Here is a 51036-nt window from a genome sequence, read left to right on the forward strand (position 1 = left end):
CATTGGCCAGTTGCCACATGTTAGGATACATCAAATTTATGATTTTCAATATGCAAATTTAGTTCTACTGTGCAGTTTGCCAGAAAGAACTGACTTCTGTATCAATGCACAAAAATTGCATGAAGCAGAGCTTCTGCAATGGCTGCTAATGTACTGTAATCATAACAGCTGCTACCTACCCAAGGCTTTCACATCTCTACCTGGGGCTTCAGGTGTCTTAGGAGGTCTGTGTCTAGACTGTTGAACACCAGTGCGACCATAGCTGCTGCCTGCATTGGAGGTCTTAGTGATATGGCTTGATAACAGTTCCCAAAGCTGTTTGAGCAGGAACTCTGAGCTGTGACTCTGGGCCGCAGTATCATCCTGCTGTGGAAATGGGCTTGTCTGGGTTGGGCTGCCGTCTGCCAAATGCTTGCTGATTTTTTTTTTCCAAAGTGCCTTCCAGTACCGTGAGTGCCCACATGTGTGGCACAGTTAATCCCAGCGGGAATCGAACCTCTCACCCTGACAGTGTTGGTGCCTTGATCGACCTGCTGAGCAGTGAAGCACCAGCCTCCTTACATCTCAACCAGCCACCCAGTGAATGTACTCAAAATCAACAGATTGGGTGCTGGATTCAGTGCCTGTCACTTCCCTCACTGAGAGGCAGGAGTGTTTACGGTCAGTCAGTCCAGATCGCCATATCTCCAAATCTATTTGTTGGGTCACGAGGATTTTTGGTGACAACATCCATGTTGCTCAGAGGAAGAAACCTTTTAATTCTGGTGACCCTATGACCTTCCCTCTAGCACCACCAGCAGGTCAAAGTGTCAGTACTGCAGTGGAATATCTAAAAATCTATTTGGTGGGATCGCCATGACGTTTCCTCTAGCGCCACCAGCAGGCCAAAATGTTTTAACAGTGGTAGGGGTGGTTGTAAGAGTTGAGATTTTATTACAACATTTACGTTAGCTGGAGGATAAAATCTGGCAATTTGAGCAGCTCCGTGACCTTCCCTCTAGCGCCACCAGCAGGTCCACTGGGGCATCGGTGTTAGACATAACATACTCATTTTTTTTCTGTACTGTATGTCTGTACCCAGACACATTTAGCAAATCAAGAATGTAACTAATGCTGTTTACTATCTAATGTCACAGTTTTATGAAGTCAGAGCTTCCCACCAGCACTCAAACATACCAAAAATAAGTAAATAAGTCTGAAATTCCTCCCTATTCTGAATTGCTTTGAACATTGCAACACCCAAAGCATGTAGTAGAGAGTAGAGAGAGCGAGAGACATAGAGACATAGACAGAGAGAGCGTGGGCGTGCAGGTTTGTATGGTAGTTTGTTTAATCGTCTGTCAAAATCAAGATAGCTGTTGGCTGGTGGTGACGGGGCTCGCACTCAACATTCACTGTACTGTGCGACTATGTTAAAGATATGCTTTATATTTTTACACAAATTCAAAATGTAATTTGTGCCTTTTTTTATATCATCATCACAAGAGTGTAGGCCTTAATGTAGGACAGAATCTGATGCCTACATTTTACATGGGTATTTTGTTTTTGTTTTTGTTTTTTTTGTAATTTATTCAGCTGTATTCAAGTTTTCGTACATCTTGGTGGTGTTCCAGCGGCGATCTTTGACCCAGGGGCCAAAGACCTTTTGTAAATACATGCAGATTTGTAATATAAAAATGATGTGCCTTCACATTTTCAAATGAGCTGTAATATTCAGAAATGATGTGTTTAACTTGATGTTTCATTCATATCCAGTGCAGCCATAGAGTAGTATTAGGCTGATAAGATGTACTGTAACAATATATGTAATAAAACCACTAAAACATCAACTGTTTGTTTCATTTGCAGACATTTTCTACTATTTTCGGCTGTTGCTCTAATGTGAACAAATCTTCATCTTCTTCTTCTTCTTCTACTTGTATCACAACTGAAACCGTGGCACCGTGGGTGAATTAGATGATAGGACCAATAACCTTTTATCAAACACATTTTGATAATGAATTTGTCATAAAGAATAGGCCTAAAGAATGAGGCTCTCACACTCTGAAAGGATGCAAATTTGTTGTTTTTCACATTTCGGCGCAATGCCATCATCAACATCTGTCTTTTGTCTCTTTGTATTCAGTTATATAAGACATTAAAAAAAAAAACTTAAGAGTGCAAGAGCCTCATTTTTTTAGTTTCTGATGGTTTTGAAGTGCTTGACACACCTGTTGAGTCTTTACCAATCAGATAGTGAATTTGTGTAGCTCTCCTCATAACAACACAGACGCTGGTCGGGTGTTTAATGCCTGGGCATGTCTTGTTTCACTGATTCATCAACGCATAAGTCATACAATGAAAACTATGTTTGTGAATGAACAGAGAACAAAATACCTCAACAACTTATACAGTTTCCTGCAATGAAAAAAAAAATCAATTACAGATGGCATAAACATAAACCAAAGTGCATTTTTTCAAGTAAAACAAAGTACCTTGTTGGCTGGTTGTCATGAAAAGAGGTTCTTTGAGAGTCGTTCAAAAGTCTCTGACTGTCCACTTTGGCCTCAGACATCACTAAGTGTGACTCTGAATGCTACTACAATAGATTCTCATGAAAAACAACTGCTCACCAAGTGCAGAACATCTTGTTTTGGGAGAAAGGACCCATATTGTATCATCAGGCTGCCCTTTTGCCTGAGTGTGTGCCTTATCGTATTTTAACTGTAACAAACAAATTTACTACACATGAAATCACACCATAATCTTACATTTAATCTCAAACCAATTATGAATAATAACAATCAATTATGCATCATGAACACAGTGCATTTATGCAACAGCACTCACAATTTGTAATTATATAATTAGACAGTAATTACAAAGTCTGTTGATATCTGTGGCTACTGATGCATCAAAACGAGACCTGAAAACAACACACTTTCAAATTTATACTTGGATAAAACTGCTGTTCGTCACAGCATGGGGTTAATGTTGATTGGATATGGGAAAAAGAAACGGAATGAAGCTGTGAGTGTCCTAACAGCAGGAAACTCCATCTAGAAGGGTTTTGGGGGAAAGTGGTGGCAAGGGAAGGCTGTGTACCGGTAGCCACAGATAGGGGAGACAAGAGGCAGAGCTATTTGGAGCCCAGAAAATAACTTCTTACTCCACAGCACCAAAAACAAATATATGATGACTGCCGTTCAGCCTCTACCCGGCAATCAAAAGCTTTTTGCTCTCTGCATGAATACTGACAGATCTTCCAAGATCAGAAATTACGACTGATTGTGTGCAGTAACATGTTTTTGCCACTAGATGATGGCAGATAAACAAAAATGAAGCTTCTTGTTTGCACAGTGACACGATCTGATACAGTGGCGGATACAGAACATGGCTAATGGGTGGGCCTAAAAAAATTCTGGATGGGCCTGTTATTTCATTTTGTTTATTTTTTTAGATAGACATGTATAAAATGATATGATGAAAGAAAAAAAAAAACCTCTCGGACTGATCTGATAGGGTGGGCAAGCTGTCAATCTGGGTGGGCCTACGCCCATCCAGGCCCACCCGTAGATCCGCCTCAGATCTGATATGAAACAATAGTCTGTTATTCAGAGATAACAGACCTCATAATGCTCTCTTTGGCAACCAATCAGGACTGAGCACTGAGTCCACAGTCCATTCGCATCCATCCAGGCTTTAAGCTGAACACAAAGACAGAAAAATGTCTCTACTGGCTCTAGCTCTGCAGGAGAGATCAAGTGGCTTTTCAGGAAAATGTTTTGTTTGTGACTTTGCTGTCAGCAGCTTTCGGTGTTGCTGACCGTGAAGGAACTTAAATGGGAAGCTCCTGAGTTGGGAGGGGAGGCTGGAAAGCTGTTGCAGACAGAGAGGCACCTCAGGGTTAGAGAAGTGCGCTTTATTTTCATTTCCTAGTTTGGTGTTTAGTGTCTTCCCACGTCGTCCTGACTCTGGGTGTTATGTTTCTTCATTTAACTGCCTTAAAGCAATCTGTTTCTCAGAGATAGCCTCATTTCACACACACACATACAGAGAGAGAGTGACAGAGCATACTTTTTTTCTAACACAGAAACACTGAAGAAGCAAACAACCCAGACTCAAATCCAAGTCCAAACGCAGGGTACAGAGGTTCAGTGAAGGTGCAGGTGAAGGTGTGGAGGTGGATCAGAGCGTCAGAGGAGACGCTGTAGAAGGACAGAGAGCCAGCAGGCCAGTCCAGATACACTGCTACTCTGCCAGAGGAGGAGGAGGAGGGGTGTATGTGTGTGTTTCTTCTTCTGTTATTGTGCACAGCAACATAACTTTTACTAGAGCAATACAGACTCCAGGACTTGTCATTTCCTCCAGGCCAGCAGTCATCACTGTCTCCTCTTCTACTGATTCCTCTGTATGTCAGTCCTATATCAACCTTTCCTTTCCACTCAGCCTCCCAGTAACACCTCCCAGTCAGACCAGTGCCACACATCACCTGACGCTTTTCCTCAAATCTCTCTGGGTGATCAGGATATGGCTGCTTGTTTCTCATCAGCATCACCTTTCTGTTGCCCTCAGACAGGGAGAGGTTTCTGTGTGCTGTGTTTGGGTCCAGAGAGAGTTCGCAACCATCTGATGGAGAGAACAGGACAACAAGTTTTGATCTAATAAACTTGTCACAAAACTTGTAGTTTTAAAATGAAAGGAGATGGTGAAAACTTGAAATGCTGAAGATGGCAGCACATCAGCATAAGATTCAGTATCAGCTAATCACTTTTTCAGATTTTACGCAGCTAGTTCACCTTAATTGCTTCAGACTAAACCAATGCTCCCCATTCCCTTGTCCATAGTGAAAGTACAGATACGCCATCATGCATCGTGCCTTAATTCATGCATAACTGAATAGTAACTAAGACTATGGTGTAATGAACATCTTTCAGCATAATACTATTACCTAGGTTCAACAGTTTAAATCAGCTTGGAACAAACTAAGGAAACATCAACCACAGTATATCAGCAGCTGAATGTCTGCTGTGTTGTGTTGTTGTGAATAAAACTAAATGTACACTTACACTTCCTCAGGCCTGGTTTCAACATCTGCTCTCCACCATGTTCCACACTGGGGAATAAACAGAGTCAGACCAACATATTATCTTCGATGATAGAAACATGAACATTTAATGATTTAATGACCTTGTTTATGAATGATTTGCCATGCCACAGTTCTCATGTTTACCATGTAACAGTATTCCTTGGCTTCACAGTATGACTGAGGAAATGTGTACCAGCTCTCAGGTCTCCACAAGATGCGCTTACCCTTTTCCACCAAATTAGCCATGGTTCTTCAACCAGGTTATGTTCAATATTCTTAGAACCGTGGTGCAACCTTGTAAACCACGTTTCCACCAGTTGTGAGCAGAACCATTGAAATAAATTATGTGTCATCAACAAATCATCATCATCATCATCATCATCATCATAATAATACATTTTATTTGTAATGTACTTTACATTTAAAACAAATCTCAAAGTGCTAGATCATAATGCACAATGGAAGTAAACAGTTTGAGCAAGATGACACACCCACTGATGCTGTCATGGTTCTCACTGGTTCAAACTATTCTTTGGTTCCAGCTGGGAACCAACCTCTTGGGTGCTGAACCAATTTATTTTTGGTCAAAATGCTCTGAACAGTTCAAAATTAGGTGCACAAACCAGAATGGAAACAACTCCATGTTGGTGGAAAAGGACAGAGAGTGCATCTGTGCCTCTCCACACCTGAGAGTCTTCAGGCTCCAGGTTGGATCCTCCAGTCCAGCAGAGAGCAGCTTCTCTCCTGAGGCTCCTGGATGATTGTAGCTCAGGTCCAGCTCTCTCAGATGGGAGGGGTTGGAGCTCAGAGCTGAGGCCAGAGCAGCACAGCCTTCCTGTGTGAGCAGACAGCCTGACAGCCTGGAAAGACACATTTGCAACAGCATCATGTTGATTTGTCTTCCCTTTCCCTTGTGGACTGTTTGTCCCCAGGAGTTTTCTAACTGTGCTTGGTCCAAAGAGGAAGCAAGTTTTTCACACGGTACAGGTACATAAAAAGTCAATGCAAAAACGTGAATAGATGCAAATTTGCACCTACACAAGCAACCTGTTAAGATAAGATTATGAGTCATTTAAAAGACTTGAATTTAGGGAGTGAGAAGATGATTGGCTAAAGCACACAATTCAGGAACCAATCATCTGATAGTACCTGGTAGAGATCGACCGATATGGTTTTTTCAGGGCCGATACTGATACCGATTATTAGTAGTCAAGGAGGCCAATAACCGATATTTGGAGCCGATATTCATTTGCAGTAAAAGTGAAAATATTGGCGTCAAAATTTTGAATAATACAAACTCGAACACTTAACTTTGTTTAAATGCCTTTAGGCATTTGTTTATTGAACAGCTTTTCAAATTTGCAACATGTTAGAGGTTTTTTTTTTTTTTTTTTTTTTTTTAACTTAGACAATATTCATATTTGTTTTAAAATTCTAACAAAAAGTGCAGGGAGTTCCCAGGGTCAGCAGCATCATAAAGTTAACTTTAAATTTAAATAAATACATAAATACACAGCTTCCTGAAGTTTTATAAAGTAAATAAAACAAAGTTGAATAAAATTTGGACAGAAATGTGAGTCTCAAATCAGTTGGTAGTCCCAATTGAGCAGCACCAGATTGTGGTGCAAAAAGCAGAGCTGTTCAGCGTGCTCTCCAGTGCAGTGTCTTAGTCTTCTTGACGAAAATGCTTATTAGTCTTAGTCACATTTTAGTCATTGCTGTCCTTAATAGTTTTAGTCTAGTCTTAGTTGACGAAAATTAAAAATATTTTAGTCTAGTTTAAGTCATTAGTTTTAGTCATACACACACACACACACACACATATATATATATATATATATATATGTATACACACACACACACACACACACACACACACACACACACACACACACACACATATATACACATATACACACACACACATACATGCACATATGTCTTTAAAGTTTAAACTAATTAAATCATGCCAATACAGGTAGACTCTCCCATCAATAGAGATGCAATGCAACCATACAGTAGGCTACTTAATGATTCTTAATGACTCAGTATTGCACACATGTAAAATTGATAACAGTGAAATCACTGGTCATTACTCAAAGAGTCAAGAAACAAAACATTATTTCTTTTCGATCATGGTTTTATTTCTGAGAACCAGACCTTGAGTGTACTGTGCCACTGTAATTTAGAAGATGCATTTGACTATTATGATGTAAAACTTTTAAATTTAACAATATGTTAAATTATTATTATTATTTTAAAAATGTAAATTGCTTATCAAACAGACCTAACAATTCAGCTACCAATGAATGAACAGTAGCATGTGATAACATAGATGGAAAAATAAGCCGAAGTGATACCTCTTCTCTGAATAACCCAAGCACTCACCTGCCGACGAGATTATGAGATTATTGCTCTCACGGAGCTAATTATCAATTAGTCTTCTCCAGATAATTAATGTGCCACCTTTGTCTCTGTGTGAGTGTGTGTGAATGGTTGATGTGTGTTTGTCCGAGTGCGTGCTGTCTATTTTAGATCCAGGTCGTCGTGGTGTAGGTGGCTGTGTGGCCCGGGTCCCTGGCTGCTCTGGTGCATCCAGCTTGCCTTGGCGTCATCATCCCTCATCCGCCACCTATCTATTACCATACATTTATTGTTTGTTATCTGTGTTTACAACATCTATTGCACGTCTGTCCGTCCTGGGGAGGGATCCCTCCTCTGTTGCTCCCCTGAGGTTTCTTCCTATTTTTCTCCCTGTTAAAGGGGTTTTTAGGGAGTTGTTCCTCATCCGATGTGAGGGTCTAAGGACAGAGGATGTTGTATTTTTCTGTAGAGCCCTTTGAGACAAATTTGTATTTGTGATTCTGGGCTATACAAATAAATAAAATTGAATTGAATTGAAAATTGAATAGACAAGCTAAGCCAGTGTGCTGCTGTTAACAGCACACTGGCTTTTCCTCTCGTTTTTATTCGTTGACTAAAGAGTCAGTTATATTTCGTCACAGTCTTCGTCATCATATCTGACTTTTTATTTCGTTTTTATTTAGTTTTCGTCCGTGAAAAAGGTTTATTGACGAATATTTTTCGTCATAGTGTAACCCAGGTTACTGGTACTCATGCTGTTATTAGTATTTTTTTATTATCATTGTCATTGTTATTGTAATTTATGTGAATTATTTATTTAACTACATTAGGATAATGATGTCAGAGCAGCTGTGGTAAATCAGCGGATGACGCAGTTTATCAGCGCGGAAGCGGAAGTAGAAGCGGGTAGTCACAGCCGCGGTAAATGAACTGATTTGTTTGGTGTGGACAACGCAAGCTCCACTCAAACGCTCTGGCACTGTTTGATGCAGACGGCGCGGGCAGAGTTGCTGCGGACTGGGTCAGAGCTGCCAACTCTCACGCATTGGCCGTGAGACTCACGCATTTGATTGGCTTCACACGCTCTCACGCCACACCTCCGATTTCTCACGCTGAAGTGCTCATCAAGAGACTTTTTTTCTTTTGACTAAAAACAGTTCTGTTTATCTGTGATCTATCTGTTGAGCCTGAGAAAAGCCACTTGTGATCGATAAGTTATGCCTGCAGAGCAGAGGCAGCGGCGGCTGGGCCACTTTTTACAAGAGGTTCAGCCAATCAGAAGAATCTTTTCGATCAATCAGGGACTTCCACCAGTTAGAGGCTACTCACATTACAAAGTTTGTACCGCGCCCAAGCATTCATGCACGAGCACATGCACGGTCACGCACGCAGCGCGAACGTGGATACGGTGTAAATCATGCAACTTTCCTCCTGCCTCCGCAAAATCGTTTAATACGCGCAGTGCGATTACCGGCAAATCGCCGCGTTGCGCAATCAATAATGAACCATGTTGTCTGTGTTGTTGTCCATTGTGCTGCTGCAACCGCATATAAACAAAAGTCGGTTTATAATGAAAGCACGGCAGTCTGTGTGCGCGGCGCACCTGTCAGATCCGGTAGACCTGGTGCCGGCCGGCACCGCACAGTGCACGGCCACACGGTCAGGTCAGGTCTTCCGGATCTGACAGGTGCCGCTCCAGCTGTCATTTGGACCTTTCTGAAGGACGAAGTTACCTCCGAAACTTAAGGTAAATAAACATCCCTATGTCTGATTACAAGGTACAAAAACGTCTTTTAGTTAAAAGGAAGGCATGATGAATGTATGTGAACTAGGCCTATATTGATTTATGATGACGTCGGGCCATGCCCCCCTCCACCCCCCATCAAATCTCACTCCAAGGTTTTTTGAAAAGTTGGCAGCTCTGTGGTAATTAGATCGCCTATCATTTTTCTATCATGCCGCTTTTGACTGTTGTACCAACTTTTTTTTTTTTTTTACCGTTGATTGTAGATGTCATGCCCTCATCTGCTGCGAGCCGCATTGAAGCACGGTGTGCGGTCAAATTCCCGAATTGGTGAGTTCAGACGGTTTCTCCCCGCTTTAGCCAAGATAGCACGCACCTGCTCTGATTAATCATTATTGTTACCTTCATGAGAGATGAGCTCACTTTACAATATGGATTACCTTCTAACGTATCAATTATATATTGCTGTGTTAGTTAGGAAGGTGTGTCTAGACCCAGGGTAAACGATTTATTGAATGTGTTGAATTTATTGAATGAGATTGATTTGTAATTTATTGCATTTGATTGTTAAGTTACACAAACTATTTACATTGAAATGGGCCTGTGTTTGCACAGGCCAGGTTTTTGATGGCGAGCTAGAGAGCCCGGAACCTAGAGACACTGGACTGCTGGAACCCTGCTCCTGCCGGTGTGGTAGGACACCAGCCACCGTTCCACCCTTGCCTCTTTCTCACTCCCCCATACACACACATTGCTGCCACTCTGACTTTTGGACTTCTGGACTTTGGACTGCTTTTGAATTTATTTATTTTTTCCTTTTTTGGAGCTGGAAGAATATCATGCTATGTGCTGAAATATTATCCGAGTGAAAAAGATTCTAACCAGGGTTATTGGCTAAATGCTAAATGAATGAATTATGCTGATACTTTAAGGGTTCAGAACAACAGTGTTAATATAGAACATTTGGTTTATATCTAAGAATCCATTTTTGGTTTGTATTGTCATTTGTTTATTTGTTTATTTATTTTTATTTTTCTCAATACATTGGTACCATGTCTGCATACTTTTGTCTCCTGAGTTTCATTGAATTTTGTGCATCAGTTTAATCATTCCCCCTCACCTTAATACTTTGAATCTTCTAGCCCTGATTTCTTTATTATTTCATTTTCAATCATAATTCAACCATATGCTACAATGGTCTTTGTCAGCGAAATTTAACACTCTTCCAGTGAGACAGCTTCTCTTGCTCTCATAAATTGCAGATGCAAATTCCACTCGGCAAAACTTTTTTTCCTCTCCGCTGTGTGTAAGCACTGTGCATGCACAGCTTTCACTGCTGATTGGCTGTTACCCGTGCCGTGGCTCTACGTGTAACCAATCAGATGGTGCTGTGGGTGGGACTATGCTGGAGACAGAAGTGACTGCAGACAGATGCCCAGCTGCATCAGAGCCAAAATAACCCAGTTTTAAACTGATCTCTTATCGGCCGTCGGATTAAAAAAAAAAAAAAAAGACCGATGCCGATATGGGTCAAATTGCCAAATATCGGCGCCGATAATCGGCCCGGCCGATAATCGGTTGATCCCTAGTACCTGGTCAGTTTCCTGACTGAACTAGCTCTGCTCATTTATTGAAAGCCACCCAAATGCTAACAAAGCAAGCCAAGTGATCTGCTTTGTCATTTCATTTGATTAAGCCTCAAAATCAAAGGCAGTAAAGAGAGGAAATGAAATCATCTTATGCCACTGCTAAATGTTGGTATTGTGGCCAACAAACAACAACAAATCAGAGAAAGTTGTACAAATGTTGGGTATCTTTACTTACAGTAACCTCCTGTATATGTAAGATCTAACTTTTCATCTGTTGATTACTGACCTGAGAATCTCCAGTCTACAGTTTGGACTCTCCAGTCCAGCAGAGAGACGCTTCACTCCTGAATCCTGCAGGTCATTGTTGCTCAGGTCCAACTCTCTCAGACTGGAGGACTGGGAGCTGAGAACTGAGGCCAGAGCCTCACAGCTTCTCTCTGTGAGCTCGCTCTGATTCAGCCTGACAAAACACACACAAAAAAACATTTTCTTTCATAGTTTGGGTGATTTGCAGAGATGTCATTTATCATGAAGGTTATATTTTGTGTCTCAGAGACAAAACATGCAACACTGAAACCCTGCAACAGGCTGTTCTCATTCAACGTTCGTACAAATTCCTATGAAAAATATTGCACTATAATTCATATATTTCCAACGTAATTGTGAACCAGAAAGTTGTGATCACGTGACCTATGCGCTGCAGGCTGGTCTTTCTGTGAAAACAAAATAAATGGCGGACATTCCTTTTATTCTCAGTGGAAAATGCAATATTTTAAGATAGCTTATGCATTCAAATGCATTTTGATAACATTTCTAGCGGGAAATGTGCATTTTATTTCCAAAATCTTCGTTCAGTTAATGTACATGATGTTTACATTGTTAGTTATTACGAAGATTCTTTCAGGTTTCTATCGTTGCTATGGCTGTTGCTATGGACGCTGCTACCACTGTCGCTGATGTAGCTTCCGCTCGGAAGTCCCTTCCTCACTGACTGTCACCATGGAAATCTGGGGAGGGAGGCGTGGGGTTAACCTGATCTCACAGAAATCCGTGAAATGAGCATGACCTCCTAATAACGCATTGCGTGCTCCTCGCACGTAACCTGTTTTAATCGATTTCTATGGTTTTAATTCCATGTGGTCACCACACAAACGGTGTTCACTGGAAGTCGGCGAGATTCCGTGACGTCACGCTGTGGGTGGTGGTTCATAGATCCCGGAAGTGCAAATTTAATCGATATTCCTGAAAAAGGTCTGATTATTAGCCATAACGTAACCATCCAAGGCAGACTTACCACGAGCTATGAGGATGTGTAACGATGGCATGTGCTTCAGCCGAGTCCCGTATAATATCAACTTTATTTTAAGAAAACACGTTTTATTTGCGATGTCATATCACGGAGAAGCACTACATTACCCATAATCCTAGTGTTTATCAGCGACGTGTCTGATTTGACAGCTTTCATCAATAAAGTCAATAAAATCTAATAAAGTGCATGAAAGTTGATAATATGCTGATATGTTACGCCATTGAACACAACCCTTTCAGTCAGCGAAACAGAGCGGGTGGAAAAACCGCGGAAACACGTCAAAATAGTAGTTTGTAGTTCTAATATGTTTTGTCTATTATGTGATGTTGTGATCACTAATTTTTCAATCTTCCTTACAGTTTTTGGGTGTGGGAAGAACGCCTGTTTGGTCAGATTTTATTTTTTTTTTCTTAAGATAGTGAAATAATGTTTTTTCCATGTTTTGACACTAGTCAGTGGCGCCCCCTATTGGTTTGCCATCGGACATGATAGTAGAGGTCAAGAGCTTTCCAAAAATGTTGACCCCATGTCTGTGCCATTTTTTGTTGCTGCACTGTAAGCCTTTAAAAGTGTCTCAGGTGCAAGGTTCAAAGGGCACTTGTGGGGAGCAGGAACTGCCCACTGGTCTCACACTGAGATATGTTACTCCATAGGTCAAGACCTTTCAAACGATGTCTTCATTGTTGTTCTGTGACAAAGTTTGATTTTCATCGTGCTCCAAGCCAAGGCTGTCTCAGGTGTACATCTGCAGACCTCTTTTAGGGCCAAGCTTGATAAAATCAGTCAAACTTCTTTAAGGGGGAATGTAATGGCCAAATTTATTTATAATATTGATGTTAGTCTTAAACACAGTCATACTTTTCAATTTGCACCATTTCAAAGCTTTTATTCCCGATAAAATACTCAATGTTTCATATTTCATATTTTCCCATTAACTTAATATGGCCACCTGAGACACTTTTAAAGGCTTACAGTGCAGCGACAAAAAATGGCACAGACATGGGGTCAACATTTTTGGAAAGCTCTTGACCTCTACTATCATGTCCGATGGCAAACCAATAGGGGGCGCCACTGACTAGTGTCAAAACATGGAAAAAACATGATTTCACTGTCTTAAGAAAAAAATAAATAAAATCTGACCAAACAGGCGTTCTTCCCACACCCAAAAACTATAATGGAGATTGAAAAATTAGTGATCACAACATCACATAATAGACAAAACATATTAGAACTACAAAACGTATGGCGCAGGACACCTCTGTGTGTTGCAACTCCGCACAGATTGTAGTCCTGGTACGCTTCTTCCAGGTTAGGGGAAAAGTTTTGAAATTAGGTTTAAAAAACATACATACGGTAGTTTTTCAACACCAAAACTATAACCTTAACATGTAGCCTATCTTTATATCACGAATAAAGATGTGTTATGAAAAATAGAAATATATATATAAATCGTTAGTGCTATTTTGACGTGTTTCCGCGGTTTTTCCACCCGCTCTGTTTCGCTGACTGAAAGGGTTGTGTTCAATGGCGTAACATATCAGCATATTATCAACTTTCATGCACTTTATTACACTTTATTGACTTTATTGATGATAGTCAAATCAGACACGTCGCTGATCAACACATTGATTATGGGTAATGTAGTGCTTCTCCGTGATATGACATCGCAAATAAAACGTGTTTTCTTAAAATAAAGTTGATATTATACGGGACTTGTGGACTCGGCTGAAGCACATGCCATCGTTACACATCCTCATAGCTCGTGGTAAGTCTGCCTTGGATGGTTACAACGTTATGGCTAATAATCAGACCATTTTCCGGAGTATCGATTAAATTTGCACTTCCGGGATCTATGAACCACCACCCACAGCGTGACGTCTTTGAAGCCGAGAATCCGTATGTCCGGCACAGATCCTCGCTGACTTTCAGTGGACACTGTTTGTGTGGTGACCACACGGAATTAAAACCATAGAAATCAATTAAAACAGGTTACGTGCGAGGAGCACGCAATGCGTTATTAGGAGGTCATGCTCATTTCACGGATTTCTGTGAGATCAGGTTAACCCCACGCCTCCCTCCCCAGATTTCCACGGTGACAGTGAGGACAATACTTCCGAGCGGAAGCTACATCAGCGATAGTGGTAGCAGCGTCCATAGCAACAGCCATAGCAACGATAGAAACCTGAAAGAATCTTCGTAATAACTAACAATGTAAACATCATGTACATTAACTGAACGAAGATTTTGGAAATAAAATGCACATTTCCCGCTAGAAATGTTATCAAAATGCATTTGAATGCATAAGCTATCTTAAAATATTGCATTTTCCACTGAGAATAAAAGGAATGTCCGCCATTTTTCTTAAGGCTCTCGCTTCGGGGCTCGCGCATGCGCGCTGATCGCTCGTGCTGCTGAAAATTTGTAGGAATATGCACGGAAATTTGTGCATAACTTTTCATATGATATCATACGAACCGTTTCATGAGAATACGTTGCCTGCAAACCATGATGACATATTAGCCAGGGGAGGAAGGTAATATTCAGAGAAAAAAAAAAACTCAGAGATTAAATTTATGAGAATAAAAATAGTTTTTCTTACACTTTCTATTTTTTTGCAAGGTTGGATCAACCACACACACTGCAGACTTTGTCAAACTACATTTTGGAGTAATGTGAAAGTTGCACACGATGGCAGTGGCTACATTTGTATTTCCATATCAAGTCACTGAATTTTCCACAACACGGCCCTGCAAATATTTAATAATATAAGCCCTGTTAAGAAATGAAGGAAGGAGGCTGCACAGCCACTGGCCACTATCAGAGCCAAGTTCCGCCAATGCTGATAGTTTGTAAAACGTCCTAGTGGTGCCGGTTAATTGGTTGACCGCTAGTTTACACCACACAACATCAAAGCAGAATATTACATGACCACAAATAATAAAAATGAAACATATACTTTATGTTATATTTGCAACAAACTGTAACACAAAACATCATAATCTCACCTGAGAGTCTCCAGTTCACAGTTTGGACTCTTCAGTCCAGCAGAGAGACGCTTCACTCCTGAATCCTGCAGGTGGTTGTTGCTCAGGTCCAGCTCTCTCAGACTGGAGGACTGGGAGCTGAGAACTGAGACCAGAGCCTCACAGCTTCTCTCTGACAGATTACAGTCGCTCAGCCTGAAGAAGTTTATCAAGACAAATAAGCAATAATTGTAGAAATGCAAATCTTATGCAAATTTAGCATATTTAAGCTACTTGATCTATCCAGTTATAAGTGCACCTACAGAGATATTTTGGAGGCTTTAACCACCGGCAGCAGTCTCAGAAAAACGTCCTCTGAAGCAGAGTATTTCTTCAAGTCAAACACATTCAGTTTTTCTTCTGATGACAGTAAGATGAAGACCAGAGCTGACCACTGAGCAGGGGAGAGATTTTCTGTGGAGAGACTCTCTGAAGTCAGGTACTGTTGGATCTCCTCCACTAGAGAATTGTCATTCAGCTCATTCAGACAGTGGAAAAGGTTGATGCTTCTCTCTGGAGATGGATCCTCTCTGATTTTCTCCTTGATGTACTGGACTGTTTTCTTGTTGGTCTGTGAGCTACTTCCTGTCTGTGTCAGCAGGCCTTGTAAGAGACTCTGGTTGGTCTCCACTGAAAGACCCAGGAGGAAGCGGAGAAACAAGTCCAGGTGTCCATTTGGACTCTGTAAGGACTTGTCCACTGCATTGTGGAGGAGGTGTTTTAATTTAGATTTCTTGTTGAATACTGAAAAACACCTGGAGGTCGATTGTTGCTCTGACAGCAGATTGACACCAGAGTTGATGAAGGTCAGAAAGACATAAAGAGCAGCCAGAAACTCCTGGATGCTCAGATGGACAAAGCAGAAAACCTTGTCCTGGTACAGCCCACGCTCCTCTTTAAAGATCTGTGTGAACACTCCTGAGTACACTGAGGCTGCTTTAATATCAATGCCACACTCTGTCAGGTCTTCTTCATAGAAGATCAGGTTGCCTTTCTCCAGCTGCTCGAAAGCCAGTTTTCCCAGAGACAGTATCATCTCCTCTGGAGTCCGGAGTGGATCTGTCTCAGCTCTGCCGTGATACTTGATGTTCTGCACTTTGGACTGAACCAGCTGGAAGTGGATGTACATCTCAGTCAGGGTCTTGGGCAGGTCTCCTCCCTCACTGGTTTTCAACATGTCCTCCAGAACTGTAGCAGTGATCCAGCAGAAGACTGGGATGTGGCACATGATGTGGAGGCTTTGTGACGTTTTGATGTGGGAGATGATTCTGCCGGCCTGCTCCTCATCTCTGAATCTCTTCCTGAAGTATTCCTCCTTCTGTGGGTCAGTGAAGCCTCTCACCTCTGTCACCATGTCAACACACTCAGGAGGGATCTGATTGGCTGCTGCTGGTCGTGTGGTTATCCAGAGGCGAGCAGAGGGAAGCAGTTTCCCCTTGATGAGGTTTGTCAGCAGAACACCCACTGAGGTGGACTCTGTAACATCAGTCAGGATCTGGTTGTTCTTAAAGTCCAGAGGAAGTCGACACTCATCCAGACCGTCAAAGATCAACACAACCTGGAACTGCTCAAACTTTCTGATTCCTGCTTCTTTGGTCTCAGTGTAGAAGTGATGAAGAAGTTCCACCAAACTTAACTTTTTCTCTTTCAGCAGATTCAGCTCTCTGAAAGTGAATGGAAAGGTGAAGTGTACATGCTGGTTAGTTTTGCCTTCAGCCCAGTCCAGAGTGAACTTCTGTGTTAAGATTGTTTTCCCAATGCCTGCCACTCCCTTTGTCATCAGTGTTCTGATTGGTGTATTTCTTCCAGGTAAAGGTTTAAAGATGTCTTCACATGTTATTACAGTTTCTGGTCTGGCTGGTTTCCTGGCTGCTGTTTCAATCTGTCTGACCTCATGTTCATCATTGACCTTTAGACTCTCTCCCTCTGTGATGTACAGCTCTGTGTAGATCTGGTTCAGAAGAGTTGGGTTTCCTGCTTTGGCAATCCCCTCAAACACACACTGAAACTTCTGCTTCAGATTAGATTTGAGTTTATGTTGGCACGCTGCAGCGAGAGTTTCTGAACGGGAAAAAGAAATTAAAAGTGCATCAGTAAGCAGATGTTACAATATGCTGACGACACCCAACTTTTCAGTTCTATCTAACTTTTTTTTTTTTAACTGGGAGCTTGCATTAAACCCATGTACACAAATTTGTTTTAATGAAGATGACGTCAGTGGCCTGTTCTCTGGTCTATCAACATGTAGTCCATCATGTCAAACCTGTTAAAAGTTTCTTACTGCTGTGCAGAAAGTCAGCCAGGTCCTCCCGCTTCATTCTCCTCAGGAAGTGCAGTGTGATCTGCAGAAAAGCTTCTCTGTTGCTTCTACTCTGCTCTTCATCCTCACCACCCATCACATCCTCATCCTCATTCAGGTTCTCTGACCACTCTGGGCAATCTGGACTCACAACCCTCTTGACAATCTTCTTCTCAAGCATCTAGAAGAGAATAAAAGATGAATAAAAAATTTTACTAACACAATTGTCAAATGTAACAAGAAGTAAAAGGTGCTGCTGTACATTTGTACACCTTAAATATAGTGTCCAGGTCTGTTTGATGCTCCTTGGTAGACTGACCACAGGAAATCTCTGAGCTCTCCTGGTGGACTCTGTGGAGAAAACATGAATAATTAGGTCTTCACATTCCACTCGCCCATGAGCACATAAACATAACCGTTGGATGTGAACAAACCACCAGATCAGCCATGTTTCTCATCTTGACCTCTTACTTTTTGCTGTTACTTTTGCATTGTTTTAAATTCTTACCTTTGCTCAGTAGAGCGGCGTCTGTCACTAAACATAGTAATCCAGTCCAGTGACTGGTTACTCTTCATGGACACACAGCTGGGTTCAGGGGAGGCTGGTCTCTTCGGCTGGATCCTGTTGAGATAAAATATCATCTTAAGAGGAGCAGCGGCACTTAATCGAGAGCACACAACAGCCCATAATAATCATAGAAATGAAGCAGTAGCTGGTGAACCCCAATGTAAATGCTGCTGACATGCAATTATTCAGGAACAAATCATCTCTGTCTCATAATGACTTTCTATTTCTGCTCAGTAGAGCTGAATAACAGCAAACTGAAATTAAGTCTTACCTCTTTTGTTTAGAGTGGGTTCCATCTTTGAACTTAGCAAGCCAATCCAGTGACTGGTCACTCTTCAGGGACACACAGCTGGGTTCAGGGGAGGCTGGTCTCTCCTGATCGAACCTGCTAGAAATAACATATGAGCTAAAGAGGGGCAGTGGTGTCCAAATTTGAGATTCTCAGGATTTTAAGCAGAGGGTCATTGGTTCAGATCCCAGGTACAGCTTTGATTATGCAATGGAGAGTGAAAGCAAAGTCCTCTCTGGAGAAATAATTAAAAGCAAAAACACAATCGCACCTTTTCAAAATACCGTGAATATGTAAAAATATGTTAACATTGCTCAAAACAACAACAACAACAACAAAAACCCAACAATATTAATTATAATAATAAGAACTTGCTACGTTTCAGAGGAGTCATTTTTATTTCTCAAACCATCGTCATCTGTCTTAGTTTCGATTTTGATTTGAGCCTTGCTGAAGCAATTCTAATATGTAACCTATAAGATAACAAGTCCAGATAAATTAATTATCAAGCTAGTTTTATAATATGAAATAGAGAACAGTCCAAAGTCTGGTGGACACAAACCATATAATCAGACTGAAATTTTATTATGCGTCTATCAACTGGTTAATGTTTGACCTCCCACATCATCTACATCGTCCGAAAGGCTGAAAGTGCTGTGACAAATAAGCCTGTTCATCATTTTAACGTTAACACACAAACACCGACATGTTCACAAACTGTCACAGAAACCGCTTTAATGTTCTGAGCCTAAACATGAGCAGTTTTCTGATAAACCTTCAAACCCCTAAACCTCTAATGATCACAAGGAGGAGATGTATTCTGGATTACACTTGTATTACAATTAAACAGATCAACAGTTGGCGAAAATGAGATGAAGAATAATATTTTATAGATGTAAAGTAATGTAAAGTTTTGGCTACAGTACCTTTTCATGTTGTAAGCGATCTGCCGTCCCAAAGAGATGTGAAAGTAAACTGCTGGGTTGACACTGATAGAGAGAGAGAGAGAGAGAGAGAGAGAGAGAGAGAGACATTAATCATTACTCTACAATCTTAAACATTTAGTTGTAGTTTTTATTGTAAAAAAAAAAAAAAAAAAAAAAAAAAACTAGTTGATGTAATATTTGGATATACATAGATAATGAAATCTCCAAGGATAATAACCTGATCATATTCATCCATTATCAAAGAATAGAGCTAAGATCAGTGATCAATATAATATAATACACAATGAATGTTTTTTTTTTTTCTGATTAAGAGCAAACAAAAAGAATTCTCCGCATGACACAGGGTTAGGCTACTTGACCAGATCTCAGATCAGAAAAAAAAGAGATTGAATTTAATCTCAGAGGGATTACCTGGCTGAATAAAGATTTCCTCCAGAATAAACAAAATCAGTAAGATCTTACAGACGCTGTTTGTTCTCCTCACACTGCCGTCACATCTTCATAATGTCAGTGTCAAGGTCAACACCGGTCTAAACTTGTTGAAAGATTGAGCCCTTGGATGAGAAATCAAAGATCAAGTGGTGTCAGTTTTATTATACACCAACAAAACCTTGTAACACTGAAATGAAACCAGTAGATATGTTTATGACAGTGAACCCATTGACATCAAAGCATCAGTCTGTGTGAATTGTTGTCTCTGCAGTTTTGGACATAAGGTAAGTGCTGCCCCCTGCAGGTCTTTACATGTTGCAGTTGAAAACCCACCACTTGGGCCTATCACTTTAGTCAGAATCGGATAAACCAAGTCCATGGAGCAACTGATTCAAAATCTGGATTACACCTGCTTTTATACCTTTCATTAACTTCACCTGATGTGGGTCCAAGATCAGATCCCCTTGTGACAATTTTTACTTCTACAGTTAATATGAATTTTGCACCATTAAACGTACTTAATCAACATTTGAGTTATATTTGACTTTCACAATGGTGCCTATGGTTTGTGCTCCCTACTAAAAACATAATCATGTATATTTACTAAAATATTACATAACCAGGTTACACATCATGAGTACTACTGGCTGAATAAATGCATACTTCAGTGACGTTATGTTCCACAATAGCTACTGTGCCAAAAGAATTCAATTTAGAAAACTTTTATTCTAGCCAAAAGAAAACGTCCTCACTTGAGATCCAGTGGTTGCTGGAGCAGTGAGCTTGTCCTCACTGCTGTCCAGTGGTAAGAGTTACAGGTTCTGGTGATATTCGAGATTTGAAAAAGAAGCCCTCTGGTGAAACCCACCCCATCCCTCATCCAAACCCTTTATGCTTGACTTTAAACCCTTACCTTAACCTTTAACTCAGATAGAAAGCACTTGTAGCAAACCCCAGCCTTCTGTGCAATCCTGTGCAAATCAACATCATATTTAAAGGTAAAATAATATACTTGATAACTTGGTTAACTAGGAAAGATACATTAATTCTGAAATATCAACATCGTGGACATGTTTATTAAAGTGTGGAGGTTAAACCCTGTGGATGTGCTGAAGCTTGCAGTGTAACGTTAGCTGTCCTGCTGTGTTTTCACCTGAGAGATGTTCTGCTGAACTCAGGAACGTTCTGCTCACTGGAACACAGATTTCTGTGTGATGTTCCTACAGATTGCATCCAAAACAAAAGTGTGGTCTGAGCACTTCAGCAGTGTTTTGTGCAGCTTGAAGAGCCAAACATTAAAATCAAAGACACCCAGAGCAATGATTTATTCCTTTTATTGGTTTCTTTTGTAACAGCAGCAGAAAAACATCAAAACCCCAGAATACACTTCTTATCCCTCATACATCAAGAGATACTTTAAAATGCCAGTGATTAAAAACAAAGAATGAATTATGACTTTATATTTTGTTTTTTTTACAGTGATGCCAGACACAGACAACAGGGCCAAATGAATAAGTACAGCAATTTTTAAAAAGGCATTCATGAGTCATTTCATTGTAATCATTGAAGCCATGATAAAAGATTACAACATTAAAAAACAAATATACAAAAAAAAAAAAAAAAAAAAAAAAAAAAATCCAAAATATTTCCCAGTAGGGGAGAGTGGGGTTATTTGTGCCAAGGGGCAAGTAGTGCCACCCCTGTTATCTAGAAAACTATATAAGAAGTTGGTCATGTGACCACATATTTTTGAAGAGTCACCCATTACACTCATCTTATAAAGAAGGGAGACACATGGCTTGAGAGGTAAGCACATTTAAGTTCAAAAAACATTTTTTTGCCCTCCAAAGTAAAATTTCTATGATCAAGGTTTTTTGATTGCTGTGTTTGAACAACTATAGAAAATTTTGAAAACAGTTCACACAGGTTTTAGTACTTTAGTAAGCTACACCATGAGTCTATACAGTTAGCATGATGTCAGCTCAAAACAGCTGGGAGATGCATTTTTTTCAGAATGGTGGGCTTGGGGTAATTTGTGCCAAAGGGCCTTGGGGTAATTTGTGCCAGTGGCACAACTTGTGATTATATACTATATATTACTTTCTTGTATTTTATTGTTATTGTACATTATTTTCTTACCTTTGATCACTAAAACTATTCAGATTCAGGTGAAGATGATTTGCAGGTGCTCATTTTGGAATTTTTATTTTGTTCTGGGTATGTGTTCATGTGGCGCTCGGCCTTGTTATAGAAAAGTGGCCTGTGATCTTGTTAAAATAATAAATAAATGTTAAATAAATAATTTTGTATTGAATTTGTTTTGCTTTTATATAGCATTATCATTTGTGAGATTAAAATGATCTGTTTTACTTCAATTATCAATGGCACAATTTACCCCAGTATATTCTCTCTAATGGCACAATTTACCCCGCACTGGGGGCAAGTTGTGCCACAAAACCACTTTTTTTTCGAAAGCTATATTTCTCAAACAGCTTATATAAGATCCAAAGTGATTGTTCCCAGGGATGCACAACATCCTAAACTATATGTGCATATTTTAGTTGGAGGCATTACTGTAATCCCCTTGCTTTAAAGGCACTTTAAGTAAAAATTGGCACTATTTACCCCACTCTCCCCTACTTACTTACACTATTGGGAAATGTTCCACCAGGGATTATAATAAGCAATCAGTCAAGGTGCAACTGACCTGGCTTTTAAAGGGAATTGGAAATGGCACTATGATTTGTTTACGGCATGTGAGCATGTGACTATGTACAACCCTTTTGAGCCTGGCGCCTGGTGCAACGACCATTTTCTCTGCTGTTAAAATAGCAGAAGTGGACTTGGACACGTCCTAAGTGCACCTGTGCGTGCTTTTCAGATGATAAAATAGAGCCCTGAATATGAGCTCTACACCCCAGATCCTTGTGTCTTTTTCTGGTGCAAGCATTAAAATCCACTGTGTGCAGTTTGCTGACCTCTTGCTGCCATTTGAGGAAGCTGTTTTGTGCAGATGTTATTCTCACTGATAATTAAGAAAGGGCAAACCAACACACCCAAATGGAGGGAGTGGATCTATCTCCTGTTTACAGCCTAGAAAAAATCAGCTGCATCACAAGCAGCACCTGCACCACCGACACTGACGTTAGGGTCGATGATGGGACGGGGTGTGTTTTGTACTATGGAGCACACCTATTGCTTTGGCACAGTGTCATCCTCAGCACAATCGCCCTAAAACTTGGAGGGAAGCATTTTTTCCCTGTGCAGAATGAAGTCGCATTTCAGGAGTGAGTGTTTTTAACACCAGAGGCGACTCTCTGTCCTCCATCTGACACAGAGACACTGAGGAACCAGGCAACTCTAATTTAAGCCCGAAGGCAGGGTACAGAGGTTCAGTGAAGGTGCAGGTGAAGGTGTGGAGGTGGATCAGAGCATCAGAGGAGACGCTGTAGAAGGACAGAGAGCCAGCAGGCCAGTCCAGATACACTGCTACTCTGTTAGAGGAGGACGGGGTGTGTATGACTGTGTTTCTGTTATTGTGCCAGGCAAGGTAGCTTTCATCTGAACATAACACACTCCAGGATTTGTCGTTTCCTCCAAGACAGCAGTCAACACTGTTTCCTCTGCGTCTGATTCCTCTGTAAGTCACTCCTATGTTAATCCATCTGTCCCACTCGACCTCCCAGTAACACCTCCCAGTCAGACCAGTTCCACACATCACCTGACGATATTTCTCAAATCTCTCTGGGTGATCAGGATATGGCTGCTTCTTCCTCATCAGCGTCGCCTTCCTGTTGTCCTCAGACAGGACGAGTTTTCTGCTTGCTGTGTTTGGGTCCAGTTTGAGTTCACAGGAATCTGATGGACAGAACAAGACACAATATATAAAACAGGTTTGGATCTAGTAATGCTGTTCTATTCACTTACAGAGGAACACTCCATCTCTCTCCATCAGGGTTTTGATTTAAAGGCAGAATGAGTAGGAATCTGTTGGTTCCGGTTTGCAAACACAACATTTCAAGTTGGCCCCATCCTGTTGCCATCATAGCAAAAAAAAATTAGCACCTACATGTCCAATAGAAAACAGGTCAATGGTGCATTGCTCTTCACCCTCCTCCTCTCCCTCAGAGCTCGCCAACGGGTGAAAGCCGACCCCAGATTCACTCCTATTGTGGAACGAGCTTTGTCCACTTGACGTTTTGCCTCGTAACATTTCCATTTTTCCCCAATCTGTAATTTTCCTATTGGATATTGTGCTACCAATTGGTGCTGTGCTGTGATTGGCTGGGAGCTGCACACCCGCTGCCCAAAGGCAGATGCCCAGAAGAGTCCCGAGCTCAGCCTAACAACAAGATCCAGGCAGAAGGCAGGGTCTCTGCACACACACACGCACGCACACACACACACACACACACACAGCTAGTGGCTCAGCAAAGGCTGAGTGGGATTATTTTTGTATGAGTCTATACATTGTTTTTTTTTTTTTTTTTTTTTTTTTTTTTTTTTTTAGGAAAATCCTACTCATTCTGCCTTTAATAAACCTGTTTACATTTCTTGTTTTTTAGGGAAGAGAAGAAACTGTTGGACTAGGGGGTGCAGACATTTTCTTTTTACACTGCCTTGTTTTGTTTTAGTATTGCATAATTTATTTCATTGTAAAATTAAGATCATGGAATAAAGAGCATCATTACAACTGCATTGACGTGATGCTGGGACTAGGAGCTTCAACTTTTTGAAAGATGCTTGGAACAAATTGATAAAACTTTAATTACAGCATCTGCAGCGTCAAACGTCTGCTTCTTTGTTTCAGTGAATCAAAGTAAATCTTCACTTACACTTCCTCAGGCCTGGTTTCAGCATCTGCTCTCCACCATGGTCCACACTGGAGGAGGAGTAAACACAGTCAGACCAGTATATTCTGTCTTTATTCTCTATTCTCTATTGATGGAAACAAAAATTTAACAACAGAAAATGGCTGCCAAACTCTAATGTCTCTATAACTGTATCCCAATAGCAAAAAGCATACTACATACTCATTCTGGCTGAGGTTTGAGTATTTTGTGTGTCCACACTTCAGAATACTCAAGAATGTCAATATACATATTCTCCTGGCTCAGTATTTTGAGTGTGTGGGTAGGGCAGCAAATGTAAGTAAGAAGTGCATCAAAACCAAAAATAAATGTATTGTTTTGTCTTATTTTTGGTATTTGTGCACTAGATGTTTTTGAAAGCTTGTAAGGCAGCAGAAGTCTTGTTTGCATCATTTGCAATGAGTAGAAACAGTGCATTTGTAACTGCCAGAATAGTAATCTGTGAAAATGAGTATACTGTACTATTTGGGATTAGTATGCAGCGTGCTTCTGGGACACAGCCTCAGCAGCAAGCCTCTCCACACCTGAGAGCCTCCAGTCTCCAGGTTGTTCTACTGAAATGGTAAAATTTAATCTGTTTGATCTTTAGTTATTTGTGCACCTACACAGATTTCCTGGAGGCTTTAACCACCGACAGCAGCTTCAGAAGAGCTTCTTCTGAAGCAGAGTACTTCTTCAGGTCAAACACGTCCTGATCATTTTCTGATATCAGTAAGGCCAGAGCTGACCACTGAGCAGGAGAGAGTTTGTCTTTGGAGAGACGTCCTGAACTCAGGTGCTGTTGGATCTCCTCCACTAGAGAATTGTCATTCAGCTCATTCAGACAGTGGAACAGGTTGATGCTTCTCTCTGGAGATGGATTCTCTCTGATCTTCTGTTTGATGTACTGGACTGTTTCCTGGTTGGTCTGCGAGCTACTTCCTGTCTCTGTCAACAGGCCTCGTAGGAGAGTCTGGTTGGTCTCTACTGAAAGACCCAGGAGGAAGCGCAGGAACAAGTCCAGCTGTCCATTTGGACTCTGTAAGGCCTTGTCCACAGCACTCTGGAGGAGTTCCTTTATATTTCTTGATGTCATGGACGATGGGAAGGTTTGCTGTTTTTCAGTCAGTACATTGACACCAGAGTTGGTGAAGGTCAGAAAGACATAAACTGCAGCCAGAAACTCCTGAATGCTCAGATGGACAAAGCAGAAAACCTTGTCCTGGTACAGCCCACGCTCCTCTTTAAAGATCTGTGTGAACACTCCTGAGTACACTGAGGCTGCTCTGATATCAATGCCACACTCTGCCAGGTCTTCTTCATAGAAGATCAGGTTGTCTTTCTTCAGCTGCTCAAAAGCCAGTTTTCCCAGCGACAGGATCATCTTCCTGGTCTCTGGAGTCTGGAGTGGATCTGTCTCAGCTCTGCCGTGATACTTGATGTTCTGCACTTTTGACTGAACCACCAGGAGGTGGATGTACATCTCAGTCAGGGTCCTGGGCAGGTCGCCTCCCTCACTGGTTTTCAACACGTCCTCCAGAACTGTAGCAGTGATCCAGCAAAAAGCTGGGATGTGGCACATGATGTGGACGCTTTGTGACATTTTGATGTGGCGGATGATTCTGTTGGCCTGCTCCTCATCTCTGAATCTCTTCCTGAAGTATTCCTCCTTCTGTGGGTCAGTGAAGCCTCTCACCTCCGTCACCATGTCAACACACTCAGGAGGGATCTGATTGGCTGCTGCTGGTCGTGTGGTTATCCAGAGGCGAGCAGAGGGAAGCAGGTTCCCCTTGATGAGGTTTGTCAGCAGAACGTCCACTGAGGTGGACTCTGTAACATCAGTCAGGATATGGTTGCTCTTGAAGTCCAGAGGAAGTCGGGACTCATCCAGACCAGCAAAGATCAACAAAACCTTGAACTTGTCAAAGTTTCTGATTCCTTTGGTCTGAATAAAGAAATGATGAAGAAGTTCCACCAAGCTGAAATTCCCTTTCAGCAGATTCAGCTCTCTGAAAGTGAATGGAAATATGAATTGTATTTCCTGGTTGTTTTTGCCTTCAGCCCAGTCCAGAGTGAACTTCCGTGTTAAAATTGTTTTTCCAATGCCAGACACTCCCTTTGTCATCAGTGTTCTGACTGGTTTATCTCTTCCAGATTTAAAGATGTCTTCATATTTTATCAGTGTTTCTGTTCCTGCTGGTTTCCTGGATGCTGTTTCAATCTGTCTGACTTCATGTTGAGCATTGACCTCTCCACTCTCTCCCTCTGTGATGTACAGCTCTGTGTAGATCTGGTTCAGAAGAGTTGAGTTTCCTGGTTTAGCAACCCCCTCAAACACGCGCTGAAACTTCTGCTTCAGGTGAGATTTGAGTTCACGATGGCGCACAGCAGCAAATGTTTCTGAATGAACAAAAAATAAAGAATACTGTAAACATAAGAGATGTAAACATTTACAGGTTAGTTTACTATACTTATGTTACAACTTCAAGTGTTCTTATGGAAAACCGTTACACACACAAACACACACGCTCATATTTATAGCTATATTTCAAATATTCCTATTCTCCTTAAACAATAGCCTCTACCAAGTCGACTGAGTACCGCTCAAGTAAAGGGCCAGCTGAACAATTCCAGGCTACAGGTCATTTCACAGCTTTGACAGATTTCTACCCTTTCTTATTTAAAATCTTTTATAAATCTCCTTTCAAACTACACTGATGTCCAAAGCTATGGACTTTTGTTCTTTAAGTTATCTTTTCTGCCAGACAAATGTCACAGTCTTCTCTCTGAATGTTAATTTTCATAAAAATTACACACACACACACACACACACACATACTATTTCTGGTTAAAACAAAAATTTGCAGCAGCCTCCAAAGCTTGATAATACATACAATGCTGCTGACAAAGGCCCCTGAAAATAGCCTGAAAATGACTATGAAAATAGCAGGAGTTTTGCCCCTCAGGCCAAACATGAAAAATGGTGCAATCAGGTGGGAAATAGTAAAATCGAACATTTTGAAGGTAGGGCTTCAGTCTGAAAGCCAAATAAAATATCATGCATGGTTTTACAGTGTGATGGATTCACATTGGGCCAGTTTTCATGGGAGAAATGGCCGCAGTTGAAATCAGGAAAATAACATACATTTGCACAAGTGGTGAGGGAGGGGACATGGCGCCATCTCTTGGACAATATTGAAAATTACAGTTTTAAAGGGAAAGGATGGGCTTGAGAGCCTGATATCATAGACTGCCATATTTTATGCTACAGGATACCAGGGATCAAAATATATGGTTTTAATGTCTTTAAATGTCCCGATCATGGGAGTAAAATCATTGGCTACACAGTATATTATAGACTTATCATAGGACATATAGTAACATTTTAAAAATTCATTAAAAAAAATGCAGAACGTTGTTAAATTTCATGCCCATGGGTTTTATATCACCAAAATTAATACAATTATTAATATGTCAATGGACAGATTTGACCCAAACATGGCATCCCTTAACAAAAAGCAGTATACTCAAGTATACTTATAAGTATACTTTTTACGAACTAAGTATACTTTCTGTGAACTAATACTTAGGTAAGTATACTTCTCAGATTACTTTTAATGTACTATCAGGAATATACTTAACAAAAGTAGCCTATACTTAGTTTATACTGACGAGTACACAGACAAAGTTTAAGTATACTCCAAGTATAACATACTTGATATACTTTAAGTTTAAGTATATTATCCAATAGTAGTTAAAACTTAGTACAAGTATATAAAAATGTTGTACCTGCTTGCAACATGGAGTGTTATTTTACTGTATTAGCTGGCTTGTTGTATAGCTATTTTACACATTGGCTGCTTTTAGGTAGTTGCCATAACACATACACTGTGAGTGAACCTGAAGTGTACTCCCTTACCAAAAAGTAGTATACTCAAGTATAATTATAAGTACACTTTTTATGAACTAAGTATACTTTCTGTGAACTAATACTTAGGTAAGTATACTTTTCAGATAACTCTCCACTCAGCTATTTGATTCGCGTAAGGCTGTGCCAACTCAGTGGCCTAGTGGTAGAATGTCCGCCCTGAGACTGGGAGGTTGGGGGTTCAATCCCCAGCTGGGTCATACCGAAGACTCTAAAAATGCTGCCCATTGCCTCCCTGCTTGGCACTCGGTATTTGGAGTTGGAATTCGGGGGTTAGATCACAAAATAATTCCCGAGCACGGCACCGCTGCTGCCCACCGCTCCCTCAGGGGATGGGCCAAATGTGGAGAACAAATTTTGCATCCTTATGCAATATGAAAACAGTTTAATTCAAGTATAAGTAAAGTATATTTCAAGTACACTGAGTATACAAATGGTTTACTTTAAGTAAAAGAGTAGTACAACTCAAGCACAGGAAATGTATAATTTAAGTATACTTATATATAAGTAAAGTAACCTTGAAGTTTACTCGAGTATACTCAAAAATGGGCCAAATCAGGGTACTTTTAGTATAAGTATACTTTGTAAGTATACTAACTAGTACATATGTAAGTACACTACTAGTACATACATACAAGTATACTTGGTAAGGAAAGTATACTTGATAAAGTATACTCAAACTCCACTTAAGTATACTTGGAAAGGTAAACTAGAAGTTTACTTCTTTTTGGTAAGGGATCCGTGTCAAGGCCAGCTGTGGCTGATTGACTGAGTTGTTAACTGAGTGGCTGAGTCAAATCTTTTCCCTTGCAGTGGCTCAGGAATGTGAGTAAAATGAATGAATGAGCTCTCCAGGTGCATCACCTTTATATATAAAAAAGGTTAAACTAAGACTATGTCGTCTGCATGTTTGAATAACTGTAGAATTTGTTTTGTATCATAATATGACTGTATAATGAACGTAAAAGGGGGTTTGCACATAATCTGTGCTGAGCTCCTGTGTTTATACTGAGATGCCCAGAAAAATACCCATCATCCATTGTATGAAACCTTAGTTTAGTTTGTTCTCATGGCATGGAAATAAACTTGACCTGAAAAACATGATATGTAGAAACATAAAAAGACAAATATTTCTACTTTCCATCATGTTAAACCTGTTAAACGTCTCTTACTGCTGTGCAGAGAGTCAGCAAGCTTGTCCTGCTTCCTTCTCCTCAGGAAGTGCAGTGTGATCTGCAGAAAAGCCTCTCTGTTGTTCCTCTGCTGCTCTTCCTCCTCATCCATCACCTTCTCATCCTCACTCTGATTCTCTGAGCATTCTGGGTATCCTGGACCAAGGACCCTCCGGATTCTTTTCAGCTCGTTCTTCACAAAAGTGGCGATGTCCTCCTCAAGAACCTGGAACAGAATATGTGAAACAGACTTTCCTGATAAAATTGTGGAGCACAACATTAGATAACATCTTACAGAGCCTGAAGGCCCACTGGTCTGGAGAGTTCAGCACGGAGACCAGAAGTTATGACCAGCACATTTACACACCTTCAATATGGAGTCCAGGTCTGTTTGATGCTCCTTGGCCGACTGACCACTGGGAAGCTCTGAGCTCTCCTGGTGGACTCTGTGGAGAAAACATGAATAATTAGGTCTTCACATTCCACTCGGCCATGAGCATATAAACGTAACCGTTGGATGTGAACAAACCACCAGATCAGCCATGTTTCTCATCTTGACCTCTTACTTTTTGCTGTTACTTTTGCATTGTTTTAAATTCTTACCTTTGCTCAGTCGAGCAACGTCTGTCACTAAACATAGTAATCCAGTCCAGTGACTGGTTACTCTTCATGGACACACAGCTGGGTTCAGGGGAGGCTGGTCTCTTCGGCTGGATCCTGTTGAGATAAAATATCATCTTAAGAGGAGCAGCAGCACTTAATCAAGAGCACACAACAGCCCATAATAATCATAGAAATGAAGCAGTAGCTGGTGAACCCCAATGTAAATGCTGTTGACATAATTATTCAGGAAACAATCATCTCTGTCTCATCATGACTTTCTATTTCTGCTCAGTAGAGCTGAATAACAGCGAACTCATCTGAAATAAAGTCTTACCTCTGTTGTTTAGAGTGGTGTCCATCTTTGAAATGAATAGGATGATTCCTAGACCGGTCACTCTTCAGGGACACACAGCTGGGTTCAGGGGAGGCTGGTCTCTCCTGATCAAAGCTGCTAGAAACAACATATGAGCTAAAGAGGGGCAGTGGTGTCCAAATTTGAGATTCTCAGGATTTTAAGCAGAGGGTCATTGGTTCAGATCCCAGGTACAGCTTTGAATATGCAATGGAGAGTGAAAGCAAAGTCCCCTCTGGAGAAATAATTAAAAGCAAAAACACAATCGCACCTTTTCAAAATACCGTGAATATGTGAAAATATGTTAACATTGCTCAAAACAACAACAACAAAAAAAACCCAACAATATTAATTATAATAATAAGAACTTGCTACATTTCAGAGGAGTCATTTTTATTTCTCAAACCATCGTCATCTGTCTTAGTTTCGATTTTGATTTGAGCCTTGCTGAAGCAATTCTAATATGTAACCTATAAGATAACAAGTCCAGATAAATCAATTATCAAGCTAGTTTTATATGAAATAGAGAACAGTCCAAAGTCTGGTGGACACAAACCATATAATCAGACTGAAATTTTATTATGCGTCTATCAACTGGTTAATGTTTGACTTCCCACATCATCTCGTCTGAAAGGCTGAAAGTGCTGTGACAAATAAGCCTGTTCATCATTTTAACGTTAACACACAAACACCGACATATTCACAAACTGTCACAGAAACCGCTTTAATGTTCTGAGCCTAAACATGAACAGTTTTCTGATAAACCTTCAAACCCCTAAACCTCTAATAATCACAAGGAGGAGATTTATTCTGGATTACACTTGTATTACAATTAAACAGATCAACAGTTGGCGAAAATGAGATGAAGAATAATATTTTATAGATGTAATGTAAGGTTTTGGCTACAGTACCTTTTCATGTTGTAAGCGATCTGCCGTCCCAAAGAGATGTGAAAGTAAACTGCTGGGTTGATGCTGATAGAGCGAGAGCGAGGGAGAGAGAGAGAGAGAGAGAGAGAGAGAGAGAGAGAGAGAGACATTAATCATTACTCTAGAGTCTTAAACATTTAGTTGTAGTTTTTTATTGAAAAAAAAAAAAACTAGCTCATGTAATATTTGGAAATACATGGAAAATGAAATCTCCAAGAACAATAACCTGATCATATTGATCCATTATCAAAGAATAGAGCTAAGATATCAGTGATTTCAGAGGTCAATATAACAATACACAATGAATGTTTTTTTTTTTGTTTTTTTTTGTTTTTTTCCAATTAAGAGGAAACAAAAAGAATTCTCTACATAACACAGGGTTAGGCTACTTGACCAGATCTCTCTCTCGGAAAAAAAAGAGATTGAATTTAATCTCAGAGGGATTACCTGGTTGGATAAAGGTTTCCTCCAGAATAAACAAAATCAGTAAGATCTTACAGACGCTGTTTGTTCTCCTAACGCTGCCGTCACATCTTCATAATGTCAGTGTCAAGGTCAACACCGGTCTAAACTTGTTGCAAGATTGAACCCTTGAGTGAGAAATCAAAGATCAAGTGGTGTTAATTTTATTATGCACCTATAAAACCTTGAAACAGTCAACTTGAAACCAGTGGAAATATTTATGACAGTGAACCCACTGGCACCCAAGCATCAGTCTGTGTGAATTGTTGTCTCTGCAGTTTTGGACATAAGGTAAGTGCTGCCCCCTGCAGGTCTTGACATGTTGCAGTTGAAAACCCACCACTTTGGCCTATCACTTTAGTCAGAGTCCGATAAACCAAGTCCATGGAGCGACTGATTCAAAATCTGGATTACACCTGCTTTTATACCTTTCATTAACTTCACCTGATGTGGGTCCAAGATCAAATCCCCTTGTGACAATTTTTACTTCTACAGTTAATATGAATTTTACACCATTAAACGTACTTAATCAACATTTGAGTTATATTTGACTTTCACAGTGATGCCTATGGTTTGTGCTCCCTACTAAAAACATAATCATGTATATATACTAAAATATTACATAACCAGGTTACACATCATGAGTACTACTGGCTGAATAAATGCATACTTCAGTGACGTTATGTTCCACAATAGCTACTGTGCCAAAAGAATTCAATTTAGAAAACTTTTATTCTAGCCAAAAGAAAATGTCCTCACTTGAGATCCAGTGGTTGCTGGAGCAGTGAGCTTGTCATCACTGCTGTCCGGGTTCTGGTGATATTTGAGATTTGAAAAAGAAGCCCTCTGGTGAAACCCACCCCATCCCTCATCCAAACCCCGTATGCTTGACTTTAAACCCTTACCTTAACCTTTACCTCAGATAGAAAGCACTTGAAGCAAACCTCAGCCTTCTGTGCAATTCTGCGCAAATCAACATCATATTTAAAGGTAAAATAATATACTTGATAACTTGGTTAACTAGGAAAGATACATTCATTCTGAAATATCAGCATTGTGGACATGTTTATTAAAGTGTGGAGGTTAAACCCTGTGGATGTGCTGAAGCTTGCAGTGTAACGTTAGCTGTCCTGCTGTGTTTTAACCTGAGAGATGTTCTGCTGAACTCAGGAACGTTCTGCTCAATAGAACACAGATTTCTGTGTGATGTTCCTACAGATTGCATCCAAAACAAAAGTGTGCTCTGAGCACTTCAGCAGTGTTTTGTGCAGCTTGAAGAGCCAAACATTAAAATCAAAGACACCCAGAGCAATGATTTATTCCTTTTATTGGTTTCTTTTGTAGCAGCAGCAGAAAAACATCAAAACCCCAGAATACACTTCTTATCCCTCATACATCAAGAGATACTTTAAAATGCCAGTGATTAAAAACAAAGAATGAATTATGATATTTTGTTGTTTTACAGTGATGCCAGACACAGACAACAGGGCCAAATGAATAAGTACAGCAATTTTTAAAAAGGCATTCATGAGTCATTTCATTGTAATCATTGAAGCCATGATAAAAGATTACAACATTAAAAAACAAATATACAAAAAAAAAAAAAAAAAAATCCAAAATATTTCCCAGTACTTACTTACACTATTGGGAAATGTTCCACCAGGGATTATAATAAGCAATCAGTCAAGGTGCAACTGACCTGGCTTTTAAAGGGAGTGTGAGATGGCACTATGATTTGTTTACGGCATGTTACACCTGAAACACACCCGTGATTACTGAAGCGACTATGTACAACCCTTTTGAGCCTGGCGCCTGGTGCAACGGCCATTTTCTCTGCCGTTAAAATAGCAGAAGTGGACTTGGACACGTCCTAAGTGCACCTGCGCGTGCTTTTCAGATGATAAAATAGAGCCCTGAATATGAGCTCTACACCCCAGATCCTCTCTTGTGTCTTTGTCTGGTGCAAGCATTAAAGACCACTGTGTGTGGTTTGCTGACATCTTGCTGCCATTTGAGGAAGCTGTTTTGTGCAGATGTTATTCTCACTGATAATTAAGAAAGGGCAAACCAACACATCCAAAGGAGGGAGTGAATCTATCTCCTGTTTACAGCCTAGAAAAAATCAGCTGCATCACAAGCAGCACCTGCACCACCGACACTGAAGTTAGGGTCGATGATGGGACGGGGTGTGTTTTGTATTATGGAGCACACCTGTTGCTTTGGCACAGTGTCATCCTCAGCACAATCGCCCTAAAACTTGGAGGGAAGCATTTTTTCCCTGTGCAATCTCTACAAAACATCAGGTTACCCACTTTAGGATGTAGGTGTACACTGTGAACTCACATTTCAGGAGTGAGTGTTTTTTACACCGGAGGCGATTCTCTGTCCTCCATATGACACAGAGACACTGAGGAACCAGACAACTCTAAATTAAGCCCGAAGGCAGGGTACAGAGGTTCAGTGAAGGTGCAGGTGAAGGTGTGGAGGTGGATCAGAGCGTCAGAGGAGACGCTGTAGAAGGACAGAGAGCCAGCAGGCCAGTCCAGATACACTGCTACTCTGTTCGAAGTGGACGGGGTGTGTATGACTGTGTTTCTGTTATTGTGCCAGGCAAGGTAGCTTTCATCTGAGCATAACACACTCCAGGATTTGTCGTTTCCTCCAAGACAGCAGTCAACACTGTTTCCTCTGCGTCTGATTCCTCTGTAAGTCACTCCTATGTTAACCCATCCGTCCCACTTGACCTCCCAGTAACACCTCCCAGTCAGACCAGTTCCACACAGCACCTGTTGATAGATGTCAAATCTCTCTGGGTGATCAGGATATGGCTGCTTCTTCCTCATCAGCGTCGCCTTTCTGTTGTCCTCAGACACAGTGAGGTTTCTGTGTGCTGTGTTTGGGTCCAGTTTGACGTCACAGGCATCTGATGAAGAGAACAAGGGACAATGTAGACACAAAATTGCACTAATAAACTTGTTCTGATTACCAATGTTGATGTTTTACTGTTTCTAACACTCTCATGGTGACATAGCATATCAGACGTTTCATTCACAGTGGCCATTTCTAACACACTCTGAGAATTTCCTAAGGTTCTCAGTTATTCTAATGTAAGTAGTTTGGCACCACCTAATGGTCATTTTTGGTGCTACACTTAACCTCACATCTCAGGAAACCTCTTGGTGGAGGCAGGTGTGCTGAAATTAGTGGGCTGTGATGGACAGAGATACAGTCTTCAACCGCTGTGTGATTTTGGTCATTTTGTTTTTGATTTATATAAGAAGGCCTGTGTATTTGTGGGGAATGTATGATTTCGTTTATAGCCTAACCCATATATGCTCAGCACCCGTTCAAACCTGGACCACCTGAACCATCATGGATTATCAAACAGTGAGTAACCAACTAACATTTACATTATTTTACATTATTTTACAATATTTTACAATGATCATGTCATGCCTGTGGGTGGCTATTCTCACTTAACATAAAAGCCGCCAATAGTAGGATTTCAATAAATGATGCTACATACTGCTATATAGTCGGGCTTTCCATCTGTAAGAGCCATTAGTACAGAAATTGATTGAGATTTGGATTATCATTTTTCTTCTGGAGCTGTCGAGGATTCTGTATTACTAATATTTTATAACAAGCTTTCAACTCACAGGAAAGCTTGTTTAACCAATATCATCGCCATCCAGTGAAAACCTTATATCTTCAGTTTTGGTTAATTTCATGTTTTAATTTAATTTGAATATCTGTATGCTGCTCTACGAGTTAAGAAAGTACTACAGCACTCAGGGTTATGAAACCTTTTACAAAGCTAATTTTAGCAGCTGAAAAATGTACAGTTGTCAACCTGGAAAGAAGACTCCATCCTTTCCTTTGTTTCTGAAAAGTTGATGTTGTGGATATACAAGGTTTTGGCTTGAGAGCAGCGATATTAAATTCAGCATGTGTTTTACTCATGAAGTCAAGAGCATCTTCTAGTAACATCACATGAATGCTGTTTGGGGATTCAACAATTAAACATGTTGGGCCAAACTGAAGAAACTACAGATCCACCGTGTCTGTAATGTTCATTGTTCAATGTGATTAATGTCTGCTGCTTTGTGTTTTTATGAATGAAAGTAAAAACACACATACATTTCCTCAGGCCTGGTTTCAACATCTGAGTTCCACCATGGTCCACCCTGGAGGAAGAAAACAGAGTCAGACAAGTATATTTGACACGTAACATTAAACAGTATTCATCTGCTTCACAGTATGACTCTCAGGCCTCTATAAGACAGTGTGTGTGTCTCTCCACACCTGAGAGCCTCCAGGCTCCAGGTTGGATCCTCCAGTCCAGCAGAGAGCAGCTTCTCTCCTGAGGCTCCTGGATGATTGTAGCTCAGGTCCAGCTCTCTCAGATGGGAGGGGTTGGAGCTCAGAGCTGAGGCCAGAGCAGCACAGCCTTCCTGTGTGAGCAGACAGCCTGACAGCCTGGAAACACACACACAAACACACACATAAAACAGCAGGGAAAACCTGCATGCTGTTGAGTTGTCTTCCACTGATGTATGGTTTGTTACTACAGAGTCCTCTGTTAAAGAATCTCAAGTTCTTTGTTTAATTTCTTTGATCAAAATTGAGTCGTTCCCATGCACCAAAATGCTAACAAACTCAGCCATGGCAGCTCCTTTGTGAATTAATTTGATAACACTTCGAACTCAGTTTTTAACAGAATCTTGGAAGTCCTTTCTGGTGTTTTATGCTTCAGCAACAGAAGCAGGAAGGAGAGGAAATAATGAAATATCCTCTGTCAGTGCAAGATGTTGACATTATGGCAGTCTTGAGAAATCAGCAGAGAAGCAGAGAAAATTGTTTAGAGTATGGGTATCTTGACTGAAATGAACCTTTATGTATATTGGGATCTTGGCTGATCAGCACTGACCTGAGAGCCTTCAGTCTACAGTTTGGACTGGACAGTCCAGCAGAGAGACGCTTCACTCCTGAATCCTGCAGGTCATTGTTGCTCAGGTCCAGCTCTCTCAGACTGGAGGACTGGGAGCTGAGAACTGAGGCCAGAGCCTCACAGCTTCTCTCTGACAGATTACAGCCACTCAGACTGAAAAAATACAACCAAGAAAAATAAACAAAAACTTAAGCAGTGCTTCTATTTTTCCTCCAATAAATATTGTAACATTTCATCTTTCTGATCTATATTTATCTATACACCTACACAGATATTTTAGATGCTTTGACCACTGGTAGCAGTTTCAGAAGAGCCTTCTCTGATGAAGAGTATTTCTTCAAGTCAAACACGTCCAGACCTTCTTCTGATGACAGCAACATGAAGACCAGAGCTGACCACTGAGCAGGAGAGAGTTTGTCTGTGGAGAGACGTCCTGAACTCAGGTGCCGTTGGATCTCCTCCACTAGAGAATTGTCATTCAGCTCATTCAGACAGTAGAACAGGTTGATGCTTCTCTCTGGAGAGGGATTCTCTCTGATCTTCTCCTTGATGTACTGGACTGTTTCCTGATTGGTCTGTGAGCTACTTCCTGTCTGTGTCATCAGGCCTCGTAGGAGACGCTGGTTGGTCTCCACTGAAAGGCCCAAGAGCAAGCGCAGAAACAAATCCAGGTGTCCATTTGGACTCTGTAAGGCCTTGTCCACAGCACTCTGGTAGAGGTCTTGTAAATTTCTTGATGTCATGGATGATGGGAAGGTTTGCTGTTTTTCTTTCATCACATTGACACCAGAGTTGGTGAAGGTCAGAAAGACATAAACTGCAGCCAGAAACTCCTGAATGCTCAGATGGACGAAGCAGAAAACCTTGTCCTGGTACAGCCCACGCTCCTCTTTAAAGATCTGTGTGAACACTCCAGAGTACACTGAGGCTGCTCTGATATCAAGGCCACACTCTGCCAGGTCTTCTTCATAGAAGATCAGGTTTCCTTTCTCCAGCTGCTCAAAAGCCAGTTTTCCCAGAGACAGGATCATCTCTCTGGTCTCTGGTGTCCAGTGTGGATCTGTCTCAGCTCTGCCGTGATACTTGATGTTCTGCACTTTGGACTGAACCACCAGGAAGTGGATGTACATCTCAGTCAGGGTCTTGGGAAGCTCTCCTCTCTCACTGGTTTTCAACACATCCTCCAGAACTGTAGCAGTGATCCAGCAGAAGACTGGGATGTGGCACATGATGTGGACACTTTGTGACGTCTTGATGTGGGAGATGATTCTGTTGGCCTGCTTCTCATCTCTGAATCTCTTCCTGAAGTATTCCTCCTTCTGTGGGTCAGTGAAGCCTCTCACCTCCGTCACCATGTCAACGCACTCAGGAGGGATCTGATTGGCTGCTGCAGATTGTGTGGTTATCCAGAGGCGAGCAGAGGGAAGCAGGTTCCCCCTGATGAGGTTTGTCAGCAGAGCGTCCACTGAGGTGGACTCTGTAACATCAGTCAGGATCTGGTTGTTCTTGAAGTCCAGAGGAAGTCGACACTCATCCAGACCGACAAAGATGAACAGAACCTGGAACTGCTCAAACTTTCTGATTCCTGCTTCCTTGGTCTGAATAAAGAAGTGATGAAGAAGTTCCACCAAGCTGAACTTTTTCGCTCTAAGTAAATTCAGGTCTCTGAAAGTGAATGTAAATGTGAACTGTATATCCTTGTTAGTTTTGCCTTCAGCCCAGTCAAGAGTGAACTTCTGTGCTAAGACTGTTTTCCCAATGCCAGTCACTCCCTTTGTCATCACTGTTCTGACTGGTTTATCTCTCCCAGGTAAAGGTTTAAAGATGTCCTCACAGTTTATTACTGTTTCTGTTCCCGCTGGTCTCCTGTATGCTGTTTCGATCTGTCTGACCTCATGTTGAGCATTGACCTCCCCACTTCCTCCCTCTGTGATGTACAGCTCTGTGTAGATCTGGTTCAGAAGAGCTGGATGTCCTGGTTTAGGAACCCCCTCAAACACACACTGAAACCTCTGCTTCAGATGAGATTTGAGTTCACGTTGACAAACTGCAGTAAGAGTTTCTGATTGCACAAAACACAAAGAATATCAATGAGCAGATACATTAAATGTGAAACATTGTGTAAACATTTATGGGTGAATGTGTATATTTCCTAACTCTGTTGTATCTCTTCATCTGAGTGATGCATCGGTGAACAGGCCCTGATAATATTAGCAGCTTAATATGTAAACTACCTGCTGTTTCTATGTTCACACCACTGGGGGCGGTAATTTAAACCCAAATTACCAAATCAATAATTTTGGCAGCCAATCCAAGACTTCAGAGTACCCCAACTCACGTATATATGGAAACATATCCTATGCTAATGGGTCCTGTCTAAGATGTTTTCCTTGTTCCTATTAGGGTTTTGTTGGGAGTTTGTCCCTGGATAACACTGAATTTCTATGGCCTAATAAAGACTCGGTGCCAGAGCCACACCAAACTCAAAAGTCCATTGGTAGTGCAGAAGATTGAGTGACTGGCTGCACTTCCAAAATCCCAAATCTTAGTCCTGTGAAGTACAGTTCAAAAGGTCTGCACTCACTCAACAGTCACTGTAGCACTCCCATTTATATGCAAGCCACCCTCTATCTGGCATCATCGATGTTGCTTGTCTACTAGTCCACTAGTGTATGGGCAACTTGCGAGATGAGTTTTAGAGCACATTTTCCTAAAATTTTGGTGTGAGTGTGAAAGCTACTTTCAAGATTTTGGTATATATGTATATATAAACTTGACACTTGATATTAGGCTAGGTAGGTACTGATAATGATTAGTAACATCTAAGTATTCTAGGGATCTAGGTATTCTCTGTAGGGTCATTTGGGACAGGCTTTGTGATACACAGCCCAAAAATACTCTTGACCTGATATAAAATAGAGCATCTCTCATTTTCCACTATTTCTCCTTTCCATCATGTTCAACCTGTTAAAAGTCTCTTACTGCTCTGAAGGCGGTCAGCCAGTTCCTCCTGCTTCATTCTCCTCAAGAAGTGCAATGTCATCTGCAGAAAAACCTCTCTGCTGCTCCTCCGCTGCTCTTCCTCTTCACCACCCATCATGTCCTCATCCTCACTCTGACTCTCTAAGCATTCTGGGTAATCTGGATTCAGAGTGCTTTGGATCCTTTTCAGCTCATACTTCACAAAAGTGACCATGTTCTCCTCAAGCATCTAGAACAGAATAATAAATGTATCAGACATGCAAAACTGTAAGACACAAGATCAAATCCACAATATATAAACTGACACTGATCTAGAGGTTTTAGCATAGAAACTATTATGACCAGAATGGTCATGAAATCCCACACAGGCTTCCACTCTCTAACTGCAGGAGCAAGAGCTCCTCTCCAATTAACACACGAGTGGACTCACTCATTGCAGGCTGACTATTGTCACTAGCTGAAGGGCTCATCAGGGCAGTTTTCACAGCCCATTTCCAAACAACATCTGAAGTGGGCCCCCACCTCTGGTCCTGCCAATTCACAGAAAATGCCATCTGGTGATGCCATGGCTGGGAAAGCTGCATCCAAGAAGCAGCTTGCTAAATGGCTTTGTTAATCATACCTAAACGCATCAGGCATTCCACTGTGAAGTGAGGTAGGTTTGTCATGAGCATGGCTTTAACCTCCTCAAAGTTAGGCCTGACAACTGCAAGTGTTTTCTGTGTTTCATTTGAACTGCTTGTTATGAGCCCACCCTCTTCCTGTCAAGCTGATAATGGCCAGGGTGTTGGTGTGGCCCCAAACCCAATAGCCTGTATCTTGTTAGGACATACATGAATTGGACTCCACCCACTGTGCCCATGGAGCCCAGTTTGTTGGCAAAGCCTGTGTGACAAGGGAATGAACATTAGAATATTGTAACCCTGGTGTGTTGTTGTTGTTGTTGTTGTTGCAAATGTGCAGCCCTGTAAGAAAGTTCCCCTGCCCTCCTCACAGGCCAGGGATAGTCAATCATTTGAGTCTTCCATGGGAAGCCAAAAGTTTCATTCCAACCAAAAACGACACCAGGTGATTTCACCAATTACCTCACCTTCAAGATTAGATTGTGAAATACAGTGTTGGTGACATGGGACAGGACTCACTGTGAACAGAGCTTGAGTGTTTTTCAAAGCTTTTCAAACATGGCACAATATTCATGACTTTCAGGGGAAGCGACTTCCACATTCTGTGAAAAGAGCTGTTTATGGTGTGCCAGGCAGGGGGGTGCCTGGGAACTCTTTGAATATTCATAGATCTTCGCATTTTTAATGAGGGTAAAGTATAGAGTTACATTTGAGCCAATTTGAGACACTAAGGGATGTTTTTCGGGGAAAGAAAACAACTTCTACATATGTAATATTGATAACCAGAATTTTTAGAGGGGCCTTTTAGGGGCTTTATAAATGACTGGAGTGGGACTTTAATTTATAGCTGAAGTAAAAGGTGTTGCTGTACATTTACATACCTTAAATATGGAGTCCAGGTCTGTTTGATGATCCTGAGCCACCTGACCTCTGGGAAGCTCTGAGCTCTGCTGGTGGACTCTCCTGGAGAACACAAACACAAAGTTTTTTTTATCATAAAGAATCCTGCTAGAAACACAACATGCTGCTCTGATCCCTGAATATGAAGAATCTAAATTAGCAGATCAGTTGTGTTTCTCATCATGATCTCTTAGCTAAGGTGGAGTATAACAAACTTGCCTTTTGTCAGTAGAGTGGGGTCCCTCCTTGAACTCAATAGCTTCATGCTTTGACCATTCACTCTTCATGGACACACAGCTGGGTTCAGGTGAGTCTGGTGCCTTCTTGAACTCAATAGCTTCATGCTTTGACCAGTCACTCTTCATGGACACACAGCTGGGCTCAGGTGAGTCTGGTGCCTTCTTGAACTCAATAGCTTCATGCTTTGACCAGTCACTCTTCATGGACACACAGCTGGGTTCAGGTGAGTCTGGTCTCTCCTTCTGGATCCTGCCAGAAACAAAACATTAACTTAATAGAGGCAGTGGTGCCTAAATGAAAGAGGCAGGACTTAGAGCAGGGCAACAGTTCAAATCCCAGGTATAGTATGTAAATTCAATGGAGAGTGAATGTAAAGTAAGTGTTATGCATTTGTATAGCACTTTCCACAGACATTTGCAACAGCATTAGACAACATACAAAGAGAATATTAAAAAATAACAGTCACCAGAGGTACATATAAATAGTGCAAAAGTTAAAAATGTAGCACACAGTACATAAAAATAATGCATGAAGTACACATAAAAAAACACTATAAACTTAAAAATGCAAACTTAGTGAATCCAAGTTACACGAATGTCTGTTTAAATAGGTATGCCTGGTCAGGTGCTTAACATGGGTGGTAACTTATATAGATTGCTCAGAAATTACCCCTAAAATACACAGATTAGAGAGGACAGCAGAAGAAAGAGATCCAATATTTTGTATGATCATAGGGCAACAATCAAAACCTCCGTCTTATCAGCACTGAGCTGCAAAGAGTTTTCCACTGTCTGGCCTCTAGTAGCATTAAGCCAAGCCTAGATAATCTAAAATTCTCACCAGGTTTCAATAAGAAACAGAGTCAGTCATCTGCATATAAATCGTGAGTGATGTTAAATCTATTAATGATACATATGGAGAACAGCAAGGGCCCCACAATCGAGCCCTGTAGGACACCACAAGACAGAGGAGAGGCATCAGACACAAAATCTCCAAAACAGACAGTACAACTTCTGTCAGTAAACCAGTCTCATGCTATATCTGATAGGCCCACCCAATCACATTAAACTCTTAATCAGGATGTGATGCTCTACTCTACTCGAACGCAGAAGCGAGGTCGAGAAGTACTAACACAGAACAATCACCTGTATCAGAGAACATTCAAATATGGATATGATATTGAAAACTCTCAGAGGAGCAGTTTCAGTAGAGTGTTGTCAGTGTGTTCAGATCCTCAGTGGAAAAGAATGTAATTCAACAGGATATTTATCAAATGAACTTGAAAAACAGATTATCATCAGCATAGTCACAACACTGGACCCTGGCTGGTGGTAGGGCAGCATTTAGTTAATTTATATTTTGAGGGTGAGTTATGAATGTGTGCATTAAAATATATAAACAGGAAAAAATGAATGGATGTAAGAATGAAAAATATGTGAAAAATGTAGTGTAAAAAAAAACTACCACTTGGGCCAGGTAGTGGCGGTTCTTCTCCACACTTGTCCAATATCTTCTATAAAATAACTCAAAATAAACTCCAAATCTGATGCAGTGAAAAGGTTTATTATATCACTATAATCCGGGTACAATACACCGAGTCGGTCCATCAAGCAGCTGATTCAAACTTGCATTTCACTGTCTTTTATTTCTCTTCCTCAGTTCTAGATTCACACCTTCTCCTGTCTTTTTATTTTTTCCACAACCCATACACGAGGAAACACAATCGGTTTATTGTCCATTGTCTCCTCGCACATCACCTGGCACAGATATCAGGCTGCAGTGGCCTTGGAGCACACGCACACGCACACGCACACGCACACGCACACACACACACACATACACACACACACACACACCTCTATGTTGCTTCTTTGCAGGTGGTAAAGTACCGACTGAGCTCATTATTTTTATGAAACAAAGAATACAATGTTTTCATTCAGCTAAAACTTCCTGCTCCATTCATGTCTATTCAAAATCTGACTCACAGCAAACTCTCTGAATAACATAATGATGTCTGTGATTGACATTCCTAACTAAAAAAATAGTACTTAATAAATGATTACATGCATATTGTGGGTATTATCTGGTTAATATATAGATTAACAAAAATATTGCTTATGTTGATGTTGTCATTTGTTCAGAGTTGGCTGATGAAGTTTCTCCTATTGGGAGCGATATGGCTGTAAATCAATCAATCAGTGACTGATCGAAACAAAAACAGAAAAGTGAAATTAAAGATGGTCTGAACTCTGCTTATAATAATTTTGATTGAAAAGAAAGGCCACGCATCATAAACAACCGAAGAAAAAACAGCGTACAGCACATAACTTCAGTATCAAAGCCCAAAATAATATCTTTGTGTTCTCAAACAAGCATTCAATACCAGAGACCAATTCAAAGTCAGGACATAGTTTCAAGTTGGCTCTATCATGTCTAGTTAGCTACCATATGGATTAATGGTTAACTTCACCACATCACATAGCAAACAAAAGACCAGCTCTCGTTCTCTGATTAAAACAGGTTTTAAAATGTCACAGCAAATAAACATGTTGACGATGTTCATTAGAAACATGAACACACCGACACCCGTATGTTCACAAAGTGGAACAGCTTTAATGTTTTGAGCTGAAACACTGAACGGCTTCCTCACATACAGCAAACCACTGATCACTGATCTGAGGTTTACTCTGCGTTATTGTCTTAGTACAGATAAATCAGCATTTGTGTGTTAAAGAATACTCTATAAACTGTATTAGAACGTTTGGGCCACAGTACCTTTTCATGTTGTAAATAATCTGCTGCTGCTGCCCGACTGAGAAGTGAAGGTAAACTGCTGTGTTGATACTGTTAAAGAGAGAGAGAGAGAGAGAGAGAGAGAGAGAGAGAGAGAGAGAGAGAGAGAGAGAGTGAGATTAATCATTCACCTGCAGTCTCAAATGAAAACACAGACTCTTGGCTGGATTTCACTATTGTCTCATGAGGAAAAAACAAAATATTTCAATCTTGATTTTAGTCTTGAGCTGAAGATCAAGGCTGCCTCCACATTTATCATTAAATTTGTGTGTGTGTGTGACAACTAAAAGTCACCTTACCTTCGTATGTTTATTGAAAGATGACTGAAAAACTCATAGATTAAATTAATATTCTGTATATTTTGCGCTGATGTGTTATTTGGTCATACATAGATGATGACACTCCAAAGACATCAAAGACATCGGAGAGATCAGTGATGAAATTATGACCTTTATGTTGTAAGGGTCAACACAGCAATACAAAATGTACAGGTTGTTTCAGATTAATAGCAAAACATCACGGAAACCAAGTGAAAGAGAACAAAGTGGGACATTAAGCCCTCAGCAGCCGTACAGAGGATAAATGCTCCCCACTGACCAGTTAGAGCTGAAGAAGCTTCTTGGATGGGAGGTGAAACGTCTTCAAGAGCTCCGGCAAGTCCAGGAAATCTAACCATGACCGGGACGACTGAGAGTCTCCACAGAGAAAGTGAGATCGTGCAGACACTGTTTATCATCCATCAGCTCTTTGGCTGCTGAATTGTGGGAAAACCAGTTCTGGATTAAGTGCTGATGAACCGGTTTACCCGTCCACCGCCCGGCTGATGTTTTGTTTATGTTTTGTTGCCCTTGTTTGGCATATTATGTTTTGCATAATTAGTTTTGTTTGCTTGTTGTTTGTTTTGGGTTTGTTTAACACCGTGCAATCAGGGGTATACAGATTAAGAGTAGGTGTAGGATCCGCAGGCAAAGTGGGTTTTCTTTGTTCTCTGTTTTTCAGAAAATAAACCATTTCAAACATGGAAACCTCAAATGGATAGTGGACTCTTCCCCAGCACCGCCTATGTTTTTTTTGTTTTTCACTGTAGACGGTTGTATAATGCCATCATACTAAATGCCTGAGTGTCACCATCATGTCTTGTGATGATAGCTGATGAATACTTTTGATATGCTGTGATTACAAAATCTATTTCCTTTTTTAGTGTAACGTCTTCTGTTCTTGCACGTCTGCAGCCCTGGTGTCTATGCTGCTGCTTTTTGCTCTTGCAAGAGAGATTTTTGATTTCTGGTTAAATAAAGGTTAAAGGATAAAATAAAATAATATGTAAAATCTTTCCCATGTTTAAAACAACTGGCTGCTTGCCTGCTCGCATACTTCCTGCTTTGAATAGTTACAGGAAAAAAGACTGAGAGGAAACGAGGAGAAAAGAGGAGAAAACACAAAGTTTCTTCATGATCACATTTCTTCTTTGGGGGGTAGATAGAGTGGATGGGGGGTCTTACCTGAGACAGGTGAACTGCCAACTGTCAACTCTGCGTCGCGCACAACTCAGCCGTGCTGCAGGGTAAACACGGAAATACCCCGTCTGACCTCAGCCAGTCACGTGCCAGCAGATGTGTTTACTTGGTTTGCTCACGCTGGGTCTCGCTCACTGTTTACATTTTACATTTTTTCACTGTTTACATATTTCATACGTAAGCATTCTCCGTTTTAAATAATTAACATATTTGAAACTGACGTCAGATTTTTTTTTTTTTTGTTTTGTTTTTTTTTTGGTGGTGGTGGTGGTTGGGAAGGGGGGGGGCGTAAATGGTGTGTACGGAAAACAAACCCGGAAAAGAAAAAAAAAAAAAAGAGAGAGAGAGAGAGAGAGAGAGAGAGAGAGAGAGAGGTTATTCTTCTTTTCTTTCTCACTACTCAGCCGAAAGCATCAGAATGTCCCGAACCAAGACCAGGGGCCTATTTCACGAAAGGTGGATTAAATAAGCCAGGATATAAGCCAAATCCAGGCTTGCTCAAGCCTGCCCCGCACAGCCTGGTTTATTCCGTTCCACTAAAGCCAAGTCAGGCTGAGAAGGAGCGACTTTAGCGAGTCTGGATTGTGAAAGCCAGGCTGGTGCGCGATCACGCCTCCCTTCAAAAGACCATGCCGGTCGATCGTAGATTCCTTGAACGTGACCAATCAGAGCGAAGCAGAGGGCTGCGTCACTCAGTCTGGACGAGACTCAGTGCCTAATGCAAACATATGAGGAAGTAAAGGAGGTTATTAACCGTAAAGGCAATGAAATCTATATTCACTTATATATTTATTTATTTTATTTATTCATTCATTTTATTTTTCATTTTATTTTCGTTGTAGCCTACCTATTTGCTATCTGCTTTAATCTGCTCTTGCCTTTTACTGAAGTACTTTGGGATTCTGCACTAACATTGATTTTATATTTCCTTGCCTTTTTCCCCTATATCTTTGATTTATGTACGATGGAAAAATGCCAGTTGTTTATCTTATACCTTCTTAATAAATAAAAAAAAACTACTTTTATTTAAAAAAAAAATTTAAATCACATTTAACTACTGTTTAAAACTCAAAAATCACAAATCAGAAATTACTTAGACATCTCACATTTACAGACCCTGAAGTTTTTTGTTTCTTTCGTTCCTTTCTCCACATTGTTATTTGTTGTTCACTGTAAATCATTGTAATTTCTTTTTTGCTATTTTTATATTTAAGTGTATTTACAGCAACGTCTCTACTGAAAAATGTGTGTTGCCTTTATAATTCATGTACTTGACTTGACTTTGATATAATAAAAGCGAAAAAAAAAAACGTAAAGGCAATTAAAGCAAGGGAGACAGCGTGGCAAAGTGTCGGCGACAAACGTAATGCATAAGTCGTCCAAACATATATATATATTAGCCTATTTATATTATTATTATTTAGTCCATAAATATATAGGCTAAGCAGTTGTCAACCTACTAATCTCCAATGCTATAGGCCTATTATATGCGCTCTATCTATCACTCTATCTATCTGCAGTGCCGTGCAATGTCACGATTGCATGGCAATACCAATTAAATGTGTATTTCCATAATTATGAGAGACTGACAGTGACAATGATTATATCACATGAGCCATTGTGAAACAACTATGATTCATGGTCACACACTATTAGAATAATATAATTAAAATGATTATATCTTAATGCTTTTATTTTCATTTTATTTGAATGTAGTATAATTTGAAATTAGTCCATATACTAACAGGTGTTAAATTAACAAAGTCATTGGTTTACAATTGGAGTCATTAACTAATAGTAATCTCACAAAGTTGAACAACAGGGCACTGGATTAATTTAAACTTGACTTCTAGCCTGGTCCGGAGCAGGCTAAGGCTTAGGCTAAGTTTCCATGGTAATTAAGGTGGGATTACTTTCATGAAACCGAGTTCAGGCTAATTATAGCCAGGCTTACTGGCCAGGTTAATCTCACAAAATAATCCACCTTTCATGAAACCCATTAATCCCTAACCCTGGCTACATTAAGCCAGGATAGCTGCTAAATCCAGGCTTAAAGCCTAATCCACCTTTCGTGAAATAGGCCCCTGCATCGACATTTCCGTGTAAAAGTTTAACCCAAAACAACACCCGCTTTGCGCCCCAGGTTGTGAGGAAAACAAAAAACGTGTGAAGAAGCTCAGTGAGGCCGTTTCACAAAATAATAAGAAAAAAACGACCAATGAAACCCCTACAACGTGCGCGTCATGCGTTACCAAGGTGACATTAGGTGTGTGTGTGTGTGTCCCTGCTCCTGAGGCGTGACGGCCGTTGTGCGCTCAGATCAAGAACTCTCAGGTGGAAGAGCGGGACTGGGACACCAGAAACACTCAAACTTGAGGAAGTTGGGAGGAGAAAATCGAGGAGCGCTCTGATATTTCGCCGCTTCATTTAAAAGACATGAGCAAAATGGCACCAAATAAAGTTACCGAAGCAGGAACAGACACTAAACAAACAAATCAAATAAAAAAAATGTATTAGGCTTATAGAAGGGTTAAAAAAAAAGCCTGCAAAGATGAACCACTAGATGAAATCTGATAGCACGCACATCATTTCCCTGTCATAATCCTGCCGTTACGCACCAGCCCAACAACTTGGCACGCGGCACGGTGAGTGGTCTCAGCATCCAGAGGTTCAGATCACACTGAGCCTGCGCAGCCACACAACACCAACACCAACACCAACCTCGCCAAGCACAGCTGCGCGCACGGCGGTGACTCCGGCAAGTCACCAAACCATTACGCACACGCATTACGCACAAAATGCAGCAGCTGAGATTCGGGCCCATTTAAAACCCCACATTAAGAACACTATTTTGTCTTAGTGAATTTATTGGGAGCGCTATAATTTCCCTCAGAATAAATTATTAAATCCTCAGCTGTGTACACCCCCGCACCCCGATTCATGCGGTTGTACACTGTGTGTATCGATCATCAGCCTATCAGCAAGATATTATTTTTTTTTTCACTGAATAAATGTAGGAGCGCACTAAACCCTCAGAAAATAAAGCACATAATTGCACCTTTAGGGGTATAGAGTCCTGTACCCTCTAAGGTGCAGCTTTAGTAAGCTGGACATTAGGTACTTATTTGGCTCCATAGAGCATTCAGTTCCTGTATTATAACTACAGTACTGAATGGATACTTGTATTACTGTATTAGTTCTATTATTGTTGTATTATTTTTCATATCCACAAATCTACAAAACATATTGCGTTTCAAGGTGACTCAACCATAGCCTGCAAGTTAGCATCTACCTTAAATTAATACTTAATTACCTAATTTTTTCTTTTATTTAGGTATTTGTTTAGTTATTTATTGTATTTGAACGTAACAAACGCTGTTGTAGCTTAAAATTTAAAGGAAACGGTTCATGTACGTACCTTTTACTACTTTGGGAACATACACTACTCACAAAAAGTTAGGGATATTCGGGTGAAATTTCGGGATGAACCTAAAATGCATTATAACCTTTACAGGTGAACTTAATGTGACCTTCTGTAAACTTTTGAATGCACATGTCCAACTGTTCAGTGTTTCAGTACTTTTTGCACAAGTTGCTGTTCTCTAACAAGGAGTTTAACAGCAAAATTCACATCAGGTGTTTGATGCTCCAGCTCATCGAGGTCGTATCATTAGGGAACGGCTGCTGGAGACTGGGGTACCTCAGATGGAGTGGCCTGCACTTTCTCAGACCTGAATCCCATAGAAAACCTATGGGATCAGCTGAGTCGCCGTGTAGAGGCTCGGAGCTCTGTACCCCAGAACCTCAATGTCCTGAGGGCCGCCCTTCAAGAAGAGTGGGATGCCATGCCTCAGCAGACAATAAGTCGACTTGAGAACAGCATGAGACGTCGTTGTCAAGCTGTAATTGATGCTCAAGGGCACATGACAAGTTATTGACACTGACATTTTTTGTTCTGGTATATCCACCACTGTTGTTGGCTTTTGTTTCAAGAAATTGTTTGAGATGAGGAAATCACCAGTGTATGCTTCTACTTAAATGCCCTACTTTCATGATATAATATCACTGTAGCGTGAACTTTTTACATTTTCCATAAATTTCACCCAAAAGCCAAATATCCCTAACATTTGTGAGTAGTGTATATGGACGTTTTTGGCTCTGAAAAAGCTTCACACACACTCTCACACACGAGTCAGCAAGCAGTTCTAAATGTACTTGTGCAACATCCCATAGTAGTGAAAAGATCCTTGAATCAGAAATCTTTCTACACAATAGTGTTAAATTAACCTGTTGCTTAAGAAACTGCAGATTTCAGATATTTAAAAATAAAACCACCACGTTAATCTATCAACCACACAGTATCATGTTAGTGGGTGAGAGAGGCCTGAATTTGTGGAAGTTATTCATTTTTTACTTTGAGTTGTGCACATTTTGATGCAAACATCCACCACATTTTGAGGAATTTACACTTTAATCAATTTATTTTGTACATGTGCAGGTTATAGCAGTGCAGTGCTGATCAATTTTAGCATGCACAGAGAACCAAGCAGCAGCTTATCCATCATTTCAGAGGAGCGTGACACTGACCGGCTGTTGTTCTGTTTTTAACCAACATTAGACCAATGTGGCCTCAAAAATATTAAAATGTGCATTTACAAAAAGAAAAAACAGATTATCTCAACAGCAACAGCTGTTTCCAAAAACATGGACACAGACATGGAAATAAAAAATGTCCTCTGTAGTAAGACATTTCAGCCACTAGAGGGCGCTGAGTGTCTGCTCTCACTGCAAGGATTCTGCACCCAGTTTTTATCTGTTGCTGTTGTATTTTTAGGTGTGGCTTCGTGTTAGTTCCTAATATAACCCACATCTGGCCAAGTCTTTCTGTCCCTGTTTCTTTTTCTATTTTTTTTTTTTTTTTTTATTTTAATTAACTATGTCTTGTGTCTTTTTTTTTTTTATCATCTGTGCTAATCCTGAATTTCAATCTTTCCCCCTCTTACACACTGAAAAAAATATATAGCTGTTAATTTCAACAAAATACATCCAAATATCAATACCAAAAAATGATAATAATAATAATAAAATAAAAATACAAAATA

The 51036-nt window shown here is 40.6% G+C and overlaps 2 protein-coding genes across 2 annotated transcripts; both read right to left on the reverse strand.

Moving 5' to 3' along the window:
- Positions 1-4063: 4063 nt before the first annotated feature.
- On the reverse strand, positions 4064-31456 carry LOC115355621 (NLR family CARD domain-containing protein 3-like). The gene is made up of 9 exons (XM_030046478.1): positions 31449-31456; positions 30520-30654; positions 29950-30028; positions 29583-29808; positions 15361-17158; positions 15080-15253; positions 5755-5928; positions 5049-5095; positions 4064-4608 (listed from the first exon to the last, which is right to left on the reverse strand). The coding sequence occupies exons 1-9, from the start codon at positions 31454-31456 to the stop codon at positions 4064-4066; spliced, it is 3186 nt and encodes a 1061-aa protein (XP_029902338.1).
- Positions 31457-33286: 1830 nt separating this feature from the next.
- Positions 33287-45986, reverse strand: LOC115355363 (NACHT, LRR and PYD domains-containing protein 3-like). Its single transcript, XM_030046134.1, has 10 exons — positions 45920-45986; positions 44400-44468; positions 41604-41873; positions 41366-41447; positions 39862-40090; positions 37147-38941; positions 36859-37032; positions 36234-36407; positions 36069-36115; positions 33287-34851 (listed from the first exon to the last, which is right to left on the reverse strand). Exons 2-10 carry the CDS (start codon positions 44405-44407, stop codon positions 34292-34294), a joined length of 3339 nt encoding a protein of 1112 aa, XP_029901994.1. The 5' UTR covers positions 44408-44468; positions 45920-45986; the 3' UTR covers positions 33287-34291.
- Positions 45987-51036: the final 5050 nt, after the last annotated feature.

This window comes from Myripristis murdjan, chromosome 23 (genome assembly GCF_902150065.1).
Source record: "Myripristis murdjan chromosome 23, fMyrMur1.1, whole genome shotgun sequence".
Taxonomy (NCBI): Eukaryota; Metazoa; Chordata; class Actinopteri; order Holocentriformes; family Holocentridae; genus Myripristis; species Myripristis murdjan.

What these genes read in the sequence shown, in the direction of transcription:
- LOC115355621 (XM_030046478.1), bottom strand. An exon ending in TGCTGACTCTCTGCACAGCA is followed by an intron (nt 17,159 to 29,582) that starts GTAAGAGACGTT and finishes TTTCCCGTTCAG; the next exon opens with AAACTCTCGCTGCAGCGTGC. An exon ending in AAAGCCTCCAAAATATCTCT is followed by an intron (nt 15,254 to 15,360) that starts GTAGGTGCACTT and finishes AAACTTCTTCAG; the next exon opens with GCTGAGCGACTGTAATCTGT.
- LOC115355363 (XM_030046134.1), bottom strand. An exon ending in TGTAGACTGAAGGCTCTCAG is followed by an intron (nt 36,408 to 36,858) that starts GTCAGTGCTGAT and finishes GTGTGTTTCCAG; the next exon opens with GCTGTCAGGCTGTCTGCTCA. An exon ending in TGGAGCCTGGAGGCTCTCAG is followed by an intron (nt 36,116 to 36,233) that starts GTGTGGAGAGAC and finishes TTCTTCCTCCAG; the next exon opens with GGTGGACCATGGTGGAACTC.